At 41.8% G+C, this 72,089-nt stretch overlaps 2 protein-coding genes across 2 annotated transcripts; both read right to left on the bottom strand.

Annotated features, from left to right (window-relative positions):
* Positions 1 to 19,703: 19,703 nt before the first annotated feature.
* On the bottom strand, positions 19,704 to 21,071 carry POLD4 (polymerase delta 4). Its single transcript, XM_087688688.1, has 2 exons — positions 20,622 to 21,071; positions 19,704 to 19,990 (listed from the first exon to the last, which is right to left on the bottom strand). The coding sequence occupies exons 1-2, from the start codon at positions 20,839 to 20,841 to the stop codon at positions 19,797 to 19,799; spliced, it is 414 nt and encodes a 137-aa protein (XP_087544814.1). The 5' UTR covers positions 20,842 to 21,071; the 3' UTR covers positions 19,704 to 19,796.
* A 16,798-nt stretch (positions 21,072 to 37,869) lies between these two features.
* LOC148029269 (sm-like protein LSM5) lies at positions 37,870 to 67,703 on the bottom strand. The gene is made up of 4 exons (XM_087688687.1): positions 67,531 to 67,703; positions 67,291 to 67,414; positions 38,648 to 38,720; positions 37,870 to 38,399 (listed from the first exon to the last, which is right to left on the bottom strand). The coding sequence occupies exons 1-4, from the start codon at positions 67,562 to 67,564 to the stop codon at positions 38,373 to 38,375; spliced, it is 258 nt and encodes an 85-aa protein (XP_087544813.1). The 5' UTR covers positions 67,565 to 67,703; the 3' UTR covers positions 37,870 to 38,372.
* Between the last annotated feature and the right edge of the window lie 4,386 nt (positions 67,704 to 72,089).

Here is a 72,089-nt window from a genome sequence, read left to right as displayed (position 1 = left end):
AGGATGTTGAATGCCATCATTCTGACAAGAAGGGTCACTTTAAATGTGACTCCTACAAATGGAATAAAGAAAAAGGAAAGGGCAAGAAGACAGATGACAGCAAGGAAAAGAAGAAAGAGAGTCGGCCTAAGAAGAGCAGTATCAAAATTGAAGAGGGGAATGTAATCACTCATGACAGTGACAATGGGAATGACATACTCTTGGTCACTTCACACTTTAGTACACATGCTTTACTTGCACATACGGATGATGACATGCATACTTGGATTCTAGATTCACGTGCTTCTTTTCATGTCACCCCTCATTGTGAGTGGTTTTCTGACTATACAGGGGGTCGACATGGTGATGTTCATCTTGGGGACAACTACGCATGTGACATTGCAGGTATTGGCAATGCGCAGTTGCAGTTTCAGCATGGTTTTGTCTTCACACTTCAGCATGTATGGCATGTGCCTCAGCTCAAGAAGAGCTTGATTAGCACAGGGTAGCTAGATGACGATGGATTTCATACCACCTTTGGTGATAGTAAATGGAAGATCCGTAAGGGATCTAGAGTGATTGCCAGAGGTTGTAAAAGTGATACCTTGTATCCCCTCCATGTATCTAGTGTGAGTGATCATGTTGTTGCCATGACCAAGTAGCCAAGTGTTTCTTTGTGGCATGGCCAGTTGGGACACATGAGTCAAACTGAAATGAAGTGCTCTCTCGTTTGGGTTACTTGCCTTATCTTCGTTATACTGATTTTGAGCATTGTGATCATTGTGTTTATGGTAAACATGCACAAACGTCTCATAAGAAGTCTCTTTCGCTGAAATCTTCTCCTCTAGAGTTAGTACATTCCGATGTAGGTCAAATGCCAGTGTTATCTTTAGGGAGGGAAATATATTTTGCCACCTTTGTCGATGATGCTACACGGAAGGTATGGGTTTACCCTATTCATAGCAAGGACGAATTGCTTGACAAGTTTAAAAAATTATTGACATTGGTTGAAAATCAGACTGATAAGACACTTAAGTGTCTTCGCTCTGACAATGGTGGGGAATATGTGTCCAAGGCCTTTCAGGCATTTTGTGACAGCAAAGGGATAAAAAGGGAGCTCACTGCCCCTCATAATTATTGGCATTGGTTGAAAATCAGACTAATAAGACACTTAAGTGTCTTCGCTCTGACAATGGTAGGGAATATGTGTCCAAGGCCTTTCAGGCATTTTGTGATAGCAAAGGAATAAAGAGGGAGCTCACTACCCCTCATAATCCACCCCAAAATGGAGTTGCAAAGCGTATGAATCGGACCATACAGGATAAGGTCCGTACGATGCTGTCTCATACTGCATTACCCCATGGTTTTTTGGACAAAGGCTATTATGACAGCCGTACACTTGATTAATCAGTCACCAAACAGGTCTTTGGGGGAGAGGGGAGTTCCCCAAGAAGCATAGTCAGGCAAGCCACCTTCGTATACACACTTAAAAGTGTTTGGCTGCGAAGCATTTGTGCATATTCGTAAAGAAAAACGCAGCAAACTTGAACCAAAGTCCTGTAAATGCATTTTCCTAGGATATGGTGACAAGGGTGAAATGGGATATAGATTATGGGATCTAAGAAAAATAAAGTAGTACGCAGCAATGATGTTATCGCATGCATAAACAGCCCGAAAAGACTCGGAAGGTCCGTAGGGTTGTATTCCGGGAAGAAATACCTTTTGGACAGCAAAATGTGCCCATTGTACAGCAGCAAATACCTGTTGTGAATGAACCTGCAAATGCAAAAAATAATGCTAGAAATGATCAGCTAGCTATTGTCCATAATGATGAGCCACTAGATGTGCAGGAACAACCAAGACAGGAAGCTGTTAATGCTGATTTGCAGGCTGAAATGCCAGGACAGCAAGCTGAAAATGCTCAACAGCCAGCAAACAATGATCATTGGGTTAGGAGATCATCTAGGGCTACTAGACAACGTGATAGATTTGTTCCTGGTGCAAACAATGTGACTGATTATGTCATGTTGACTGACTGTGGTGAAACAAGCACCAAGAGAATGGTATCATAAGTTTGATACATTTATGTAGTCTCAAGGTTTTCATAGAAGTCAAGTGGATCACTGCTTCAACACCAAGAAGGTAGCAGATGGCAGCTTGATTATCTTGGTTTTGTATGTGGATGACATGCTAATTGTTGGCAGGGATACTCATGCCTTAGACTCACCGAAGCAAAGTCTTCATGACAATTTTGACATAAAGGATATTGGTGATGCAAATCACATTCTTGGCATGCAAATACTCAAAAATAGGTCAAAAGGATTACTCTATCTATCTCAGCAGGAGTATATCTCCAAAGTTTTGCAACGTTTCAATATGGAGGGAGGGAAAACAATTGGGGTGGGGTTCCATTGCCTCCATATGTGAAACTCAGTGCAAAGGACAGCCCTACTTCTGATGATGAGAAGGCTGAAATGGCCAAGTTACCATATGCTTCAGCTGTTGACAGTTTAATGTATGCTATGGTTGTTACACATCCTGGCATTGCCTTTGCAGTGGGAGTGGTTAGCAGATACATGGCAAACCCTGGTAAAAAACATTGGGAAGCAATGAAAGGTATTATGAGATACCTCAAAGGCACAAAGGATTTGTGCATCTTCTTTGGAAAGTAGAAGGCATTTGTCGTTGGCTTTACGGATGCAGACTATGCTGGGCATGCAGACTACAAAAAGTCCACTTATGGATATGTGTTTACCTTCACAAGAGGAGTAGTCTCTTGCATCTCCAAGCTACAAAAGTATGTTCCCTTGTCTACTACAGAGGCAGAGTATGTGGCTGGCACTGAGGCATGCAAGGAGGCTTTATGGCTTTCATGTCTGGTGGGAGAGCTTGGCATTACATAGTTACTTGTTCTCCATTGTGGCAGTCAAAGTGCTATCATGCTAGCACGGAATCCCATCTTTCATGCAAAGACGAAGCACATACAGGTAAAGTACCACTTCATTAGAGATGTACCTGACAGCAAGAGCATTGAGCTTGTCAAAGTACATACACATGATAATCCTGCAGACCTCACGAAGGGTCTTCCAACAAAGCGGTTTGCTCATTACCGACAGATGATGGGAGTTGGATAGTTATATGTATTTCAGCTTTGTGCATACCTAGACTTAGCTGATTCTTTTCTCCTCTTAAGGCACATTGCCTTTAGGTGGGAGGTTGTTGGGAATAAAGGGCCCTCTTGCCTTTTATATGTGCTCGAGTGTGAACACACCCTTAGCATACTTGTACTTTCATATATATATCTATCTAAAAACCTAAAGAGGTACATTCGTCATTGTACCCACAAGTCGTGCTCACTCTCCTCTCTACTCTGCACACTCTCTCTCTCTCTCTCTCTCTCTCTCTCTCTCTCTCTCTGCTGCTAGCAAGCACTGCGTGTCTCAATCCTCCCACAGAGCGCAACACCTTAAGGAAAAAGCAACTTTCTACCCACGATCTTCTTAACAAAATCTATTATCCATGATCTACTACACATCATGACCTATCGTGCCTTTCACCTTCGGCACATATACATCTCAGCTCTCATGCAATGCTTCTCATGTGGGATCCCTTGGCCATGTCATCCGCCTCTGCCTATCCCATTGTCTACTTGACATATGAGCACATGCAAGTGAACAATGCCCAAGTGCATTATTCTCCCCCACTAGAACTATAGTTGTTCCAAGTCCCATAGCCTACTAGTAAATGCAAAGCAAAGGCAAAGAGTCATCACCAAACTAAGGCTCATCCAACCATATTGCCTCATGCATGAGGGAAACCTAAAACTTGAGCAAACACTGGAGATCATTCCTCAGTGTACCCTTCTTGTATCTATGAAGCAACGCTCATTCTAGTAACAAGAACTATTGAAGCCCATCAACGTCCAGTAACCTCGACTTCTCTTGATCTAGGATTAAGGTAGGAATAGGTCCATGATACTCTGCAAGATTAGTCACATGAAACAAAGCCAAGCACGATCAAACACTTCGAATCCAAAAAATCACATAACTATCCCATTTGGGACAGCTCATGACTTTATCTTGATTCACATCAATCAAGCCACAAACAATTTCACTTGCCTCGATCTTGCATGAACGCCAACACGTAGGTAGACCCATTATGTGTTGCTCCTCGCAACTTGGCTCAAGCAAAAGAAGAAGATACATTCACTTATCACTATCAAGATGAAGAACACAATCCTCTCCCCAAGTCACTTTCAGTCCTTTTTTATAATTGGTTAGAAAAATCGTGCAGCCGACACCTTGGTTTCATCGATATTCGTGAATTAAAAAGCCTACTAATATTTTAATAATTGTCACATCACCAACAATTAATGTTCTGCCTTTTGAAGGAAACAAACAACCAACCTTCTCAAGTCAAAAATGACTTGCTAACCATGATCTTCCTAACATGATCTACTGTAGCCCATGATCTATTACACACCATGACATGTCTTGCCTTTCACCTTCCATGCATGTGATTCCTTGGCCACAAGTACACTACAATGTGTGTGTGTGTGTGTGTGTGGCATAGAAAAGTGATTTTTTGGTTTCCTTTTTTTTCACACGTAAAGTGGAAACCAAGCTGAGCTCAACGTCACTACTACTCCCTATATAGGTGTTTCTGGCTACAACACCACAGTATAGGTACAAAGCCCATACCCTTACACTCACCCCCACTTAATGAATTGCTATCCTCAACAATCTAAGGGCGGTTTCTTGACTCATTCCGGGACCTTAACATAGCTTATGCTATCAAGATGGTTAGTGTCTACCAATCTAGGACTTGACTCATTAGTGGGGCCTTAACGCAACCTTTTCTATCAAGCTGGTCAGTGTCTGCCACACTACGACTTGGGGGTCTTGACACAGCTTATTCTATCAAGCTAGCCAAGGTCTACCCATCTAGACTTAGTTATTTTATTCTTTTGCATTCCAATTCACCCTCCACTCAATTACATTTGAGGAGTGGAGGCTTCATAGTCCTAACTTGAGGCGGCTTGGCACTTATGGATTTGCATGCCAAGCTTTGTAAGCATGATCCCAAGTTGTCGTGTTGTTGGGGTCAAGGCGTTGTGGCACAGTCGTAGCCATGTTGTGCCATGCCTTAAGGGAGGTAGTCCATTGCCTTGCTCCTTGTGTCGTTCCTCCCTTTCTTCGTACCATTTCCTTGGGCCTTGGGAACTTGGGTCCCTTGGTTCGTTTGCCAAGACTCTTTGCCCTCATCGCCAAGTCAAGAACTTGGGCTGTTTTCCTTGGCCTCCTTGCCGAATCTTTCTTGCTTTGTTTGAACTTAGACAAACCGGTTGATTCGGCTTGCCTTCTCACACAGAAGATGCGGTCTTGGTGCATGTCACCTCTTTGGCACTTCTTAATCTCATTTGAAGTTGAAGTTCTTGGAGGGGAATGGACTAAGATGTCACACTTAAACCGAATTTTGGTTTGCAGAAATAGAGGTATTATTGAAGTTCTTAGGGTGATGCCCATATGTGTGGTGCATGGTGTGTCACGGATACATAGGATCAGGATGACAACTCCTTGCATTGCTTACGGCCTAAATGCCAAGATCTCAATCTTTACCAGCATTGAGTATGGTCCCAAAGGATTCCGTAGTCCAAAGACATTCACCTTAAGATTGAGTTGGAGAGTTCTCCAAGGCTCAACTAGCAAGGTTCCCTTCCATGGCACGAAATTACCTTGATTGAACCATATTGCAAGCACTCCCTCATACTCTCCCTTCTTTGAGGCTTGGTCCTCTGACTCGTTCTATCCAAGCTCATAAGGGTTTGCCTCTTCAGGCTCAAGGGCGCAGCCAATGACTCCATTGTTGAAGTGCACTTGGTTCCTACTTTGATCCGAGTTGGCTGGGATGGGATATGGCCTTGGATCAAAAGCTTGGTTTGCTTCGTTCTTAGCCACAAGTTGAGTTTGGGGGATTTTGGAGGCATCTTCATTCTCATCTCTCATCTTGGCTCGAGCGGCCTACCTCCGTTTCTTGGCATTTGGTTTCACCTTCTTCTTTGTTTGATTCTCATTCTCTTCCTTCTCTATCTTTTGCTCTTCTTCTTCCTCCTTGTCTTCTTTTCTTTTCTTCTTTGGCCTTCTTGCCTTGATCTATCTTTTCTTCCTCTCCCTGTTTTTGCCTATCTTCTTTCTTTGGCTTCCTAGCTCTCCATACTTGTTCTTTTAACTTGCTAACTCTCTCTTTTTCTACTTGCTCAATCTTTTTCCTAACTTTCTCCTTCTTGTTTTCTTCTACTTGTTTTCTCATATCATGCTCTAGCTTTTCTTTCTCTTCTAGCTTCTTTCTAGCTAGCTCTACTTGCTCTTCTACCTCTTTTCTTCTATTGTCTTATCTCATCTTTTCCTTGATCTTCTCTATGGCTCCATCTAATAAGTCTCTTTCTTCTTCTTTCCTATCATCTTCTTCTATCTCATCCCATATTTGCATGATTCTCTCCTTCAACTCTTTTCCTAGACTATCATCATTGAGCTGTGAGGGTTTGGTTGGTTGTTGGGGTTGGAGTTGTTGAGGTCGAGGTGTTCTAGACTAAGCTCCTCCTCACCCTTCGCTTCTTCTTTGGGTTGTTAAGTCTCTTTCTTCTTCTTTCCTATCATCTTCTTCTATCTCATCCCATATTTGCATGATTCTCTCCTTCAACTCTTTTCCTAGACTATCATCATTGAGCTGTGAGGGTTTGGTTGGTTGTTGGGGTTGGAGTTGTTGAGGTCGAGGTGTTCTAGACTAAGCTCCTCCTCGCCCTTCGCTTCTTCTTTGGGTTGTTGGGGTAGAGGTATCCCAAGATTTGGACTGAGCTCATCCTCCCCCTTTTCTTCTTTCTTCTCTTTTAATTCCTCGGTTCTTTCTTTTCCTTCATCTATATCATTATCTAAAGTAGAAGTGTTGGCTCCATGCAACGGATGCTCTGCCCAAGGTGCTTTCGCCCTTCCATTCTCATCTTCTAACTCTATCTCTTCATCTACTTCATCTTCTTCTTCATCAAAGGCATCCCGTGCCTCACAAGAGGGCGCCAACCTGGCCTCACCCTCAATCTCAATGGGTGGAGGTGTTCCAAGATCACGATCGAGCTCATCCTCCCCCTTTTCTTCTTTGGGTTGTTGGGGCAGAGGTGTTCCAAGATTTGGGTTGAGCTCATCCTTCCCCTTTTCTTCTTTCTTCTCTTTTCATTCATCACTTCTTTCTTTTCCTTCATCTATATCATCATCTAAAGTAGAAGTGTTGGCTCCATGTAGCAAATGCTCTTCCCCAGGTGCTTTCACCCTTCCATTCTCATCTTCTAACTCTATCTCTTCATCTACTTCTTCATCTTCTTCTTCATCAAAGGCATCTCGTGCCTCACAAGAGGGCGCCAACCTAGCCTCACCCTCAATCTCAATGGGTGGAGGTGTTTCAAGATCAAGACCGAGCTCATCCTCCCCCTTCTTTTCTTCTGACATTGGTTCTTCTTTCAACCGGGCCGCAACCTGTGGGTGCAATGGTTTATCCTTCTCACATATCCACCTTGCTTTCTCTTCTTTTCTGTATCCTAACTCCATCATGATATTTTCTACCTTTGAACTCACATCCATTTTCCATCCTTCTCCCTTCACATAATATTCCATCATTTCTTCTTCTCCTTGATCTCCTTCGGGTTGGCATTCTTCGGGATAGGGGTAGTCGGTATAGAGGCATTCTCCTTCTAGGTGGTAGTCGACGGGAACATCTTCAAGGTAGTAGTATCTGTCTCCTTCAGGAGGGAATTCGTTGTAGAGGTATCGGCCTTCATGGTAGCCTTCTTAGTAGTAGTCGGTGTAGTAGCCATCGGCTCCTTGTTGGGGACAAGGTGTTCCAAGATCTGGGTTAAGCTCATTCTCTCCCTAGTCTTCATCTTCATCTGACCATATTTCTTCTTTTTCTTTCACATGTTTCTCCTTTTCTTGGCTCCTTGGTCCTTCTTTGGTTCGCTTCACTCCAATCTTCAACTCTTAGACGCTTTTGACCCGCATCTGCTTCAAGTATGGTTCGGCCCTCTCTTTGGCTCCTTCAACTCCAGAGGCAATCTCCCAGTCCTTCCTCAGCATGATTTTCTCTTGCAATTCCGTGTCGAGGCCTCGGGCCATCTTCACTTGCCACAGCCTCGCTCTCTCTCACACCATGATCAATTGGTAGTCAACCTCCTCTAAGTCTTCATCCATCTCTTTAACCTTCTCTTCGAGATTGCATAGCACGTCTATTCCTGGTTGGATCTTCCTTAGCATCTTGATGGTCTTCTTTGTCTACTCAATCAGTTTGAGTTGTAGCTCTTTCTTCTTGTATGTGATTTTGAGCCAGTGACATAGCTCGTCTCCCTCTTTAAAGAAAGTGTCCTCCCACAACCTTAGCTCTCTCCAAGACATTTTTGAATGGTATGTCGCGCGTCCCTATCACGCCACGGCTCCCTCTCAACTTTGTCGCCACATCAGGTTCTCCTCCAATTTTCAACAAGTAACATGCCCAGCAGGGCTTCGCGACGTGGGGTGTTGCGCGGTGTCGTGTCATGTCGCGTCATGTCATGTCGTGTCGTGTCAAGGTCATCGCATCGTGTTGCACGACGTGTTATGGTAGGATCTCCTCCGCGTCCGTGAGCCTACTCCCCTCTCGAGCTAGTATGCTCCGTGCTAGAGTTTCTTTGATACCAAGTATTTCAGACCTTCACATGACTTCAAGTCATAACCTGACTTGAGGCACAAAAAGGCACAACGGAATGGCAAACAAGATATATCAATAAGGAATCTTTGTATTCATGATATTGAAAGATACAACATTGAGACGCATCTCAAGACTACACCCTCATGATGCCGCACCTGTAAGGATTCACCATTGAGTTTAGGGAATCACACGTAGAGTGGAAACCAAGCTAAGCTCAGAGTCACTTCTACTCCCTATATAGGTATTTCTTGCTCCAACGCCATGGTAAGCCCATATCCTTACGGGGGGTGCATGGTCTAGTAGATGCACACACATATGTACAACATCTATCATGCATTTACATAGCATAAACATGCAGATATTGATATGCATTCAGTCCTAAAATTATAATTAGATGTGCATGTACATGTCCATTGTCCATGCATATTTGTTAGATTGCTAGATACCTTGCTCTGAACTGTGGACCTCCATGAACCTGAAACGAGATCAGCCTACCAATTTCACCACTCGCATGGGACAGGGAATCCAATCCCTTTATCTTTACTTCGTACCCCAAGTCATCCATTCCTTGCTTTTCCTCCCTATCCACATACTAACCTTTCTTGTACAGTATTTCATGGAGATGCCCTTAAGTAACAAACCCACGATCTTGCTATCAAAGGTATGTTTAGCTTTATAGTCCCCTTCGTCATTGCGTATTACACCACTTTCTTACTGGTACGTGAGATGGAATACGTATACACTGTAAATGGGTTGGGATCTAAAAAGGATGAAATCCATCAGCCCACCATCAAAATGCTCCTACTAGGTCCTACCTCCTCGTTCACCATTCCCAACCATAAGGTGGTACAGGTTACTTTCCACAGTCAACTTCTTTTTACTCTTGGTTAACTACCAAAGGAATCCCACCCCTTAACTATGTCCCTATGTCATCCTCATAAGGGAGTCTTTAAAACCTCCTTAATAGTTGACTAAAAGGGCCCTCTCATGCATAATAATGTACATGGAGGAATAGTCCACCTTCCACATCTAAAATAATCCCTAGAGTATATAGTGTTGTATCTTTTGAGTCTAGCAAGGACAATCATTGGGTACCTTAATTACCAGTAGATCATTCTGGGTATGTCAAGGGGGGAAAGGGAGTGTGAAACCAAACTTCCTTCTTGGAAAGGGTGGTAATTTCCTAATTAAGCACTTAATTACAACAATTAACAAATTCACAAAACTGAAATGCACACTTTAACATACAATTTTGGACATTGGATAGCTTGTTGACCCTAAAATTGGTGCCCCTCGTAGTATTTCTTTAACTTTTATGGCAATTGGATGGAGTACAACAGAAAACCTTTGACCTCCTCCGCTAATCCAAGTACCTCGTGCAAGCAAAACTGACCAGTAAACCTCCAAACCAATTTGCCCCTTGATTTGCTTGGGGATTGACCTTCATCCTGCTCCTTAAAGGACAAATTCAACCCAAAATCTAACATTGGTTGGCTAGCCTCTTGAATCTCGAAATTCCTCAATTTCAGCTGCTAGAATTCAAGTTATAGGCTCTCAATTCTAAGCACGCATCCTAAGAAGACTATCAAAACCCTAATTTCTGCTATAAATTAGGTTTACAATAAAGATCAACTGAAATCTCTTCCTTTGATGGCTCAAACTATTGAAAAATCCTAAGATAACTTGAGAGATGACTGAAATCTCTTCCTTTGATGGCTCAAATTGCTGAAAAATGCTAACATAACTTGAGAGATGGTTAAGGAATGTGAGAGAATGCTGTAGAGAGAAATTTCAGAGTTTCATTGCGAGAAACATTGAAAAACTGTTATTGCCATGCTCAAACAGTCATAGAAGCTATTGCCTACACCTTAGGACCACCAGTAAGACTGCTACCTTCTCTTGTATGCTGTCACCTCTACCAAAAGGACATTGGGCTACTGCCATATATTCCTAGAGGGCTCCAGATTGCTATCACTTGAAGTAGGATTGATCCCTCGCGGCTGCAAATCATATCATCAACCTCTCTTCTTGCCCTCTAATAGCCTCCTCTCTCACAATGGTTGGAATGGACTTCTCCCAACCCCTAAAAACGTTTTTCCCACTTGCATGTACAAGTTTTACCAAGTAGCAGCCTTCTAATCTCATTTTTCAGCATTATCTAGCTTATTAAATTAATTTTCAGAATATTAATTCTGAAAACTAATTTAAAATTTATTCTAGCACTCAAAAAATGAATTTCACCAACCAATAGTTAAATTGGTTAGGCCAATTTGTCTTCCAAGTATCCTTGAGCAGTTATTGACCCTTAGACTGGCATTAATTAATTAATTAAAGCCTAGTCTCTAATATCACCACTAACATTAGTGGCCAATAAATTGGTCTAGGCCAAAACTTGACACCAGGTACCACATAGTACCGGTCAAACATAACTTATTACAACTTTTGCCTTTGACACCCACTGCATCCTCGGGGTCCTTGGCCTGTTACCATGAAATAATTGCCATGTGCATCACACGTGCTAAACAACCTTGCATATTTGATTAATATCTTAATTAAATGTTATCAACAAGATTAGAGCATCTCAAAATTTCACATCCCCGTGATAGAGTAGTCTTCCTTAAAGCCAACCGGGAAGGCAAGAATACGCATTTACAAGTTCGGCAATTCCCCATTTTTAAAACAACTACCAAACTAAGCAGGTCACCATACGAGTGACCAATTGAATTGAAACGGACTCGATCCTTCATTAATCTATTTTTCCTCATTAGTAGAAGATGAAAAAAAAAAGTCTTTTAGGTACACCTTTATGAAAAAATGGTTGCAACTTAATCTTATAGAGCTACAAGAAGCAAGAGTCCCCTTGAAATATACTTACCTAGAGTACCTCAAGGATTGTGAGGCTGCAAGCATGCCATCAGTGCCAATCCAAGCTTTCAGCTTATCTCTAATTAATATGCAACTAGTCCAATGGCCTAGGCCTAAAAGAAAGAGAACCTCCAACGGAACACTGTACATTAATTTGACTCTCCGCAAATGGGCCATAGAGTCCTCCACGCTCCAACCTTCCCTTAAAACCTAGTCCTCACTTTTCAAAGTTGACTACATGCGACTAGGAAGAGGCACCCCCCCTTTGATTGATTGAAAAGCAAGGAGGTGTTGTCTTGAGAGAAAACAGTATAACTAATATTTTAGAGGAGGGTACCCCCTATGGAGAATAAGAATAAGAAAGGAAATAAGAAAGAACCGTTCAACTCTTTGATCCGCTCGATGGTTGACTTACGAAGAAAGAAAGAGACAGTAGAGAGCGGAGGAGTTAGAAAGTCCTGCTTGTACCTCTCGATTAGCATCCCCGATAGGGTCTCTTTCTCTAGACATGAGAATGGCAAGTCCCCTCCCTACTGCTTTTCTTGGGGCAAAAGCAAATTGGAAGGACGACCCTTTCACCCTATTGCGACTTCGCCACGAACTTAAGCAATGAACCCTCTTACCTCCCTAAATAGGAACTCCCCTTCGAGGAGAACATCCAATGAGATTAGTGAGATAGGCTCACCCACTTGGCCTACAAAGAGCTTTCTCACTAGGAGCAAGATTATAAATGTAACCCGAGTCAACATAACAAGAAAAGATGCCCCTATGACCCCGGCAAAAAAAAGCATATGCGGTGGGAAAATATGAAGGCCCATGGGCAAGGCAAGCCAAAGTCGTACGGCTCCACCCAAGCCAGCCTCGTAGGCGCCACGAATCACACCGCTGCCCAACTATTCTCTGCCCAAGTGGCACGGTATACCTAACTTTCCCTAATGATGTGTATCATCATCTACCTGTGGGTAGAAAGCAGGAGAAGGGACCCGAAAGTTATCAAGGATACCCATACGGAGAATTTAAAGAAGAACCAAATAGTGACCTATATACTTAAGAAAAAATATTTCGAGAGTTTACTAAATACAGCGGTGAGGTGGTCGTTTCGACGCCCCCATTTCTCTCCCTACTTCCTCCTCCTTTGGCCAGGACCCCCAAAAAGGCAAGAAAATTTACCAATAACCACCCCAAATTGTTTGATAAATGCACGGAGAAACCATTATGCCTATAGATCATTTTCATAAACTAGCCCTCAAAACCTCACCGAGGAGAGAGCAAAACCGTAACAGGATACTACGGGCCCACCTCCTCTACCAAGGACACTAAGTATCCTCTCCACATGGAGTTTGAAGTGATGTGGTGGCCTAGTTATATCAACCTAAGGGACCTGAGTTACTCTTTCTCTAGCTATTGGTTGGAGGGAATTATCCTCCCCTTACTATCCCTGTATATCAAATGGCACAATCTCCTTATTCGATTGTTCAATTCAAGGCAGCAATTTCTAATCCCTCTAGTGGGTAAATATGGGCTCTTCGCCCACGAGCAATCCTCGAATAGGCAGTTTGGGGTCAACCTCACCCCAAGTCGTACCTCCGAAAATGTAAAAACCTTTAAGGTGAGGCATGTGGCTGGTGCATACGAGCAGTTTGACCGACCTGAGGTGGAAACCGCACTGTCCTTGATCAGATTGTCCTCTTAGAAAAAGCTTTGGTGTCTCCATTCTCTATTAGGCCCTCTACGTCAAAACTTCCTAACAATACGCTCGACAAGGCTGTCCTACAATACGTTAGGGTAATTAAACTAGAGAATAAGGCCAACTAGGACTTGGGGGGAACAAATGAAAAAAAAAAGCTATTATTGATGCACTCTAGCGCGGTATTTACCATGGGGGTTTTTTTTTAAGAAAGGAGGAGTATCACCCATGAATAAACAAGAAGTAGCCGAGATATATATGGGTGGGTCCCCGTACCAAAAATCTATAGTGTTGTCTGACCTTGAATATATAATGTTGACGGACCTTTTTAGTAACAATTGTCATCTTTTCTATCAAAGGGAAAAGAAACGAATAGCAAGGGACCCCAAGGTATAGCTTTCTCATATTAACAGAGGTAGAGAGTTGTTTTTGTCGTCCACAAGCAATTCCATGGGTCTAGATGCGGGCTCATTGCCCCTAGGATTGGGTATAATAGACGTGGATAACACATTTGTGAGTGAGAAAGTTTGGAAGACCCTGAAAGAAGATCCCACCGCTCCTCCTTTAGGGAAAGAAACAACCCCGTCTGGAGGCTTGCACGTTTGACAGAGAGGCTTACCCGAGGGACTACCAAGGCTAGACTATGTACAGTCGGTGTTTCCTTGGAGTTCTTTACAAACGATAGAATAACAATGCTTGGTAGGGGAAGGGAGGTGAAACAATGGGTACCCCTTGTCAAAAGATGACGTACCAGCGAGACAGTAGGGTTTGTGGGGAGGAACACGGAGTGAACTCAGCAAACATGGAGAAGAGAAGAGAAGAGAGAAGAAACTCTCATGAATGGAATGATGAAGTTCCGAATCATGGAGTGAATGTGATACAAGGGACCAAGGGTACCGTAGCACAAGGAAGATGATGCAGACAGCCACGAACCACAAAACACAATGTCCTTCTGAAGGGGTGTGAGGGTAGTGGAGAGGTTGGAGAGAAGAGGTGACGGACTGAATGAATCAACCGTAAGGAATGAATGAGAGAGTGGCCTATAAATAGGCATAGTCAGTCTAGGATGGCGCCCCTTTTTGGGTGGGCTGAAAATAAGGCATCAATCACTTCCTTTTTGGTGATGTGCATATCACCTGCTGTTGCCATAATATCTACATCATTGCATGAGGTTGCAACAAGTACCTCTTCAATGTCAAGGAGTTCTTCAATGACCACACTAGATGCAACATTTGCCCTTGTAAATTCTTTTGAGAAAGAGCTGCCATCGTCTTTCTTATCATCCTTCTTTTTCTTTCCTTGTTGTTTCTTTCTTGCTCCTTCTTGTAGTACCAACAAAATCGGGCTTTTTATGCCCTTTACACCCACACTGATAGCAAGTAACATCCTGTTGTTTGCCCGTGCTTTTACTCCTACTTTTGCCTTTATTTGCTGCATTATCCCTCTTCTCTGACCTGCCTCTAAGATGATATGCCGAACCACTGCTTTCTCCACTAGACTTTCTTCTAATCTCCTCATTGAGGATAGAGCCCCTACCACCATCAAAGGTTAAGGCAGTGTTGTTGCTTAAGGGAAACAACCAAAGCCTCCCAGCTATCAAGCAAAGTCATCAATAAGAAAATAGCCTTCAGTTGTTTATCACTGAAGAACTGCAAAAGTCCTACAACTAACTCAAAATCCCTATGAAAGCACTCAAATGCTCAAATGCTAGCTTAGATTCATCCAACTCCATGTTCACAAGCTTGCACATGAGATGCACTTGATTCACTGGAGTTGTATTTTCATAAGAATCCATTAACTTTTCCATATAGCACAAGCCATATCAAGACACTTAATGTCTATAAGTACATCATCAGATACAGCCATTTTAATATATGCAATGGCCTTCTTGTTGAGTCTAGCCCAATCCTTATCTGTCATAGTTGCTAGCTTAGTTTCCAAGAGAGTATCATCACAGTCCTTGAGAAACAAAATGCCTTGCATCCTATCCTTCCATAGATCAAAGCCAGTGCCATCAAACCTCTTGATTCCAAGGAGGGATTTAGTGTCACTGCTGCTAGAAGCATTAGTTATCATTTTTCAGCAATGCACCAAAAAAAAACAATTCTGTAATTTATGACAACAAACAACAAGCTGAATATTCAGTTAATTTTAGCCCAAAATTTTAGGAAACAAGAGTAAGATTTAGTGTCACTGTATTATTGACAGTATCCAAATACATGTACAGCAGTCGAAAAGATGACTTTTAGTAATATATCTGAAATTTCAGCATACATCCATGCATACATCACTGCAATGTGACTTCCACTTCAGCAATATCACCAAAAATACATCTACAACAATCCTAGATCTGCAAATGATCTCTAAGACTGCTGCACCATGAATATTCAGCAATACATCAACTCCATAGGAGTTGCTTAACATGTATACTGCATAGATATGTGCCCAAATCAACTTCTGATACACAAATAAACAAGAAATTTTCTTCAAAATCTCAAAAGTGGGAGATAAATAACTCAAATTACACTGCTTTCAGCACCAAGATTGCTTCAGTAATGTCCCCAAAGTGCATTTCACACATCAATTTTGCCAAAATCCACAAATTTCAGCAAAAGCCCCAAAATTTCACTAACCAATCTGCCCCAATTTCATTAATACATGTTCCCGGGAGTATAAAACTAGCAACTTTGGCAAAGTTCCACAAAATTTTTCAAAAGCCCTAAATTTCTCAGGCCCAAATGTGCACCAATGTCAGTAAATTCACCTCAGCTGAGTAAAATTTTACTGACACATAAAAAACCCCAAATTTTTCCAAAGCCAATGTGCACAATGTTTGCAATTTCCAGGTCAAATGTCACTGTTGTGCATGAACAGCATCAAATCTGGAAAAAGCCCCAAAATTCTGCCGTGAAATTGTTGAAAAAGCTTAATTCTGCTTCCACGCGTTAACTCGGGCCTGTTTTAGTGTGGCAAGTCAAAAAAAACTGTGAAACAAACTATCGTGACCTGTAGGAGCTGTCGTGAGCTGTTCCCACTGATCAAAATGGACTGCTGCCTGGTCACGTCAGCTGTCGCTTGTTTGTCGCCTGGTCAGGGAGCTATCGCCTGCACATGCGTGAGCTGTTGCCTGCTGGAAAGACTATCGCCTGCACAGATTTAGGGTTTCAGACCTGTCGCTTGTCTATTAGGTACACACGGATGCTTGAATAAAGTGACAACCTGAAGCTTCTTCGTGCAGACAAGCTGCAATTGATCCACACGGACTTCAAGAAGCGTGCACACCTTAGCCACAGCTCTAATACCAGTTTGAAGGGGAGAATGCGCAATAGAAGTGCGAAATAGAAGCGAAAGCAACAGTGTTTAGAGTGAGAAAGAGTGAATGCGGAGAGATAGGAGTACCAAATTGTGATGGTACACAAAGAATAAAGAATGTATTTATATGTTAGAGTACAATAAGGGTGTGTTCACCCGTATAACTTTATACACTAAGACGAAGGGACTTCACACCCAACAAAAAAGTCTACGTCGGTGCAACTCCTTGAGTCTGTCCTGGGAGAATCTTGTTGTGCCCTTCATATCCTTCGACTCATTGATAGGTTTGAAATGAGGACCAATCCACGATAAGATTCTGCTGACAATTCCCAATATTCCCTCCAAGGCCAATTATACACAGTGCTATGTGCTCAAAAAGATCATTTCGGGGGATAGAGTCACTTGTGAGGTAAAGAACAATCCAATTTATGGAATAGATCCCAAAGGACTCCTGATAATTACCGCCAACACCTTGTGGGACGCTCAAGACAGAACAAGTGGGTTTAGGTGTTGATTCGTGTACATACTAACTCCTAGGGTATCCGCAAAGAGAGACCCATACCTACTAGATAAGCTCAAAGAAAACGCAAAAGGACTCATTAGCTGGGTACTCTCCATGCCCAGTAAGTATTGCCGCATTGGGCAACACATGGAGACCCTCAATGAGCTAACTGGAGGAGGAGTAGACCACACAAGGCTGTTAGACTGGATCTTAGAAAAGGTGCATCACTGCTCTAGGAACGAGCTCCTCTTAGGTATGAGGAAAATCCCCACCCTCCGGTCTTTGGATGACTCTTATCTAGAGTATAGAAAAGCTAACAAAATTGAACCAATCACCTATTATATTATTCTTTCGAAGAGGTGTAGGGGGGTGGAACAGAAAAGGAAGCCGCGAGGGAGAGTAGTGATCCAATCAGGAGAGCCAATGAAAAGCAATATAAAGTCTCATTTAGTGCAGGTACTAAGCAAGGAAAAACCTTGGAGGGGGTTTTACAATGACAAGAGACTATTTGAACAAGAGGAGAAGAAGGAGAGGGAGGAATCCTTACCCACTAAGCTACCAATTGAAAATCTAGTTGATGATCTAGTTAGAGCGGGTGATTGCAATCATGTCGATCATACTGATCATGTCAATCATATCTAGGTTGGTTTCGAAGGAGGTTGAGGAGGGAAGGGAGGAATCGGAAAATCTAAAAGACAAGGAAATTTTCGGGATGACCGAAGAAGAAGACCGCGCTACTAGGGAGTCCTTAGCAGAACACCCTAAGTTGGACGGTTTAGACCCAATAGAGTGGACGGAGGAAGAAATCACTGCCTGGATTATTCGGTTAGTTTCCATTAGAGCACCCACCCAAAGGGAAATACTCACATTGTATGAGGAGTTTGAAAAAGCCTTGGCTGCCTCTTTAGGCTTTCCCGGAAGCTTTGTTCCCTTTATCACTATGAAAGAATAGGTGGGTTCCTTTGCAAATGATCTATCGGGGTGTGTGAAACGACTGAAACGTTTCCCTCGTCAATTTTAAGAGCTACTAAATCACCTTAACTGTGACTCTTCTAGCATAGCAAAAGCTAGCTATATACTATTTTGTCTATTTAGGGGGGAAACTACTCGATACTTCCAAAGAAGATGCCCTGTACAACAGTTGTTTGCAACTTCCTATAAGGATTTAGCTGGTTATCCTAGGTTGATAACCCAAATTGAGGGGTGATCAGCAACCATAGAAAACCTTAGAAGGGACCTCAAGGGGACCGTGACATAGATTTTAGGAAAGACTATCTTGCCACTAGAGCTGGTTCTCAAGAAATTAGATATGGTTATATGCCACATGAGTATCTATGCTAGACTTCTAGGCAAGGCATGGACACCTAATACATGGGAGGCTTACCACTCCTTCCTTCCAAAAGTACGTATTTTCCCAATGAGGAGAGGATATTCCTAAGCTTTTAAATAAGACATTGCTTTATTTGGGTTTAAATAGAACTAGTCTAACAGGAGCGAGAACCCTATAAGCTAAAGTCAAGGAAGCATGCGCACATTTGTCTAAGTGGAGTTTGAGATATACATGAGCCACATATTGCACAACCCCCTTGTGCAAGAGCTATCCCTTTTTCAAACTTTAGTAGAGCACAGAGAGAAGATTTATTGACCTGCCCAAAGGTTTCCCTATTATGGAAAGGAGAAGGTGGCCTCAATCCTGAGTAGGAAAAAACGTAGTTATCACGAGGGTTTGATGACCTCCCAAGCATTGGTGAATCAAGGCAAGGGTAATGAGCTAGAGAGTGTATTGTACTCCGAATCGCAGCAAGGCAACCTCTGAATGGCGAGCACCAACAAATGCAGCCAAGAAAGGCTGCATCCGATACAAACAGCAGTACAAGAGAGAGAGAGAGAGAGAGAGACTAAACACGCAGGTAAAAGAAAGAGAGACAGAGAGAGAGAGAGAGAGAGACTAAAAATACAAGTAAGGAGAGAGAGATACTAAAACGTTGGTTGCAGAAGAGAGAAAACAGCGAACGCATGCTGCAGGAGAGAGAAAGACTAAAAACGCAAGAAAAACCAACAACAGCAGTCAACATGCTAAAATCGGCTCCAAATAGTGTGTGTAAGCTAGAAACATGCGCCAAACACTGTTGTAACAACAATGGCCAGCTTGGACCGCGATGTTCTCCGCATCTGGGGTATGGGTAGCAAGTTGAAATACCTGAAATCTGCAAAAACGAGATTAAGACTGAATGGAGGGCAGCATACCTATTTATAGAAAGTTTGGGCCCTCCCAAGTGGGTTTGTGCTTATAGGATACAGACACTCTCTAGGAGCGCATTTCTTTTTAAATAAACAAGGTTTCTTCCTTAATTAAGCATGTTTTGGGGCTGTTTAAGTGAAGCTAATGCATTTTTAGCTCAACAAAGGGGATGTAGATGCACACGCACATGTACAACATCTACCATGGATTTACATAACATAAACATGCAGATATTGATATGCATTCAGCCCTAAAAATATAATTAGATATGCATGTACATGTCCATGAATGCCTATTAAACTGCTAAATGCCTTGCTAATCTCACCAAGACCCTTCATCTCTAGTATATAAAACTTTTGCAGATTAGTAACTTTCAAGCACATAAAAGTGATCTAGATAATCTGCATTTAAGTTCCAAAAATACTGTACAAGTCCTTCACCAATGGACATTTAAATGTCTTGCTGTCTTAAATAATATTGGATCAGACCCTGCCCTCCCAAAGGCAGGCAGGGCTTCCGCCTGCTTGCCCAAGGATCTTTTTTACTTCCTGAGGTGGGTTCATACCTAGCCGCTCCGCCCTTTCCCAGCGCTCCAACCTTGTCATTCCCAAGCATGGGCCAAATCGCATGTCCATATCAAACTGCCTTAACATATCCTCTTGTTCATTATACTCGGCTGTAAAACACAGAAATCAGGTTTATGGTTTTTCCAACTAATTTATGTTTCAACAGTAAATGTATTGCTATACACAACATGCAATGTTTCTGAAAGCTATGTCTGCCAAAAAAAGAAAACAAAATGCTACACCCAGATTTCACAATATCTTATTATAATGCAATGAGTGTACTAACTATGTCGACTACGTAAATTAGGTCTTCTTTGAAAGATCATAGAAGAACAATATGGACTTGCCATGTGAAATCAAAACAAGTATGCTAGGGTGTTCTATTTATTAGAATTTAAGAAGAAGCGACAGCTAATCACTAAAGTCATTTGGCGATTTTTCACAGCATGATGAGAAGAAAGCACTCCAGTTGGCCCTTATGACCTTGCAACCTTCGCTAATGAGACCTGGATTGTCTCTATTGGTCTGACAGTAATTTTCACAACTGCTCCCATTGTCTTCATATATATTTTACTGTCTTATAAATCACTTTTATTTTATTCAGATCTGAACCTAAGCGACAAAAGAGGAAAAATGTCGACCAACGTGTTACATTATCCAAAGAACCAAGAATCAAAGAGTATCTCTTGGTCTGTGAATTTCATCTCTGAAGAAAGAAAGGACACATGCACTGAGTAATACCGTCCATGTCTGATTGACCGCCAGCAGAGACGAGGGCTGCGGGCTGAGAATGCCCCGAGCCGAGGCTAGAAGCCGCAGAGCTTGCTTCTTCGAGGGTGGCGTGAACTTTATCTGCAAATTTGTTGCTCGACTGCCGCCCGATGGCCCTCTTCTCCTTGCCATTCGAGGGCTTCTTCCTTTGCTGATACAGTGAAGAAAGGTTCGACTTGCCGGAAGCCATCGCCTGCTGGCGCCTGTGATCTTGGTTCTCGAGATTAGAATACAAGTCGATACGAACACCAGAGAGAAGAGTCCTGAACACACGACTCAATAAGGACGCCGGAGGGATGAGTAACGCACACGTCCCTCGATACTGTCTTCCAGCCTCCACGTTATCTACTATTCTAACCGTTCTATATGCTAGCGCTGCGCTCACTCTCTTCGAGCCTCCAGGTTATCTAGTGTTCTAACCGTTCTATATGCTAGCGTTGCACACTAGGACCCGTGTTCGGAAGCACAAAGCGAGAGTGTCCCCTCTCTCTTTGTCTCCCCTTCCCTCGAAACACCTTCCCTTTTAACGATATACCCTAAACCTTGAACTTATTCTCTAAAATTGTTATGGCATTACAACTTAGGTAATAATATGGTTGCTTATTCCCTATGTCTTATCTCTTTGACTTAAGGATCCTCTCTCTCTCTCTCTCTCTCTCTCTCTCTCTTATATGTATGACAATTGTACTTTTTATTCTCACAATTAACAACACAATAATCATTGACCACACTAAGATGTGATGTGTTGTCACAAGAGAGGGAACATGCCTACTTTATGGGTAGGCACATCCTTATATTAAAGCTGCCCATCACATGAACTATACCCATTACACCTTCCCTCTTAAGGGGAAAATGATGGACAATTTTCTAATCTAATCTCATGGACTAGATATGACTAAGAACTTGATTGGACTCCTCCTCCAACATCTTATATGTGGGGGGGGGGGGGGGGGGGGGGGCGGGGGATGCTACTACATAAGAGTTGAAATGATTGAAATGGCTTGGACCATGTGGATTAATATGAGACGATTCAATCAATTCCGTCATGCCAAATATGGATATGTGTGGGGCATTGAGTAGCCATCTCTAAAATGCAAGCGTCACTTCAAGGCATGGAATACATCTCAACATGGATTTATGCACTAAGTCACTAAAATATGGATGTATGTGGGGCATTGAGAATGACCTCTAAAAGGCCATTATCACTTCAAGGCATGGAATACATCTTGGCATGGATTCATGCACTAATTCATTATCGTGCATTTGACGTTGCCCATGACAATATCTTGAGAAATCGAGTAGTTATACTACTTGTTGTCCTTACTTCCCAACACTTGTATAGGGATCCACAAGGGCCTATAACTTTCAAGTTGCATCATTTAAGCATTGCTAATATGGCAAAATGATGACAAAACGTATACCACTACATGCAATTGATTGCATTAGAACATATAAGAAAGTTGTTGTCATCGTTACCACAAAGTACTAATGCCTATTGTTAAGTTCTAGATATCAATATATGAACCCTTTAATTTAGGCATAAGTGCAATGTAACATTTTTCTGAAGTTTTGGAGTTTTTATTGTGATCTTTTAGAGTGTGCAAAGCATATGTTTGACTTGTTATGGGCACTTTTTCATTGAGTTAGCTAGGAGGGACAAACTGGCTAGTTTGTGGAAAGAGGATGAAAGTAGCTACAAGAGATTTGTGGCAAAGGAAGGAGAGGAAAAGATTATTAGGGGTAAATTGACTACAAGGCTACCCTTTATTGATCATGAACATTTTAAAGGAAGGGTAAATACCAAGAGAGGGAAGGAAAATAGCCCACATCTCCACTAATGTGATCTATTATCACAAGAGAGGGGTTATGAATAGACCAAGACTTAATTTGCATTCTCTATGCATGTGCACTTTCTTATATTAGATCATAGATGGTTACATGAGACCATCTACAGAGTTTTGTGACAGTTGCCCATTGCATGGACTATACCCACTACAACTCATTAGGAAATACTTTTCCTTGAATCATCAGTGATTTACATAGACAAAACTATATTTTATATTCGTATGCTTCTGAAATAGGAACCATCTCGAACCCACCATGGGTCTGTCTTGGGGCAGGGGTGACCCGCCCCATGGAATCTGCCTCACGGGGTATTACCCACCCCTCGGCATGCCCACAAGCTCGCGAAAGTGTAACACAACACAGCACAAGGATACAACAAGTGAGAGGGGCTTTAAAAATGAGGGCCCCTCTTGAGGGCCTAAAGTTATATTGCACGACGACACGAAGGCATGAAAGCATTTACAAGGGCACCAAAGGCACGAGGGACAAGTTTCACGGGCAAGGGTTGGCGCTATCAACACGCATCCAACACGAACTTGACACAGTGGGTGAGGGACTAGCTCAAGAGGCTCACATCCCTCATACGCACCCCCCCTTGAAGAACTCGACGTCCTCGTCGAGTCCCCAAAAACCAACAAGCTGCCCAAGGGGTGGTAGTATGAGTTCAAAATTTAGGAGTCTTAACGTGCCTCATTGCTGCGAGCAAGACAAGAGAAGAAAAGAAGAGAGGAGAAGATGGAGAGCTTCTCCACCACGGTTCCTCACCCTCACACACTCATTCCATCATATACTCTCACACTCCCTCTCTCAAGCACAAGCTCAAGAAAGCAAGAAGAAGAATAATAATAAGAAGAAGAAGAGGAGGAGGAGAGCTATTTTTGGCCACACACAAGAATGAGCTTCTCATTCACTTTTAAACTTTATATACAAAACCCTAAATCCCTTTTGGGCAGCCATCCCCTTATCTCCTATTTTACATGGTTGGCCATGGCCTAGGCCCTTTTTCCCATTGTTCTCCTATCTTCCTAGCTTCCTTCCTACCACCCATCTACCTTTACAATTTGCACGAGTGAGAGTCCGGTGCTCTTAAAATAAATCATGGTGCACCTTGCACTCTTTTACAAAAGTATTGACTTGCGCTTTTTCTTGTGCGCCTCTCTCCTTGATTTAGGACTTTTTTGCACTTCTTGTGTTTCCAGATATTTCTTGGCACACCTTCGTCTTTTATTTTACTTTTGCCTTGGCCTTATCTTCTGCTTTAGATTTTTCGAATTTTTCCACCTTGTTCATCTGAGGGTTAACAATGCTTTCCTCGGAACCAATGCATTTAAAAAACAATGTATGCCATATAGAAAGGGATTGTCTAGAATTGGTTGGAGCTCTATTAACTTCATAACTATTATATTGAGCATGCGAATTAAGAGCCACGGCTCAATTCCTTATCCATCTATTGCAGCATTGTTATTTGACTTATGAGCTGACCCCTTAAGGACTTACAAGTAAGAAAGCATGAGTTGCCATGATATGGCAATGGACCTAGCCACGATAGTTTGTGGAAGAAGGTTGCAATTAGACTAAGACATTAAGACCAAGGTCATGAGTAGTGAGGAAGAAAAAGAGAAACATTTGGTGATAAGGAGCTAACAAGGAGAGGATGTCAAGCTAGAGGAGAAACAAAGATGGAATGTTGAGAGAGCTGGTGGAGCTTGAGCAACTTAAGACTACTAGCTTTGATGGTGGAAAATCAAGAAGACTATGGGGGTGCAAGCTAAGTTGTATGAGAAAGAGAGAGAGAATATGCATGCTATAATTGCTCATGTCAAAAGCCTAGCAATCTAGGGAGTGATTGCTTGGGTGTAGAGGTGGCTCAAGGGTCGGTGGCAATTTTTGCCGAACTGTCAAGTCTCTAGATTTGAGGAATCCCTAATGAACTAACCAAGAACTTCTACTTGCCAGTACTTTAGGTGGCTATAGAGAATTTTGACATTTTTACTACTAAATTGTAACCCATGGGCCAAGAGTGCAATTCACTTGGATGAAGACTATGACTATGATGGAGCTATTATGTAGTTTGATTAGAGCTGCTTTATGTTTATGGTACTTGAGGCAACACGTATCTTGAAGAGCTTTCCTCTTGGAGCTACGAACATCTCTAACAGAATTGTATTGCATCTAACTTTGACCTACATTGAGATTGTACCTTCTATCCTATATAAGCTTCATATAATGGCTATATTAGGCCATGGTTTTTCTTTGTGAGGAGATACTAAGGATAGTGGGGCACTACTCAATTTGATGCATATATAATTAAGGAGGTGATGAGAAGGAATAGACACAATGCAGTGAGAGCATGCCACTGTTGGGGTAAAGGCGCCTCCACCGTGCCGCCCTGTGTATTACTACACTAACAGTACCCGCCACTGCACATTGCAGGTGGCGGGTGCCCGTCATGTCACTTTATTCTTTACATTCATTTTAGTGACTAGTAAATAAAGGAAGGCCCGGTCACACATTGTGACTGTTGGAGTTCCCATTTCTTGTCTCTCTCTTTCTTGCTCTTGCTCTCCCGCCATAGCTCGCGTGCAAGATTCGATCCTTCTCACCTTTCAATGGTATCAGAGCTTGGCTTCCTCTTGCTCGAGCTCAACTCGGTGCTTCTCTACCTTCGCATCGACTCCCTTCACGCATTGGGTCTCCATCCCAGCAGCCATAGCCGATCTCCCGAGCTTCCGACACTCCCCGACTTCTCGAGCTCCCTCCCGGCATTGTTGGGCTTCTTCAGGGCCTTGCCCTTGAGGTATTGCATCAGAGTTTGAAGGATTTTACTTCAGTTCTCAGTTTTAAATGGGTGGAAGAAGAGGGGCAGCCATCATTTGAAGCTTCCTCGGGCAGCCCGTCAGCAGTTCCCCCTTGTGCTCCATGTGGTTTGAGCCCACTCAAGGCTTCTTGGAGCACTACTAGTGCCTACCTACACTCCCCATTTGTCTTCCCCAGCACACATGGCAGTCCAGGCCTGCTCTGAGATCACACAGGCTACGCCCTACTGTGGCAACACTTTACACATGTGGCATTCCTCTTCATCCAGCTCCCACTTCCTCCTGGAGCTCATTGGGCACTCAATAACCACCTTGGCCTTGCTCTATGCCCTTTGGTACTGATCTATGGCACTTAACCTTTGAACTTTGAGCTTCACATTTTTAGATAGGCTAAAAATCACAGGTCTACATGCTGTAATACAGGGCAGCCCCCTGCTTCTCATGCCTGAGATCAGTGGTGATGGTCCGATGATGCCCCTTTTGTGCTCGGTAAATGCCTATATGGTTGGGGATGATGTGCCATTGTTTGGATAGGCTTTTGGAGCTGGATTGAGCCCTTGTTTGCTCAGATTTTTATTGTTATACAGTGCTGGAAACAAGGCAGCCACACTTGGCATTGGCATTTGATGCTTATACTCTACTCCGGTTACCTTGTTTGATGCCCGTATGCGGCCTACATGATGCCTAGTGCCTTGGGAATGTATGCACATGATTATGCCATGATTTTGGCCTGAAATATTGGCTGAAATTTCTCAGTTTTGACAGTCAAACTTGGTTGTAATAACAGTGGGCTGAAGGTACTTTGGATGCTTTGTCACTTACCTATTGGTACCGGATGTATGCTTTGGGATTTGCCATCATGTATCTGACATTTGGGACGACTTTGAGCTCATGTTTGAATCTATGGAATGTATTTGAGCTACGCATAAGCTCCATCTTGGTTGGTATTCACTGGCATTTGGACCGACTTGGCATGCTCTTGGACCGCTTATGCCTCATGTCTATGCTTGACAGTTAGGCTTCATACATTACATGCTTTGGTTCGTGATATATGCCGCTTGGTTCGTCTATGCTTTACCAACATTGGGAGCTTTGCCTTGGATGTATTTGAGCATTTCCGACTCAGTTTGAGCATTTACTTGGTTGCTATCGGATGTCATTGAGTTGACAGAGATCTTATTTTGGAATTATGTATTGCTCGTTGGTTGCTTCCATCAGTTGCTTCATGTATGTCATGCTCTTGGGATGCGTATGACGCATTGACTTGGTCACTTGTCACTGGTACTTTGTCTTGGGTTGCTTGAGCCCTTGAGCTCGTTTGTATGCCTTTTGTGCCAGTGGGAGCATCTTGCATGCTTACTTGACCTTAAGCAAAGATTACATGCTATTGGAGTAGTCTATGTCATTGAGCAGTTACAGATGTATTGAGACTTTGGGATTATACTCCGACAATTGGATGTTGCATTGAGTATATGTCTTGGTTCACAGGATGCTTATGAGCTGAGTCTCAGTTTTGGATCCGCTTTCTTTTGAGCAGACACCTATTTGTGTCAGGTTTTGGCAGTTGCATGTACATTTTGCCTAGATTGTCTGGGGGTGTGCCTCTTACTGGCAGATGCTATTTGACATTTCTCGGTGTTATGCTCATGTATTTTCACTGTCATTTGGCTTTGCTTTGTCCTCTTTATGCCGGCTTTGGACCTAGCATTGTTTAGTTGACATTAGATCCAGTTTTGGGACAGTTTGCTCTCATTATTGCAGTTCTGAAATTTATTACAACAAGCATTTATTAGTGGACTGAGCAGTATTTTTTATGCTGAAATATCCTGATTTGGTATACCACACCTAGGACTAAGTAGGCAGCATCTTTTGGCACATTTTTCTCGCCATTTGGAGCTCATTTCAGTGGATTTTGGGCATTTTCTGCAGTAAAACAATAAGCAGTTTTACATTGTCTGTGCATTTCTAGCCTACATTATGGCGTCCTCTTCGATTGATAATGCCATATTTAGCATCACAAAGTTGGATGGTACCAACTACTCTTATTGGAAGAGTCAAATTTGGCACGTCTTGGTGCAAAAATCTCAGATTAAGCCACTTCAGTTGAGCGGGGAGCAGCCTGAAACTATGGACAATGACGATTGGCTTGAACTTGATGAGCTATGCAAGTCCACGATTGTATTGTCTCTCACTGAACAGGTACATTATAATGTATTTGAGGAAGCACAGAGTGCATGGGATCTATGGAATAAGATCCAGAATCTTTATGATAAGAAAAGTTCGGCGAGTCAGGTGTACTGGTTGAAGCAGCTTATGGATCTGCGCATGAAGGATAATGCGACTATGTCTGCTCACTTGAGCCAGTTCCATGCTATACTAAAGAACCTAACTTCACAGGATATCACCTTTGGAGAGGAAGTAACTCCTCTTTTCTTGCTTGGGACTCTGAATGAGTCATGGGATGTATTCCGCACTGCCCTATGTGCCTCTAGTGCTACTCTGAAATTGAATGATGTTGAGAGTGCTCTTCTGCAGAGGAAGAGGTTAATCGCAAAAACTTGGATGCCTCTCGTGTTTCACATGCTTTGACAGTTAGAGGCAGGAATGACAGGAATGATCGTGGTCATGGCCGTGGCCCTGACTCGCGGAAGGGTCGGTCTAAATCTCGTGGAAAGTCGCGTGGGCGCAACGCTAATGTCACTTGTCATCATTGTGGGAAAAAGGGCCATATCAGACCACAGTATCATGAGTTGCGCAATGAGAAGAGCAAGGACAAGGGGAAAGAGAAAGTGCAGGATAAGTCCTCTGATCGCAGCATAGTACCCACAAAGTCCAGCGTCAAGATTGAGGAAATTAATGTCACGCAGACCGAGGATTCCGATGGTGGCGATGAGTTCATACTTGCAGCTAGTTCTTCTGATGCCTCACACTTGACTGAGACACCTAGTATGTATGCACAGTGCTGGTTATTGGATTCAGGTGCGTCCTTCCATGTGACACCTTACCGTGAGTGGTTTCACTCTTACCGTACTGTATCTGGATTAGTCAAACTTGGAGATGACAGGTCTCTTGATATTGTGGGCTGTGGAGATATTTAGTTGCAGTTTTCCACTGGTAGTTCCTTTTTGCTTAGGGATGTACGTCATGTACCTGCGCTTACGCGCAGTCTTATGTCTACAGGACAGTTGGATGATGCAGGGTTTCATGTTTGTTTTGGGGATTCTGCCTGGAAGATTACCAGAGGCAGACTTGTGCTTGCTAGAGGCGCCAAGGCTGGCAGCCTCTATCCTCTTGTTGTATCTGGGTCTTCTGTAGACTATGTTTTGGCAGCGGGTTCTATCCCACATGTAACACTTTGGCATGCCCGTTTGGGACATATGTCTTTGAAGGGAATGAAAATGTTATCTGGTTTGTAATATCTTCCGTCTTTGGACTATGCACGTTTTGACTCGTGTGATCATTGTCTTTATGGTAAGTAGAATAGGTCTACGCATAAGAAATCGGGTAGGCCATGCATGAGTGAGCCCTTGGCTTTGGTGCATTCAGATGTTTGTGGGCCCATGCCGTGTATGTCTATGGGTGGAGCGAAGTACTTTGTTACCTTCATTGATGATTTTTCTAGGAAAGAGTAGGCTTCTCCCATAAAGCAAAAGTCTGATGTCTTGGCAGTCTTTCAGCGTTGGCTTGGTCTTGTTGAGAACCAGACTGGGTATAGGCTGAAATGCCTTAGGACTGACAATGGGGGAGAATATGTCTCACGTGCTTTTGAGCAGTTTTGTGATGACAGGGGTATTAAGCGTCAGTTGACCGCCCCTTACACCCCACCCCAGAATGGTTTGGCTGAGCGCATGAACAAGACTTTTCAGGAGCGTATCCGCTCTATGCTTACCATAGAGCTTTTGGGCTGAGGCAGTTAGTACGGCAGTGCATGTCATAAACCGATCGCCTTCAAGTGGATTAAATTTCCAGGTTGCAGAGGAAGTTTGGGCTGGTAAGCCACCCTCTTATGCGCATCTCCGTGTCTTTGGATGTGAGGCATTCTGCCATGTGCCCAAGGACAAGAGGAGTAAGTTGGATCCAAAGAGCATTAAATGCATCTTTCTTGGTTATGGTGATTCAGGAGAGATGGGCTATCGCCTATGGGATCCGCAGGTGCGGAAAATAGTACATAGCCATGATGTAGTCTTCCATGAAGACAAGATGCATAGGCAGCCTGAGAAGGTGGTTGAGATCCGCAGAGTGATCTTTCAGGAGGAGCCTAGAGCTCCTGCACATCCAGTTGGACAGCCTACAGCTGCAGCAAATACTCATGGTTAGGGTGTTGGCCAGGCAACTGGGCAGGCAACAGAGCTTGCAGTGAGACGGTATGCTAGAGACAGACGTCCACCTGATAGATTTCAGTCCTCTATGCATTATGTTTTGGTTACAGATGCAGGAGAGCCTTTCACTTATGATGAGGCTATGCGCAGGGGTGACAGTCACTCCTAGGAGAGGGCTATGCAGTCTGAGATCCACTCCTTGCATAAGAATGAAACTTGGGATTTGGTTGCCTTGCCTAAGGGCAAGAAGGCTTTGCCATGCAAGTGGGTGTACAAGCTGAAAAGTACCCCTAGACACCCCAAGCCGGCATACAAGGCTAGATTGGTAGCAAAGGGTTTTAAGCAGGAGGATGGTGTAGACTTTGATGAGGTCTTTTCTCCTGTGGTTAAGATGACCACCCTGCACTTGGTCTTGGCTTTGGTTGCTCAGCTTGACTTAGATCTATATCAGATGGATGTCAAGACGGCTTTCTTACATGGGGACTTGCATGATGAGATCTATATGGAGCAGCCTAAGGGCTTTGTAGAAACTGGCAGGGAGCACCTAGTGTGCAAGTTGAAGAAAAGTCTTTATGGCTTGAAGCAGGCACCTAGGGAATGGTATCATAAGTTTGATGCCTTTATGCAGTCAACAGGGCTACAGCAGGAGTGCTATGGATCCGTGTCTTTACACGAAGAAAGCCCGTGATGGTTCATTGCTTATTTTGGTACTCTATGTGGATGATATGCTGATAGCAGGGAAAGCTCATGATGAGCTAGATGCTCTTAAATCTCAGCTGAAGAAGAGCTTTGAGATGAAGGATTTGGGACAGGCCTCTCACATCCTTGGTATGCGCATTAGACGCGACAGGCATCAGGGACTCCTCTACTTGTCACAGAGGGAGTATATTTATAAAGTCCTTGAGCGCTTCCGCATGCAGGACGTAAAGCCTATTGGCTGTCCATTGCCTTCTTATGTGAAGATATCACAAGCCGATTGTCCGCAGACAGATGAGCAGAGGGCCGAGATGGCCCAGATCCCTTATGCTTCAGCCGTGGGCAGTTTGATGTATGCCATGATAGCCACTCATCCAGATATTGCCTTTGCAGTTGGTGTTGTGGCATGCTATATGGCTACACCTGGCAGGAAACATTGGGATGCCGTGAAGGGTATCATGAGGTACCTGAAGGGCACAACAGATATGTGTATTTGCTATGGCAGCCAGGATACAGGGGTCGTGGGGTACACTGACTCCAATTATGCAGGACATACAGATAGTAGGAAGTCCACTTCTGGCTATGTATTCACCTATGCTGGAGGTGCTGTCTCTTGGATGTCCCGGGTTTAGAAGTGTACGGCTTTGTCTACCACTGAGGCCAAGTATGTTGCGGCCATTGAGGCTTGCAAGGAGGCCATATGGCTAGGCCGTCTAGTTGCTGACCTTAGGATTGATGCTATACCTACACTGCATTCAGATTCTATGAGTGCCATTCAATTGGCTAATTATCCGGTCTTCCATGCGAAGACGAAACACATTGAGGTGAGGTATCACTTCATACGTAGGAGATTGATGGGCGTTGGATGAGATGTTGCCTTTCCTCATCCCTTGTACCTATGTACAAGTGTACTGTCTTTTTCTTTTCTTTTCTCTCTCACTGGGGCAGATTCGCCTTTAAGTGGGAGGTTGTTGGGGTAAAGGCGCCTCCGCCGTGCCGCCCCGTGTATTACTACACTGACAGTACCCGCCACTGCACACTGCAGGTGGTGGGCGCCCGTCACGTCACTTTATTCTTTACATTCATTTTAGTGACTAGTAAATAAAAGAAGGCCCGGTCACACATTGTGACTGTTGGAGTTCCCATTTCTTGTCTCTCTCTTTCTTGCTCTTGCTCTCCCGCCATAGCTCGCGTGCAAGTTTCGATCCTTCTCACCTTTCAGCCACCACCCTATTGACATGAATTTTGAGGATGAGTTTGTGGTGCTTGTGAGGAGGTGTTGGTGTTGTTCATTGATCAGTTGTCACTTGAGGAGGTGAGTTTGGGTGTGTAAAAGGCCACTCTACTTGTGAAATAGGTGGTGTTGTGGATTTGTCTTGTGTGTGAGTTGAAGTCATGAGTTGACTTCCTACTACAAGAGCTTAGAGTTGGAAGTTTGTTTTGTGTTTGTGGACTAAGGCATACTCGTGGAGAAGAATATCAAGTTGAGTTGCGGGTTTGAGCTAGAGGTCTCCTTAAGGGTGCTCTTTGATGATCTACCTGCTTATGTGCCGCAATGTTGTGGAGAGTCAATTATATTGATGATTTTAATTTGTGAACCTTGGGTGGATAGTTTGCTATTCCTTCATGAGGGCTATGAACACAAAGGAGTAACTATGTTTGATGTGGAGAGTGTTTTGTATTTTTAGTTCTCGATGTGTTGTTGTTGTCTTCTTTAAAGTACCCTCATGTTATGTTGGTAGTCAAGTTTATCAAAGAGCAGTTGCAAGTAGGCGCACCCATATATATTATGCTTTGTAAAGAGTTGGCCATAAAAGTGTGATGATGCCATTCCTTGATTTGAGCTACAATGGGTGTTGTAGTTGTTTCTATGTGTATTGATATCTATACAATAGCGTTATTCTATGTCTCTTTTGTCTTGATGTGTTGGGACTTGTGGTTTGGATTGTGGTTTTTGTGGGATCGGACTCTCTCTCTCTCTCTCTCTCTCTCTCTCTCTCTCTCTGAGCCTCATAAGGTACGCAATTTAACCTTCTTAATCAAGAACCACAACATGCATCACTCATGGCAGTCTAATAGATGTTTTTGCAAGTAGTCATGATGGTAGATCTCACTCATGATGGTGCTGACTCGTGTCAAACAAAGAGATAGAGGTGACATATATAGATTACAAGTGGTGGAGGTTCCAATCATGGTGCTCAAATCTTAGTTGTGGTGGTTGGAGCAAGCAATCACACAAGTGGATACAATTGTGGTGAAGAGTAATCAATAGGGCGAAACTAGGTACAAGCAAATCACAATCTTATTAATAGGTTTCACACATAGACAACTAGTTCAATCAATTTCTCTTCCAAAATCATGTACTAAAATTGAAAAATCAAGTTTGTGAGCATACCTCAAAGAAAGAAGAGAATATATGACCTAAACTACAAATGTTGTAGAGGGAGGCTCTTATGGTTCTAGGTAGGTATATTTGATCCCCCTCCACAATTGCAATTGTAGTGATGATTTCAAGCTCCGAATCTAAATGTTGAAGCCTTCAAGATTTATGCAATAAAAAATGTTTTGATCTACAAGAGAAGTGGTCTATTATGAGATGAAGCATTTTCTTTTTGTCCAAAAAGCATTTGCTTTTGAGTTTTTCAATCATCGTGATTGGAGAATCCTAGCTACTATAGCCTTTTAGTTAGGGCACACCCCCTATCTCTTGTAACACTCAAGATGACGCTAAGCCCTAGGTCTAGATTGGGAAGTGGATGCATGTAGAACACTCAAATTAAAATTGTGGTGGTTTTATAGTGATGTCCTAAAGCAATGAGTTAGGGACACTTTGTTGCAACTTCTTTTTTATTTAGGTCACTTGCTTTTTTTTATATTTGAAACTATAGGTGGTGGTGTCAATACACTTAGATGGTCATGTCCTAATTTAATCATGGTGGAGCTATCAACTTAAGGGCTATGGTAGACATGCATTTTGTTGTAGAGGATAAGGTCTCATAAGCTATCAATGTGCTTATCACCAACATTTGCAGCCGCGGAATGTGGGTGGCTATCTCATTGCCTATTTGCTTGGTGTTGCCCTTGTCTACCCATAACATAACTTGGTAATGCAAAGAACCTCAATTTTGGGTATTGTTAGCAGATGAGGTGGTGTTGCAATTGGCCAAACATAAGCTTGATAGACCATTGTGCCTAAAAGCTATTATTTGATTCTCTAATAGGCTGGAGTTGTTAAGGTATCTTCTAAATTGTAAGTGTGCCTCCTTGAAGGCTTAGCTATATTATGAAGGATTGAGATGTTGCTTTGTACCTCTATCTCACTCATGAGTTAGAAAGACTAAGAGCTCATCCTATTGTTGAATCATTCCCACAAGAGCATATTAAGATAGAACACACATCTTAGGCATGCATGACTCCACTCTACCATTGTCTTGTACCTATTTAAGACTACATTATATTGCAAGTTACAATCAATTATACTTGCAATATTTGATGCCATTAATTGGTCCCTTGTGCTCATTAATTGTCCATTTCTCACCGGCAACTATCAAGGAAGGACCTCAATTAAAGCATGCCACAAGCAATATCATTTGTTGCGCCACTTATACCAACAAATATGTTGATAATTATGTATGCAACAAGTATGAATATAGTATTCTTTATATGCAGTAAGACCCCTAAATGACAATGTAGGCAACATAAATCCCTTCATTACCACATGATTGGCATGCACTCTATCTAATATGCACATTGGACTATTCTATAGCGTTGACCAATAATGTAGAAGTTAGAACTACACAAGACTAGTGCTCATTGTGCATGTGTCCTTGATGTTGCTTGTAAGAAAGGGCACATGTTGCACACTTTGGACAAATCTCAATATCATGGTTGAGTTCCTTGCACTAAATTGTCTAGTCCTAAAACAATCTCTCCATCTCCAACCGAGATCTACCATATAGATCCCGATGATGTTGTAAGGCATTTGCAACTCTTCTTGTAAATTGCCTCTTAAACAATATGTTTTACTTTAATAACCTCATATTGACCAACAAATGCACGGTTGCTTGATGTTCCAAATTACAACTACATTTATTTTCTATTTTAAGTTTAAGTATTAAGCATTATGAAGATTTATGTTTCTTGTGAATGATAAAGCCAAAAATTTGTGCTTATGAAGCATCAGTTTAAATGCATTAGTGAACGTACTTTGTATTGAATAAATGAATCCAAGGGTATGTTTCTAATGGAATGGTCTAACTTGTCATGCATTTGATGATGATAGGTGATAACAATATGATATTGTATGAACAAGCTCCCTTGACTCTAAAATAAGCACGAAACATGGTAGCATTTGAAATCGTACACTTGAGACAAAATGGTAAGGCATATATTTGATATGCTTATTTGTATCAATGCTATACAAAGAGTATGGTGGAGAGATGGCACAAATCTATTTGATTGAGGAAAAAAGGAGGGCAATGTCATCTGTCATTGCCTACTATGCATGTGATTCTACAATACATGCTTCAACAAATAGCACCACATGATAAACCTAGCATTTTTTATGTTAAGCTCATAAAAATCATCTTTAGCTCATGTAAGCTTATGGCTTAAAACTCCTAGTGTGTAGAGATGGTTCTACTTCTTGGTGAACTCTTTGCAATATCTTTGGCTATTCAAACACACAATCAACATTAATACTAAGCACATACTAAGTTTGTAGATTTTTGCAAGGAAGTAGAGTCAAGCTTCTTGATTAGTTGAAATCCACACTTCCTCATGGCAATGCTTTGCACACTAGTTGGCTTGTTTTTTTAAAGACTATATTTGCTTAATTTTTAGACTATGTACTACATCTTGAGTAAATGAATCCAATGGAATGGTCTAACATGTCATGCAACTGCTGAAGATAAGCGAAGACAACCTACTATTGCACAAACCTCAAGTATATTAGTTTTTTAAATTGTGTTCAAAATGAAAAATTACCATATACATGTGATGTGCTCATCTACATCAATGCCATATGTAGCATAGAGCTAGGACAATTCTCTCTTGTTGATGTAAAAAATGAGAGCCAAGCCATCCATTATTACCCATTATGCATGTGATTCTACAATACATGGGTTAGCAAATAGTAATGCATGAAGAACTTAGCATTTTGTATATTGAGCAAGTGCACACGAATATTCTCCTTTAGTTTGTGTATACTTCTATGCTTAGAACTCCATGTGAAGAAGCTATTCTAATACTTTGTTCAATATTCACAATATATTTTCTTAGTAAAACATACAAGAACACCACATTAGCATTAATACTAAGCACATATTTGGTAGTCCTTTATGAGCAATATGGGTGGTTGTAATGAAGGCTTCAACATTAGCTACAACTAACACTTACTCACATGTGGCAATGACTTGCACAATAGTTTGCTCCTAATTGACTTGTTTTCTAGACTTCCCATGATTGCCAAGTCTCATACTGATGAATTTCTACTAAGGTCTTCATGTTTACACATTTTCTTTCATGATTCAAAAAGCTCCTGAAGTTATGATGTACCTCCATCCCTCTCATGGAACCCAACCCAATAACATTGCACTCTTTTCAATGTCCATTTCTTAGAATTGAAAAGGTGACCCACATACAATCATTAGTGCTTATGAATTTGTTAAAATTGGATAAGCCATATGGAAGATGAAATTATTATATAATCCTTTTTGCATCCTTCTCTTTTTTCATTGATAACTTGGGAGTGTGGATACTCAAACTTTTCTAAGGAGCAATAGTGAATCAAGCATGTAATGATGTTAAGCAAAGCATACAAACTCCACGTGCTAGTCAAATTTGAAATAGAAGCCATCAGTTGAAATAAGATGGTTGATGATAATGGTTCGAGCGATGGGATTTAAATAGTGGCCATGACGATTTTGTGACTATATAGTCTCGTAATGGTGATGCAAGATGAACTTCACAAATTAACATATGGCTAGAAACTCAAATTTTAGTTCTACTTAAAATTAAGTAACACTACATCATTTGCCCTCACAAATGCACAATATTGAATGTCAAGATGACAATATTTTAGAGGGCACAAACTAACTTTCAAACCATCATTACACTATTTGACCAAAACACATTTGTTTGAGATTTGAGTTCAAGGTTAATAAATACAAAATAACTTTGTGTGTACTTCAAATTATTGTGCTAGAAAACCCTAAGGGGGTGAAAAAGCATCACAAAGGGGAAAACAAAATATTTTTGAAAATTTGGAAAAATATAGAGATGAAGGATGAAAAGCAAAAGGGGAAGATACCAAACTTACTCCATTCAAAGAGGTGAGTTGGGAACTTTGCACACATTTTTTTACAATACTCCATTTCCTACTACTTGAAAACCTTAGAAAAGGTGAACACCCACTCTTATTGCAATGTACAATATGAAGGGTCCCCATTGTGAGAGACCTTACAAAGAGTAGTAATGCATCCAAAACACATCTAGATGTCCAAATTTGGAGCAATCGTTGGATACATTAAAAAGAGAAGTACTTGTCAATCTTGAACTTTGCAATCACTTAATCATATGTCACAATGATCAAGAATGTATGGTTCAAGGAGAATCATCTAAAGCAAATGGAACCTTGAAATTTTTTTTTGAATCTATAGTCTCCAACCTCAAAAAGCACATGTCAAGCGCTATCCAATTTGCAATGAGGAACTCACATTTGACATACCCAAACAATATTTCCCAACATGTAAGCTACCACTCACCAAAGATTCCACTTCAAAGTAAGACTTGCACAATTTATTTATCCAAGATTGTTCGTGTGAAGAATGTGTGCAACATTGTAGCATTTCACACCAAGACATGATTATCTACATTTAGAATACACACATTTAATGTGTAGGTTTTTTCATAGTTAAAGCATAGAGCCCATTTTAGTATGTATTCCTACCACACACTTAAAACATAGTTTCAAATATCAAATGCATTTTGAACCATACCAAACATAGCAAAACGAACCGTACCACTAACCCTGGTTGAACTACCGGAATTGCATGCTACAGGCTCTCCCTTTCTACAAAGATTGGATCAATTAAAAAAAATAACAGCTAAGAAGCCACAAGGCTACTATCAAAGAGAAGGTGCTTCACAAAGAATACACAATTGGAGTGGACGAGATGGTCTCCGTCCATGGGGCAACTACATCACAAAGGAAAATACCAACAAAGACCATGAACCCACTTGCCACAACAACAATCGTTGAACATCACCAATATGAACATGGGTACCAATAGCTGAATGAAATATCAAAGCATTTCTGTCTTGTTAAATATGTCAAGGCCAATCCAATGCAGAAATGGGAATGGTCTGGCTGCAATGCACAGAGATGCTCGTGCTTGTGTATCCACACACATACACATTCTCTCTCTCTCTCTCTCTCTCTCTCTCTCTCCCATGTGAAAGAAACTGACCATCAACATGATGAATGCCTTCCAAAGCATAGCTTAAACCACAACATGGCAAATGCAAAGAATTCGTTGTCACAATTACAATTAAGAGTAATCCTTTGCTTTTCAATATTCATTTCTCAGCATCAAACCATGATCCTTTCTCTGGGCAGTAGTCATTTCTTGTGATAAATTGATGCAATATGAGACTATGCAACTTCAGTACATTTACAAATATGAACTTTGTTCAAATGGACTTGCACATACATCAAGTCCCACTTGCCAGTAAAAGTTCAAACCCCAAGGGGTTCTAGAAAGAGCAGACCAACGCATCCTGGTATTCAAATAAGTGGCTAGTTCTCTCCAAGATCTCTAGGGTATAAAACCCTTCAAGTTATAACATGACCGGAGACTTTCCCCACGTACACTACAATCAGACAATCGGCAAGCTATGCTTACATCCAGAATTATGCGCTAACTTGTGGAAGCCTTATGATCAATCAGTAAATACAACTATTCTACTCTATTCTCAAGACATAAAAATAACAGATTTAGTGAAACTTTCGCAGGGTTACATGCAGCTGATTGCACCTCAAAACTTCACTCTGGGCCCCCTCCAGGAACCAACTGCATAGTACAGTTAAAACTTCAATTTCGCTCTCACTAAAGTTTTGCTCTCAAACTGTGAGTTTGTCTTACTTTACCATCTAGAGAGTGTTGAATACAACATTCAATTTTTCTCACTAAAAGTTTGCTCTCATAATGGTTGTTGAGATCAATCCGTCAGTTTAACAATTCGAGCAGATCTCTGTCACTGCTTATATGAAAACGCTACTGGATAAGAGAAATAGAAGAGCTTGCAATGAGGCACTTACAATGGCAATGTTGTTTCCATTCAACAAAATCTGATCGAGCTTTGTTATTCGACGCCCTTCTTGAGTGATCTCACTATCAACAGATAAAATCAAATTAATGATACTATTTGAAATATGTTTGAAGAGCCTACCTAGCATGTAGATATCTAGCAAGTAAAAGCATCTACTTTTCAAACATCAATCACCAAAATAGTTAAAATCCAAACTTCCTCTAACAGCTGTGCATGAGGACAGCATCAGATAAGAAATGCGCATCAAATAAGTCAGGCTACACAGAAAAATTCCAACAATGTTAACTGTAACAACAATCCATCCCTCCAACAAATGTGCCCTATGAGGCCAATCAGTAATTCTATGAGTTTACCCCAGCACAAACGGTCTAGAGTCCCATACATAATACAACATCTAATCATCTCTACTATTACAAATTTGGTAAGACTATATAACAAGTGTCTGCAAGTAGAAAATCAGTTGAGTCTGTGGAAGCACCTTTGGACAATCTTGGAAAGCATAGCTGGGTTCAGCAAGCATTGGCTAGTCAAATTACCCCAAAACAACTTACTTGTTTGGATGGAATCCCACGTGCTAGCCACATTTGCAATTAATTTTTCAACATTTACATGGTCACTCGGCATTAGGGAAGTGGGCTACTCAATGCACCTTTTCTGTCATCACAACCTTTAGAGTTTAGTTTCCGATAATGTAAGTTAAGAAATTTCAGCAAACTTTTGGCCGAGGAGCAAGAGAGCAGAACGCTCACAAGTCATAACACCCCTAGTGTGCTTTTAGCAAGATAACTTATATCCTTCCTTAAGACCAGCGTTTGGTTCTGAAGCTGTGACCCCTATCTTGTAGCTGCCATCACCCCTATACAGCCACCATACTCTCGCTTCCCTCATGGGTCCACCTGCCTGCCCAGCTCACACTATGCTACCTACTAAATTGAACCCTGTTTTCCACCACACCAGTTGCCTTGCGCCCATGTCCACTGCCTCCTACTGCCTTGACCACTTGTTCCTCACCTACGGCCTACTGCCCATCATCATAGTGCGGGGGAGTTTCAAAAATGGGGGAAACAGAAATAGGAAAAATCAAAGTTTCCGAGTTTTGGCCAACTTTTGGAAACATGGAAATGACATTTTGGATAGTACACTAAAATAAATACGTTATTACGTGGGTATGTAAATATATCAATGCCTACAACATCTACCCAAATTTCATACAAAACTTTTGAGTCTGCATGTCATATAAACAAAATCATGAGCTATTACACGTGTCAAAAGTGAAGACTCAATTGTTAAGACAATTCAACATAGTTAAGACTCAATTTTCAAAACTTTAAACAACATAATGAATTATAATTTATAACTCACAAATCATCTGAAGACTAACATCAAGAACAATGGAACCAAGATGCATAAGTAAAATCAAGATACAATGATACATGCAATTGTGTCATGTGAATAATTTATCCAAAGTCTAGTGACCACAAAGTACTAGTAACTACTGAGTAATAAGTATCAATATCAATGAACAACTTGTAACAACTGCAATGCTAAACTGACTCCCGAGATATCATGACTTTAATCTCTAGAGTCGACGAGTCATGTGTGAGAAAATGAATCAGGTATGGAGAAGAGAAAAACAAGATAGTGACAATGAGTGAGTTGAAGCAAGGATAGAGTGTACTTGTGCTGAACTGAACTGAAAAAGTGAGGATATAACCTAAGTTAGGTTTAGGATTGACCTAACTAGCCCTCCACCAACTAACTAGAGTTAAGCTAACTAACTCTAGTCCCTGGTGTCACTACTTTTAAATGTCAAGATACTAGGTACACGCACACTAAAGTGACTTATTAAAGTATCCATACCACACAAATTACAAGGGCACTGCCCAAAATTGACAAATTCTAACATCCCCTGCAATGTCAATGTGATGAAGTACAAGGATGATCATCACCAAAGGATAATAAGTTTAAGGACTTTCAAAAAGCCTTAAAAATCTTGCATTGTAGTGCCTTAGTGACAATATTAGCAACATTTTCCTATGTAGATACATACATCAAGCTAATCTTTCCTATATAACATCTCTCTCTGACATAATAATAATAATTTATCTCAATGTGTTTTATGTATGCACGAAACACACGATTTCGTACCACTGCAATATTACTCTGACTGTCAGAAAGAATGGATATAGGACCCTCCAATAGCAAATGTAGATCAGCCCACAATTTGCACAATCATGCATATTTTACACTTGCCATGAAGGTTGCCATGTACTCAACCTCAGAAAACGATGAGCCACTATAGGGTGTTTCTTGCTTAGCCCCAAAATGCATGAGCGGCAAAGAAAGAAACAATGTCTACTAATAGAATGCCTAGTGTCTATATCACCAACCCAATCTAAATCACTGTAAGCCTGTAAGTGCAAGTCTTTCCCCTTGAGAAATAATAATGCTAAGTACCTTGCAAATATCCGAAGATCTGGTTAATAGCTTGCCAATGTATAGCCAATGGGCTACGCATCTGCTTGCTCACCTAAAATATTGCATATTGAATGTCAAAGCATATGTTGCAAAGGTAAATAAGATGGCCAATATCCTGGCTATAAATTGCAACATCAAATATCTCTTCACCATCATGCATAGACAACTTTAAGCCTGGCTCCATAGAGTCCATATAGGTTTGCAATCTTGCATATTAAACCTATATAATAACTTATCCACATACTGTGACTGTGACATGATGATACCATGCTGATTTTGGGTGAACTAAATCCCCAAATAATAGTGTAGACAGCCCATATTTGACATAGTAAATGCATGTTTCAATTCAGCCTTATAATCTGCAATTTTTGCTTCTAAAGGTCCAGTGAGCAACATGTTATCTATATAAAGAATAATAATCAGTAAGATCCCCCCTTCATTCTTAATGTATAGAGTGGGAGCTATTGGACTATTTTTGAACCTTTTGCCAGCCAAACTAGCATCAATTTTAGAGTACCATGTACGAGGAGCTTGTTTGAGACCATAGAGAGCTTTATGCAACTTGTATACCATGTGCTCTTTCTCTTTAACCATAAACCTTGGAGATTGCGACACATAAACCTCCTCATGCAAGTCCTCATTCAAAAATGTTGTCTTAATATCCAATTGATGTATTTCCTAGCCAAAATTTGCAACCATAGGGATCACACATCTCACCGTACTCATACAATATATAGGAGCAAAAGTTTCCACATAATCTATACCCTTCTTCTACGTATAGCCCTTTGCTACCAACCGTGCTTTGTACATACCAATAGTGCTATCAGCTTTGCATTGAAGTTTAAAAACCCATTTGGTGCCAATGGTCTTCTTACCAGATGCATGTGAAAAATCCACAAGATCCCATAATATAGAGTTAGTGGTAATAGAGTCTAACTCATCCTGCATGGCCTGCATCCAATGTACATCTTGTTGAGCTTCATTCAAGGAAGCGGACTCATCATCATTCCAAGAGTGATCTCATAAACACATGCTCATCACAATCATCTACTTCTATAAAATCAACCAAATGTGCCCCCCTTGCATCATGTGCTACATATCTAGCAACCCTTCGAGTGCACTAAGGTAAGGAAGCATCCATTTTACTCTCCTGGTAAGTACATATCAGCCATCTCGGGACTGTTTTGGCTGCATTCACAGCAGCCCTTTCATGCTATACTACATCTTTCACTGCATCTGGCAAACCATCATCAATACCCTTCTGTTGGGGAGCATATGGTGCAACAACAGCTTGCTGCATTATGTCTATCCTGCCATTTACAATAGACATGAACTCCAAAGAAAGTGGCAAAAGACCCTCAAAGACATCACCAATGTCATGAGTAGCTAGCATTAGAAACTGATCATGTGAAAATGCAACATTTTCAGCAAATATGACATCCCTACTAACAAAAACTTTCTTCATGCATGGGTCATACAAGCAATAGCCCTTGCCCTCCAAACTGTAGCCAATAAATATGCATTTTATAGCCTTGTCATCAAGCTTTCCACGAAGCTCTTTTGAAATATGTGCATACGCTATGCATCCAAACACCCGAAAGTAGTCAACTTTGGGTTTCTTGCCATGCCAAACTTCAAACGGTATAATCATCTTCAGTGCCTTAGTGGGTGCATGATTCAACACATAATTTGCACATTGAAGGCCTTCTAGCCAAACTTTATGAGGAAGCACCTTGCTTTGGACATACAATGAGTCCTCTCCATTTTGATTCTTCCTTTCAACAACACCATTTTGCTAAGATGTTCTTCTAATAGTGGCTTGATGCATGATGCCATGATCAAGCGAATATGTCTCAAAGGCACCAAACATGTACTCCCCCTTGTGAAGATATGCTAGGGTTTGCATTGAGGAAACATAACATGTACGATCAAGACTAAAACACAAAGACTTAGATAGAGGCAAGCAAAACTCAAATGCTAAGTGCAAAACGCAAAATCTTAAAACTTAAAACAGAGACAAACATAGAGAGAAGAAACTTTGAAGTGAATGAATGTTGTAAATGCATGTTAGAGTATAACATGCCCAAGGATAGAGCAATGCAATGTTAGAGAGTGACATCAACCAGAGACGTATTCCAAGTGTTGTGACCACTAATCAAAGATGAGAGAGTGCTGAATAATGAAGGGCAACAGGCTGGTGACCAAAACACAACAATGGCAAGCTGAAATCTAGTAAACGAAGCAGTGTAGGATCACCCAAGTCAAAGAACTGTCTGTCACTTGACAAGAGGAGAGATGTTTGTTGATGTAGACAGCATGTTGAACAACAAAAACGCAGATACTGCAGCAGTTGCCTAGTACAAGAGATAGCAATAGCCTGTCGCCTGGCACCATATGCTGAAAACGTAGGCTTATCAGGTGCTACGATGACACAATAGATGGAGACCTCTAAACAGCACGGCGATGGCTGAAAACAGGCCACCTAGGACTGGATAGTGATGGGGTACAATCGGTGATGGCTGGATAGTAGATGGTAAGTGGCTGATTGCTTAAATCTACACAGTAGAGTGAGAAACCTGCACAAAAGAACAAGGTTAAATGGTAGGCAGCACGTCTATTTATAGATGTTGAAGGATGCCCCAAAAAAATTAGGGGTTTGGGGAATCACTAAAACTCTCTTAAACTGGGGACCAAATCTGCATTTTTCATTAATCAAGCATGTTTTGGGGCTGTTTAAAAATGCTAATCAGCTGTAAAGTGTATTTTAGCTCAGCACCCCCTCTTAGGCCTAAAATTAAGCCTAAAAGAAAAGGCCAACAATGTTTACCCTAAGGCGTCCCACCACAAAGCAACTAGGGCATCGAACAAAGGGTGCACATCGGCTGCCCAATGGCCTACCAAGACTATAGAGGTGATGGTTATCTTACTAAGAGAGTCCAAGTAGTCACCCTAAAGTGGATAGGGCATCGGACAAAGGTTTCTCATCGATTGCCCAGTGGCCTACCAAGCCCTACAAAGGCAAATGGAACCACATTGAACTTTTCTTTTGGGGGTGGAAAGTTGCTTACCCAACAACTCAAGGATGTCAATGATGAGAAAAAGGTAATAAAGTATCATGTGAAGAAGGATGGTGGTGTAATCCGCTAATAAAAACAACCTAGGATCTATCCACTAGCACTCTGCATAATGGGATGCATAATATGCTACATGTTGAAGAATGCTCATACAACAGGTGCCACTTGGACAGTGTCCCTTGTGGAAAAATTGTTTACTTGCCCAAGTGCCCTAGTACAAAGATGATAAAATCATGGTCAATCTTTGTATGGTGCCAAGAACCATGTGGATAAAAACGATGAATCATCCCTACTAGAAGAGCAAGGATAGAAGACACCCCCATGATAGCATCAGAAGAGATGCTACATGATCTATCGTGGGAGGGAAAGCCACCATGCTAATAGAAGAACAAAACTCCAAGTAGATGGAACCATGAAAGAAACATTGTGCATCTCCTAGCTCCAACTGAGGAAAAACTATTGCAAGTCTGTATGTTAGCTCTACACTAAAATACAAAACTCCGCAAAAGAGATCAAAATTTGCAAGCACAGAGGTGAGTAGTGAGATGCTTCAAAAAACAAAACTAAAAATAAAAGAAAGCAAAGCTAAGTGCAATGCAATGAGTATATAAGTATGTAGCATAAGTCTAAACAGACAAAGGCTAAGTGTGTGGCTACCATCGCATATAGCGAGGTGGGGAAGGGGTTCTTGAAGTGTAATGAAAACCTTAGGAATGGATGCCTAAAGTACAATAGGTGAGCCCCTAATAGACCAATCAGCCAATCCTTCAATAGTAGTAAAGGAAATAGGTTGTAGAGACTGTCTGCATGCCACATATCTAGTAGCGACTGGTGCAAATGGAGTAGATGGTGCAACAATGGGAGGCATAGGCCCATTGGACTGGCCAACCGGAGTGGAGGAAATCGCAACAATTTGTTGTGGTTTTCTAGAAGGAAGATTGTTATAACACTCCTCGTCCATATGATCCGACCTTTGGCAATGTGTGTAAAACCTATTTTTCTTAGGAATTTGCTACCAAAGGGTCGTGTTTCTTTGGTTCCGTTGGAGGAAGTGGTATCACCCTTGTTCAGAATGCCTTTGCATCTTGCAAGTTTTTACCATTGGTGGTTTTCCCTCCTAAAGAAAAGGCAACCAATCCCCATGCCTTCGAATGGATGTGTGTAGAGGATTTCTTGTGGACTTAATCATACAGCCTCGCATAACGCAAGAACTGGAACTCAAACTTGTAGACGATTGGCAATCTAGGTAGTGAGATAATGTGCTGGATAAAACGGAAGTATTTGTCAGACAACTTGTTCAGGAAAAACATAACCCAATCGTCATCTAACTTTGAGGAGCTAATGTTAGCAGTCATGTTTGTCATGTCTTGTCATCTCCTGCCTGTGAGCCTCAGTCTGAGTCCGACAAGGACTTTAGGAGCTCTGACTTGTCTATCACTTGTTTTGACGGAGGAGGTAGCTCATTTTAGAGCACTCAGTTAATTGCATTTCAGTGCATTTTCTCCTCCAGTCGAGATTTTATGTGCATTTCCCGGGGCAGTTTTTGCATTCTTCAGCTTGCCTCACCTGCCGGACATTGTCCACCCTTTCCAAGATTTTTCTGAGCATTCCTGGCATTTTTACCAGCATTAAATGCTGGTCGGACATATTTATGGCCTCAAATTTCAGGTCGGTCAGTTTTTGGGTTTTTTGGCTATTTATAGCCATTTCCCACTTGGCAGTCAGTTGTATTATCATCTTCCCTCCTTCTTTGGCAAGTGCACACTCCGACTCCGTCATCTTCCTCCGTCTTCGGTGCTGCCGTCATCATCAGCCTGATCTGGTGCCCTCACTGACACTTCGGGCTGCGTGCAGGGACTGATCAGTCCACAGTTTTGTATTCAGCATTCATTACAGCCAGTGCAGATTTTCTTCCTTCATTTTCTGCTTTCTCTCTCTCTCCCTCTGTGTTCGTGTTTCTTCTTCCGTTGCGCACCCTCACATGGTATCATCGCCTAACTGAGAGCACAGAGGAGAGCTTCCATTGCAGAGGAGGACACCATCAAGTGCAGCTTTTCTTCCCTCCTTTCCAACCCTTGGCGGTGCTGTCCAGGCTGAAACGCAGCCTTCCATACCTGCGTTTTGTTGTTTTGCAGCATCAGGAGGAGTAGATGACAGTTTTCTAGGTGTTTGCAGCTTGTGTTTGCATCAAACGCAGCCAACAGGAGGTGGTCAACATCAGCAGAGGAGGAGGCGTCATCATCTGGAGGATAGGCGGCAGTTTTTCTCTCCAAGCGGCAGCATTCTCTCTCCTCTTGCAGGCGACAGCATCTTCTGGGTCTTTTTTGACATAGGCGGCTCCATCTTGGCTGTCTGTTGGTTGCAGATTGTTTGGTGATTGAAGATATATACGAAGATGTCTTATCACCAGTTCTTTGCTGATTCAGAGGATGAGGTCTCTATTCCTTCCTTTGAGAGACGGAGAGACTTTCGTGCTAGTTCACGCGACGACCGGAGGTCACCTAGCCCATTTGACCGAGATCCCTCTATTCCCCGTTCTCTCCATGTTTCACAGAAGACTCGTTCTGCTGGCCTTCATATGCCTTCCATGGCACCCTCTATACAGGTGCCCATACTCCCTTCTTTGCCCAAAGAAGACCGGCTTGATGGTTCCAACTACTCGCTTTGGTCGTGTAAGGTGGAGTGTATCCTTGATACCTTCGATCTTTGGGAGTTTGTTACCCACCCTCTTTCCCGTCCAATGGAGGATCCCACCGTTGGATCATCGATGGATCGTGCGGCCTTATGGGATCGGCTCAACTCACGAGCTCGATCTTTCCTCTTTATGAGCTTACAGGACTCTGTCCTAGTGCATGTGCGCAGGTTGCGGAAAGCAATGGAAGTGTGGACAAAGCTTGCTTCTTTGTACCATCACAAGACTTTTGCCCATCAAATTACTCTCGAGAAGAAATTACGGATGCTCGTTGTTGATGATTCTTCTTCCATGAAGGATCATATCAAAAGTTGGAAGACATAAGGGATGAGCTTGCGTCCCTTGGCAAGATGATCTCTTCCGAGGATATGGCCATGATTCTTTTGACTCAGCTGCCATCTCCCCGTTTTGATGTCTTCTACACCAGCCTTCTTACATCGAGGACCCGTGAGAAGCTTCTATGGGAGGAGCTTGCCCCGCTTGTTTTGGAGCATAATGAGCGCGCCAAAGAGGTAGCCAGTGGATCCACCTCCATCAAAGCTTTTGTTGCAGGTTCGAGAGGGGGGACACAAAAGAAAGAGAAGTCATAGGCTAAAAGACAGGAGAGTTCTTCAGGTTCTGACTCCGACTCGGAGAAGCCTAAATGCCCATATTGTGGAAAGGGGACACATCCAGAGGAGAAATGTTGGAAGAAGTACCCTCACCTTCGTTCAGGAGCGAAGGATGGAGCTAAAACATCTGAGCCTTCTACCTCTACTCCAACGGTTACCCATGAGTCAGTGTTCCTTCATATTGTTGACTTGGAGGAGCCTTCTTCAGTGGTTGCCTCATCTTCTGAGAGGCCTTGGCTGGTTGATAGTGGAGCTTCTAGTCATATGACTCCCCGAGGTGATTTGTTGCAGGATCTATGCCCTTCTGAGGGTTTAGTCACTGTTGGTGACATTGTTTCGGTGTCTATTTGTGGTATTGGCACTTTGCCTTTATTTCCCGACCGCGCGTCGAGCTCCCTTTCCCAAGCTCTTTATGTTACTAACTTGGGCTTTGCACTCCTCTCGGTCTATGGCCTTACTAGGCTTGGTACCCGGGTTGTCTTCACCGAGGAGGCCGTTTGTATTGAGGATTCTTCTACAGGGGCTGTTATTGCGATAGGTTGGCAAGAGAGCGGGCTTTATCGGCTCCATTCCCCTTCTCTTATGCAGGGACCTCCGAGGCAGTTGTCTATTGCTACACCTGTTTCCACTTGTGCACCCTCTTTTCCACAAGTTCCTTCCCATCCCCCACCCTCTCCTCCGGTGGTTCCCTTGTACCCCCCATCCCTTTCAGAGGGGGACGATCTCGGTGATGCGGCTGTGGATTTCTTGGCCCCCACTGTTTTAGAGGGGGCTTCCCAGGATCGCGAGGAGTTTCTTCATCGGCAATCTTCATCGACGGACTTCATCGACCTTGGCATTCCTCTTGCCACCCCAGGATCCGTTTCTCCCTTGGCCTTCCGCCACATCCAAGGGTGTTAGCAGTCATGTTTGTCATGTCTTGTCATCTCCTGCCTGTGAGCCTCAGTCTGAGTCAGACGAGGACTTTAGGAGCTCTGACTTGTCTATCACTTGTTTTGACGGAGGAGTTAGCTCATTTTAGAGCACTCAGTTTATTGCATTTCAGTGCATTTTCTCCTCCAGTCGGGATTTTATGTACATTTCCCGGGGTAGTTTCTGCATTCTTCACCCTGCCTCACCTGTCGGACATTGTCCACCCTTTCCAGGATTTTTCTGAGCATTCCTGGCATTTTTACCAGCATTAAATGCTGGTCAAATCAGCATTAAATCCTGGTCGGACATATTTATGGCCTCAAATTTCAGGTCGGCCAGTTTTTGGGTTTTTGGGCTATTTATAACCATTTCCCACTTGGCAGTCAGTTGTATTATCATCTTCCCTCCTTTGGCAAGTGCACACTCCAACTCCGTCATCTTCCTCCGTCTTCAGTGCTGCCGTCATCATCAACCTAATCTGGTGCCCTCACTGACGCTTCGGGCTGCGTGCAGGGACTGATCAGTCCACAGTTTTGTATTCAGCATTCATTATAGTCAGTGCAGATTTTCTTCCTTCATTTTCTGCTTTCTCTCTCTCTCCCTCTGTGTTCGTGTTTCTTCTTCCATTGCGCACCCTCACAGCTAGTAGTGGAAAACTTGGTGAGTAACCGCTAATATTAGGCCAACTTAACTTTCAAATTGTCACCTTTCTTAATGGAAAACTCCTAAAGCTCAATTTGAGATTGATACATTGAGTGCGATCTCGAGCCACATAGTGGTCAATGAGATGACTTCAACGCTCAAATGGGACAAAAAATTGCTATAATTAAGAGTGAAACTTAGGAAGCAACCCGTGTTAACATTGTGAGCTCTCCATTGACGAATGTGATTAGGATGAGCCAATTGGTGTAGACTCGATACCAACGATGAGGTTCCAAAGTCCCTAAGATTCAAGCACTTGTTGCATGAAGTTCGATCGAGCGGTGAAATTTGACACGTTAAAACGTATATTATTCATAAAGGCATTTTTTGCCATTGCAACAGGAGTGGTAGTGCTAGGAAATGAAGGTGTGTAATGGAAGAAAGTGAAGAAGGGGGGATAGGATGGGAGAGTGAAGTACACTTCGGAAGGAATCCCAAAGGGTCCACCATGCATATAAGAAGTGTACACAATGGCCCCAAAGGTGAACATGGACGGACTGGGTATGGGCATGGTAACCACAAGAGGAGCCCAAGGTGGAGCAATAGAGACACGAGGAGCAGAGGATGAAAATCCCTAAGTAGGAGTGACCCAATACATAAGCAGAGGATGGATATCCTTGCATCTGAAAGGTTGTATGGGGGGGTTTGTGAGTGCCCAGGGATAGTGAGGATGATACCCATCACAGTCGTCCTAGAGTGAAAGAATGTGGTAAAGTGGGGATATGTGCAAGGTACAATATCAAAGAGTGACATTTCCTCTAATGATGCATAAGGACGTGGAGTGAATAAAGGGTAGGTAGATGATGGGATGGAGAAAGAGAGTGTTAAGAGCGGAGATGGAAGATCCAACCCCTAGTGTGCTTTGAGCAGAAGTAAAATGTAATCCAAGATTTTGAAATGAAAATGTGAGTAGATCTTTTTTTTTTTTGCAAGTAAAATGTGGCTGATTATATTACTCAAAAAAACTGATTACAACGGAGTGCTCATGCTCAACAGACTAGCTGGAGCTTATGAAAGTCACAAGTACATCATGTATACAAGCCTCTCAAGGCGGTCTGGGGGAGATGAGGGGCAAGAAGCCATGGAGGGGAGTGTATCGCCATATGGGGCTGCCTGCCTCCATCACGAAAAATTATCACGTGACATGTCCATTTCTCATGAGCTCAACTCATCTGGCAAAACCAAATCATAGCATAGCATAACCAAGCATAAACCATGGCTAAAACATCAATGGCATTATAGCATATGCTGTTGTCCATGGAACTAGATGTAAACCATTGAAAACTGAGCATAATCTGATCATTTGCTAATCTGAGAACTGATCACAAACTGCTCCAAATGTGACCCCAAACTGATCACAAACTCAATGCAAAAACTGATACAAAACTAATCCAAAAAGTGACCATAAACGGTTCTCAAGCTGATCAAAAACTGAGCTGAAATTGATCATAGTTTTTGTCTCAAAATTGAGGCAAAATTCATGCCAAATTGATCATAAGCTAATGTAAAAGTATAGTTCTAGTACCTGGGTGAAACTCATACTCATCTGCATATATCTCACAGTGACTAGTACACTAAGTAGTGACCTCATAGCAAACATATTGTCAGCGCAGTACCTTGGATGCATGCTGAATACATCCGAGATCCACTACATACGAGAGTTGTCCATAACTGGAGGAGTAGAAGTACTACCTCTCCCTAAGCGTCAAGCAATATTCCAGACCCTTGCTCTAATAAACCTGACAGGGCCCGAACTAAAGTTGGCTCTAACTAAAAGGCATCTAGGTAAAGCTACAACAGCTGAGGATAGTCTGCCAAGTCATCCTCTTCCATCCATTTGGCATCCATTGGTGAATAATTCTAAAATTTCACCAAGTATCTCCTAGAAACTTTACCTTTGACCTTTCTTTCCTTATGTGCCAAAATTTGCTCAGGTACCAAAAACTCATCTAGCTCCTCAACCTCAGGCTAAATTTGAGCAGGCATATCCTCTAGCACATTACCATGAAAAGATCTAAGCAAGCTCACATGAAAGGCATTGTGTATCTGCTAGTATGGAGGCAATTTCAGCCTATAGCATGCATCACCGATCCTCTCCAACACTTGAAATGGCCCATAGTATCTATGAATGCTTTGAAGCTCCACTGTCAAAATACCATGTTTGCTACGTTTCGGCAGCATTAAATGCTTAATCAACCATTGAAACGTCATAACTGCAAGTCAAAAATGCATAGTCCTCCTCCTCAAAGTTAGCTAAACCATCACCATCAGTAGATTTGCTGGCCAATGTCTCTTGAACAACCAAACTGGATCCTTTTTCTTTTTTTGGCTAATCTCTTATGGCATTCATCAATACAGTAAGCTGTTTTTTGTAATAATGACATCTCCCCTTCTTTTTAGACTTTTCTATGTCTTGGACAGCCTTATTTGATGGCTGTCCAGCATCACCCTTTTGCTGATTTTTCATATTTTGCTCGACTTTTCCTTTGCCTTTGAACTTGGAAAGCATAGCCATATCTCCTAAACATAATGCAACATTCTTTCAAGTCTGTTCATCTTGCAACAAGAGCCCTTCCAACTCCACAAATGCAAGGGGATGCTGCCCCCCCCCCCCCCCCCCCAAAGACAACATCAAAGAGGTGTGGAAACCAAGATACAACTCTAGAAGAGAGTTCAGTGTGATGTTTACCAATTCAACATCTTGAATGATTTCATCCACATTGAGCAGCTACTCGCGCAAATCCTGTATGTGAGTAAGGTGATATGTCATGCTATCACCCTCATCCATATTCACATTGGCCAACTCTCTACGGAGATAAGATATTCTGACCTCGTTACGTGTTGCAAACATACGGTCAAGTACATCCCATGCTGATTTTGAGGTCTTACAAGACCAGATGTGTGAAATGATCGATCTTTTCACTGACAAGGCAATCAAAGAAAGTGCATGTGCATCTTTTGAGTCCCATCTCCTCTGATCCTCGATAGGAGGGGGAGGAGGGGCAGCAACACAAGCAGCTTGTCCTCTAGCATTACGCTAAGATGTTTGAGATGCAAGACCTCCTGGTCGCTGCAAATCACCTATACCATAGTCCCACAAGTCCTTCGCTACAAGAAGGTTGCGGACCATAAAAATCCACAATTGAGTAGTTTGATCCATTAAGTATGAGTGAGGACACCAAGGATGTTGCTCTATGCTGGGAATAAAAGCCTCGTGCCTTTTAAATGTGCTCGGGTGTAAACACACCCTTAGCACTTGTACTTACACATATATATCTATCTAAAAACCTAAAGGTACACTCTCGTCATTGTACTTGAAAACATGCTCACTCTCTACTCTGCTCTCTCTCACTCTCTCTGTCTCTCACTATGCGTACGACATTCTGTCTTGATCTTCGTGCCTAACCGGTCCCTACAAACTGGTATCAGAGCTGCAGTTGAAATGTTCGTGCCTCTCAGAGTTCGAACAAGAAAGGCGAGCAAGAGAGTCACCGACGTGATGTGCAGGCAGTGGGCAGCGGCAGACGGCAATCAATCGCAGCAAGACCAGGCGACAAGCTGGAGACTAGGCGACACGTGCAGAGGCAGTTGACAGGAGCAGGCATGGACCAGGCGTGCAACGGGCAACGCTGACGAACACCAGGCAACGCTGCAGATAAGCTGACAACTGCAGCGCTATTGAACGAGGAGGTTGCTGCTGCGTGACACGACAGCAGGCTCGCGCGAATCAGGGACAAGGTGCCGAGCTGCACGGGCGACGAGCGCGACCAGCACGGACGGAACCGGTAGAGGGGCTCACGGAGCTCGACTGACGGGTCAAGGACCCGTCATCTATTCCTTTTTTCCTCTTTTTTTTTTGTGGAAAAGTCCTCTCCCTTTCTAACCAAGGTTCGCGCGCATAAGCACAAGATTCAGATTTGTGCATATTTTGGCCAGAAAATTTGGGGCTTTTCCCAAATTTGAGGAATGTGATCCAGGACAAACAAATTTGTCTCAGAAATTGCAAGAATTTGTGAAATTTTGTCCCCAAGATTTGGGGCTTTTAATGTACATGCGCAAATTGGACTGAAATTTACCTAATTTCTCGACATTGATGCATATTGGACCCCGTGCAATTTGGGGCTTTTGCAATTTGGGCAAAATTTGTATAGCATTTGGTTATTTTATGTACATGTAGGTTGAATTCCATGCAATTTGGACATCAACACTTGGTAAAATTTGGGGGGTTTTGCTAAAATTGCTCTATTTTGGCAAAATTGGACTGTTCTATGCATGACAAAGAAAATGCATATGTGTGTTTGAAGTTTTGAGCACAAAATTTTGGGGCTTTTGACCGTTCATGTCAAATTTTATGCCCGTGGGTACATGTACAACAAAAATTGCAGCTGAAATTTTGGGATTCCTCATGTAATGTGATGCACATGCCCTTGGAACAGCTGTAATCAGTTGGATAATGCTGCAGCACATGGTTTGGTGCTCCTAAAAATTTAATTACAGATCTGAAATCTGTGCTTCTGCATGGTCATTTATAGTTGATTGGTACTCGTTTGTATCTTGGTCACTTGGATGACAGTTTGGGCCTGCATTTGCTGGTGTTTTTGTCACATTTGGGCTGAAAATCATGGCTGGCAGCAATGACAGCAATAATCTGATGCACATAAAGAAGCTTGAGACGCACATAACTTTGCAGTTTGGCAAAAGCAGTGCTACAATATTCTGTTACAAAAGAAGCACGCAAAGCTTATCAAAACCAAAGGGGCAAAGCCCGCGGACATGGATCAGGACGATTGGGATGAGTTAAATGAGCTTGCATGCTCAACCATAGAGCTATCGATTTCTGATGCCTTGCTCTTCAACATTGAAGGTTTGGATTCTGCATAAGCTATATGGACTAGACTGGAAGAACTGTATGCACCAAAGAGTGCTGCAAGCAAAGTGTATTGGCTGAAAAAGCTTATGGATTTGCGTATGCAAGAGGGTACGGCAATGTCTACTAACTTGAGTGAGTTTAACTTCATTTTCAGCCAGCTAGTTGCCTTGAAGTTCATGATTGATGAAGAATTTAAGGCTACTTTCTTGCTTTGCACTTTACCAGAGAGTTGGGATACATTCAGGACTGCTATGAGCAATTCTAATGTGATCCTTTTGTATGCTAATGTAGAGAGTGCTCTACTTATGGAAGAGATGAATCGGCAGAACAATACATCCAGTAAGTCTTCTAGTGCTTTGCATAGTAGGGGCAGATCACAACAAAAGGGCAAATATGATGGCAAGGGACACAGTAAATCACGTGGCAAAGATGTTGAATGCCATCATTGTGGCAAGAAGGGTCACTTTAAACGTGACTGCTACAAATGGAAGAAAGAGAAAGGAAAAGGCAAAAAGACAGATGATAGCAAGGAAGAGAAGAACGACAGTCAACCTAAGAAGAACAGTGTAAAAATTGAAGAGGTGAATGTAGTCACTCATGACAGTGGGGAATGGACACTAGAAGCTGTCAGCATGATAACGGCACAAGCGAAATCCATTGACAAGCTTTGGTGATAGCTTTCCTTGTAAGTCAGTCAAGTAGAAAGGGTTAGTACCAAACTCATGGAACACCCAAAAGGGGCCGCTCCATCGGAATTTCAGGTTGCCCAACAGCTTGCTTATTCGAGTCTTGAAGACTAGGATAAGTTGGCCCTTCGAAAGAGTTGTTTCTTGGAAAGCTTGTCGACTTGATACTTTTGCCGGCCTTGAACTTCAAATAAGATGTAAGCAATGTGGATCCGGTCTTCTTTCAACTGTGTTAAGGCTTCCATCCGGAAGGGAAGAGATTCTTCCAAGATGAACTATCTTTGTATCACGATCCATAGACTAGATACTACATATTCTAGAGGTGTGATTGCTTCTAGGCTGAACGCCAATTTGTAAGGTGTCATCCGGTAGCAGCCTTGAAGGAAGTGCAGTAGGCCCATAGTGCTGTTGTCGAAAGTTTGGTATCCCAATCTTTTCAGTTTTGATCTACCAATTTGATTAACATTTTACACAGCACGTTGTTGGTGAATTCTACTAAGGCATTAGCTTGCGGATAATAGGGTGAGGATTTATTGTGCACAACGAGGAAAAACGAAGTAAGTTCCTTGATTACCTTATTAACAAAATGCGTACCTCAATCACTAAAAGCATTTGGTAGCAAATTTGGCAGCATTGTCCGAGAGAGCCCTACTTCCACCCATTTGATACTGTAGTCAGTTGCCGTCAAGATGTACTTGTTTTTTGTGGATGCTACCACCAGTGAAATCCGACCAACAAAGTGGAGACCCCATTTTTGAAAGGGCTCCAAGGATAGGATTGGCTAAAGCGGCAAGTAATCTCTGGCACTGGGTTGACCCAACCTTTGATAGGCATTGCATTGCTAGATCCACTTATGCACATCGCCATGCATGGTCGGCCACCACAATCTAGCGTGTTGAATATTCCTAATGGTCACATTAGCACCAAAATAACTGCCGAAAATCCCTTGGTGAGCTTCCTCCAGAATGGCAAACTGCCCCATTGATAAAACCACTCGCCATACTACCCCGAATAGAGTGCGGTGATATAATTGGTCCATGATGGCCTAAAACACCGGCTCTAGAGAGCCAATCATTTTCACCGATCCTTTTAGAGATGGGCTAGAGGTACTACGGTCTCCAAGAAGGTCAGCATTTCCTCATACCAAGTCCATGGTAGATTAGGTGGTTTAGGCTTTGATTCATCCATTTTAGCTGCAAATATTTAGGCATTCGAGAAATCATCATTGACACTTGTTGATGCTTCTCCAAAATCTAGTCGGAAAGAAAGCCAACAATCACATCCTGAGCTCTCAGTCGATGTACCACTTTGTGCTCAAATTCTTGCAACAACAGAATCCATCTTGCTAATCTTCCAATAACATTTTGTTGCTTAACCAGATAAACCAAGACCAAGCGATCCACGTGAAAAATAAAAACATGCCCGAGCAAATAATGCCGAAATTTCTTTATGGAATAAATCATGTCAAGGCACTCTCTTTCGATGACGTAGTACTTCTTCTCTGCATCGGATAATCTCCGGTTTGCATAGAAAACTGGGCAGAATCGCCCCTTGGAATCTTCCTACATAACAGCACTGCCAATAGCCCAATCAGAGGCATCAACAAAGACATGAAACCATGTTTCCCAATTTGGGGAAATCACTATTGGGACTCAGGAGGACAATAACAACCTAAGGCATCGGAATGCTAGCTTTGCCTCCTCATTCCACTGAAAAATAGATTTTGCCACATGTGCCAAGAGTTGTAGGTGATGCCTATGCCATCAGATTTATCCTAGGAATCGGAGAACTATGGATGGTAAATTTGACACTGCGGCTTGCATGATGGCTATCCTTCATGGGGTCGATGGCAATGCCATCTTTGGAAATAATATGGCCAAGCAACACCTCCTCGAACAGTAAATACATACTTTAAGGGGTTCAAACGCAAACTTACCTCACATCTTGTCAAACATAACTGTATGTACATCAAATGTAGCATTATTATCCCAAATACATTGAAGTCATCTAAAAAGACTCTCATGAAATCAATCAGATAGGGGCCAAATATCTCTTGCATGTCCCTTGAAAAGAAACCAAAGCATTCTTTAGACCAAACCATATTACGATACACATATATACACCCCGTGCGGTAATGCAAGCCATTTTAGACACATTCTCCAAAGCAAGTCACACCTGGTTGTAGCCACTGAATCCATTCAGAAAAAAATACATCTCATAACCAGTGACTTCATCTAGAATACTGTTTAAGTAGGGAAGGGGATGGATCCGGAATGGTAGCGACATTAAGCTTCCTATAGTCAACACAAATCCTCAACTTCTTGTTCTTCTTGGGAACAATGACAATTGGTGAGATCCAATCAGCTCAATCTACTCAGGCTATGAAGCCAGTTCACAATAGTCAAGTCCAATTCCTCCTCGAATTGTTTGGCTATGTGTGGATTCATCTATTATCACTGTATCCAAACTGGAACAGCATCCAGCTTCAAGGGAATCCGATGCTCGCAGATTCAATCCTTTCATGTCTAAGTAATCCCAAGAGAACACATCCTTGAACTCGTTCAATAAACTAACTAGTTGTTCCCAAAATCCTAACTCAAGGTAGACACTAATTTACACCGGTTTGGTCACCTCCAAACCAAGAAACACTATAGCTAACTCATCCTCTTTGACTCTCGTGGCTTTTTGTATCTAAGCTTCAAACTCTCCCTCCTATCTAAATACTTTTGTTATCTTAGCATTTGTAATGTCTTCAATGTCAGATTCCGGATTCTGGATTCCAGAAATCTTCGATGTACAGCCCTTCTCCTCTTTCTATTGGGGTTTTCCATATAGACACTGCAGCTGCACATACTATTCACTAATCTACAGAACATTAATTAGGCACCATGATTTGTCACAACTCTATAGAAACAAAATTTGTATCCTTTTTCATTAATTTGTCTATATAATGATTTATTAAATTTATTTCCTTTGCACTAATTAGATATAAAGAAAAATGCATTGGAGCTGGCCACTGATGAGTGGTCACAGGTTATGGTGGACCCACGCGGTGGGTTAGAGAAAAGATAGTTCACACTTCCACCTATATGGCCCGATTGGGCGCCTGTGACTAGAACTCACGCATATCAGGGTTAGACTCGCACACAGAAAGAATTGATTCCTTGAAGTGTGGGCTAGATCCACCAGAACAGACAGTTACAATCAACAAGATGGCATGATCATGAAATGCTTGTATAATGTGCATGTGTGAGCTGAAAGCTTGAAATGCACATTTCTTTGCATAGGAAAGTCACATGAAGATTCAGATACCATTTTTGCGATGTACACAGAAAAAGCTTTCATATGACACCCATATTGGGGGGGTCCCTAAATTTTAGGAGGTCCCTAAATTTTAGGAGCCTCGAATTAGCCTAAAAATGCTAGTCCTAAAAAATAGGGATGTCATTCTAAAAATAGTAAGTTCTGTACTCTGACTGTGCTTACTAAATTTGGTTGTTTCTATTCTTGACAGTATTCAACCCAAAAAGGAAGGCCATAGAGAAGAGACAAGTGTCAAGACACTTGTCACACAAGTTTCCAAGTGTCCCACCACTTGTCACATCTCATGACATGTGGCTGGACACTTGTCTTGTGCTACTCCACTTTCCCCTTTTGTACTAGCTCTTCCCTCTCCTATAAATAAGAGCTCGTTTTTCTTCATTCAGCATCATTTTTCTTTGCTGTAAACTCATGTACAACACCCACAGATAGCCAGAAACTGGCCCCATCCATCCCCATCATCATCCCCCACTTCTCCATTATCAAATTCCTCCATATTCCCTCTTCTATCACTGCTGTTTTACAGGAGAGCAAGCCTGTAAATTCATTACAACACCTCCTTTTCAAGCTCTTTCTTCCATTTTAGCAACAAGAAGCAAGCCCTATCCATGTACTACTGTTCAACGATGGAGAAGGCTGATTTCCCCTTTTTCTTCTCTCATACTGTAAAGAAATCAGTCCTTATCATTGCATAATAGATAATGCATGTGTGTTTGTACATCTTTGCATGATCTTGTGAGAGTGAGAATTACTTCTTCTCACTCTCAGGTTGATTGTAACTGAGCTCTTCCCTAAGGGACTTGGGTTGAGCAGAAATACATTCCTTCGGGGGGGGTTACCCATCTTCAACCCTCAATCTTGTCTCCATTACTTTTACATTTTCATGGCTGTAATTTTGTGAGTAATTTTCATTTTCAGCTTTAAGTGTTCATTCTCTTTTATATTAAATCTCGAAAACAAGCAAATATCATAATTGTTAAGCATACTATGTTGTTCGGGGCGTTTACATGATTGTAGATCTGCATTAGCCTTTAAAAACTCCTCTTCCTCATCATCACTCAATCCTTCCACCGTGTTGACTATTTCTGCCATAGCCGATCAATATTCCAGTGAGAAACGGGCAACATTTTGCAAGAATACAATAACTTTGTGTTGGTTCCAACAAATAGTGAGTTTATCTTGATCCCAATTGTAAGCAACTCTTCCTTGGCGGAGCTAAGGCCTTCCCAACAAGAGGCGGTAATCCTCACTTGCATACTCCATATTCAAAACCACTAAAGAAACCAAGAAGGGAATGGTAGCAATTTCCAAAAGCATAGAGCAGATAATGCCAAGCAATCTCACCCTTTGCTAATTTACCATTCTTACCAAAAATGGGACTGGTTCCCAATCCATCAATCCAAATTCCTTACAGGTTGCCAAGGTAATAATGTTGACACCAAATACGTTGTCAACTATTCTCAATTTAATGATTATATTTTTTTCATTTAGTGTCAGTATAATTCTTCTACACTTGGGCCAACAACTAATGCTGCACCGAGCATAAAGTGATGCAAATGTATAATTCCAAAGCTGTAAATAATAAGCCATACTATATGCACACCAAACATAGTGACTAGTACACTAAATAGTGATCCCCTGGCAAATATACTATCAAGTACAATACCCTAAATGTATGCTGAATACATCCGAGATCCACTACATCTAGAGCTGTCCATAACTAAGAAGTGGAGGTGCTAGCTCCCTCAAGAGCATCAAGTAATACTCTGGACCCTACTGTCACCAGGTGGTGATACTTTTTGCAATTGCTTTCCTTATTTACTTATATAAATATTTTATTTTTCTTTTCTTTAGTTGTTGTTGCTCTTTACCCCCAGAGTCTTGGATTCAGTCGGGATCTTTGTATGGCCAAAAGAGGCAGCCATTGGGACAAATTGGACTAATGGTTTGTTTGAGCCTTGGGACCGGTTCCATATTGAATGGACACTAAAGAAAAGAATGCAAGTGGTTTGGGACTGTGTGCTTAGCCACTGGAGATGGTGCAGGACAATGAGCCTGGCCAAGATAGAAGATGCACATGTGAGAATGCCCACGGAATAAAAGTCACCATAATTGAGCCGCATTACACTTTTTGATGTGGTTGCAATGATAAAAGTTGCTCAGAACAACTTGAGGAATGTAGAGGTCACCATCCCTAACATTTAGGGAGTTACTATTTTTGAACCCCAGAATCTATTCACGTCATTATCTTCGTTTTTGCACGAGGATTAATTCTCTGGTCTGTGCTGAGGTCAAATTTTGCACCGATCATGGAGAATTTTAAACCAGAAGGTCACAATTTGGGCACAAATTCCCAAAAGAGAGAGAGAGAGAGAGAGAGAGAGAGAAAGAGCATTTTTTTAAAAAAAATAATAGGCAGGAGGGGCAAATCTCAGCGTGAAGTTTTCAAGGGCTGAGGGCAGATTGCTGCAAGTACATCAGCTATGGAGAGTACTTCTTCGTCTTTGACTCATGTACGGAGGTAGAGCTTGCTCCCTCTGTTCAACTCTCTCTATTCTCAGAGGAAATGCTCTGCATGATGGGCTGATTCAATCGAATGTTCAGTTCTGTGTTTTCTTTGCTCTTCTGCTAAGGCAAGAGCCTCACTGTCCAAATTCAAGAGCAGCTAATTGCTTCTCCAATGCAAGAACTAAAGAAAGTGATGATCACGCCACACAAGAACAGTGTTTTCAACTCTGATTTAGTGTTGTTTGTGGGACTGTTTTACTACTAGAATGATGCCAAGATCAAAGGGTTTGTAATAGTAACCATAGTTGGATATAGCATGCGATCCTCCACCTATGTGAGACTTGAACTTGCAATGGCACAAATGGTAGTGGGGAAACTCCCACCATTGCCTCGTGTCATCTGTTAGCAAGTGATACATGGGATGGCACTAATAACACGGAGAACCTTGTTATCATCATGTGTCATCTGTTAGCACGTGTTGCATGCAATCGAGGTCGCTTGCTTCTTTCAAGAGGGGGGTATGTCACCAGGTGGTGATACTTTTTGCAATTGCTTTCCTTATTTACTTATATAAATATTTTATTTTTCTTTTCTTTAGTTGTTGTTGCTCTTTACCCCAGAGTTCTCTTAGATTAAGCTAGGATCTTTGCATGGCCAAAAGAGGCAGCCATTGGGACAAATTGAACTAATGGTTTGTCTGAGCCTTGGGACGGTTTCATATTGAATGGGCACTAAAGAATGCCAGTGATTTGGGACTATGTGCTTAGCCACTGGAGATGGTGCAAGACAATGAGCCTAGCCAAGACAGAAGATGCACATATGAGAATGCCCACAGAATAAAATCCGTAACTGAGTCACATTATACTTTTTGATGTGGTTGCAATGATAAAAGTTGCTCAGAACAACTTGAGGAATGCAGGGGTCACCATCCCTAAAATTTAAGAAGTTACTATTTTTGGAACCCAAAAGCTGTTCGCGTCATTATCTTCGTTTTTTCACGAGGATTAATTCTCTGATTTGTACCGAGGTCAAATTTTGCACTGATCATGGAGAATTTTAGACCGGAAGGTTTACACAGGAAAATTATTACATATATGCCATGTATCACAATTTGGGCACAAATTCCCAAAAGAGAGAGAGGGCATTTAAAAAAAGACGTAGTACGCAGGAGGGGCAGATCTCAGCGTAAAGTTTTTAGGGGCTGAGGGCAAATTGCTGCAAGTACATCAGCTATAGAGAGTACTTCGTCTCTAACTCATGTACGGAGGTAAAGCTTGCTCCCTCTGGTCAACTCTCTCTCTATTCTCAGAGGAAATGCTCAGCATGATGGGCCGATTCAATCGAATGTTCAGTTCTGTGTTTTCTTTGCTCTTCTGCTGAGGCAAGAGCCTCACTATCCAAGTTCAGGAGCAGTTGATTGCTTCTCCAACGCAGGAACTAAAGAAAGTGATGACCACGCCACACAGGAACAGTGTTTTCAGCTCTGATTTAGTGTTGTTTGTGGGACTGTTTTACTACTGGAATGATGCCAAGGTCAAAGGGTTTGTAGTCCAACTGGTATTGAACAGATCTGGAATGGAATGAGGCTGAGAACACGTCAAGAAACAAGTGAAAAACAGTAAATACAGAGTTTTGTAGATTCCAATTCTACACTTGAATTATTGAGTTATGGTCACAGAAAGTGTTTTCCTACTTGGGATGTTGTTCTGGATATGTTGGACAGTAAAAACAATAAATACAGAGTTCTGCAAATTGAAATTCTGCACTTGAATTATTGAGTTATGGTTACAAAAAGTGTTTTCCTACTTGGGATGTTGTTCTGGATATGCTGTACTATCCTTATGCAACTGAAATTTGCTCAGAAAAGATGAAAGCCAACTGTTCACAGGCTTTGTACTTAGGAACATTTCATTTTTTTGTAACTTTTCATCTTTTAATTGATAAAGAGATACCGAAAGGGTCACCGGACTTTGGGGCCGGTATGTCACCAAGAGGTGATACTTTTTGCAGTTGCTTTCCTTATTTACTTACATAAATATTTTATTTTTCTTTTCTTTAGTTGTTGTTGCTCTTTACCCCCAGAGTTCTCTTGGATTAAGCCGGGATATTTGCATGGCTAGAAGAGGCAACCATTGGGACAAATTGGACTGATGGTTAGTCTGAGCCTTGGCACCGGTTCCATATTGAATGGGCACTGAAAAATAGAATGCCAGTGGTTTGGAACTATGTGCTTAGCCACTGGAGATGTGCTTAGCCAAGACACAAGATGCACATGTGAGATTACACTTTTTGATGTGGTTGCAATGATAAAAGTTGCTCAGAACAACTTGAGGAATGCAAGGATTACCATCCCTAAAATTTAGGGAGTTACTATTTTTGGACCCCAGAATCTATTTACATCATCATCTTCGTTTTTGCACGAGGATTAATTCCCTGGTCTGTGCTGAGGTCAAATTTTGCACCAATCAAAATTTTAGACCGAAAGGTTTAAACAGGAAAATTGTTACATGTATGCCATGTGTCACAATATGGGCACAAATTCCCAAAAGAGAGAGAGAGCATTTAAAAAAAGACGTAGTAAGCAGAAGGGGCAGATCTCAGCGTGAAGTTTTTTGGGGCTGAGGGCAAATTGTTGCAAGTACATCAGCTATAGAGAGTACTTCGTCTCTAACTCATGTACCGAGGTAGAGCTTGCTCCCTCTGGTCAACTCTCTCTCTATTCTCAAAGGAAATGCTCTACATGATGGGCCGATTCAATTGAATGTTCAATTCTGTGTTTTCTTTGCTCTTCTACTAAGGCAAGAGCCTCACTATCCACGTTCAAGAGCAACTGATTGCTTCTCCAATGCAAGAACTAAAGAAAGTGATGACCACGCCACATAGGAACAGTGTTTTCAGCTCTGATTTAGTGTTGTTTGTGGGACTGTTTTACTACTGGAATGATGCCAAGATCAAAGGGTTTATAGTCCAACTGGTATGGAACAGATCTGGAATGGAATGAGGCTGAGAACATGTCAAGAAACAAGTGAAAAATAGTAAATACAGAGTTCTGCAGATTGCAATTCTGCACTTGAATTATTAAGTTATGGTCACAGAAAGTGTTTTCCTACTTGAGGGTTGTTTTTGGATATGCTGGACAATAAAAACAATAAATACAGAGTTCTGCAGATTGAAATTCTGCACTTGAATTATTGAGTTATGGTTACAGAAAGTGTTTTCGTACTTGGGATGTTGTTCTGGATATGTTGTACTGTTCTTATGCAGCTGAAATTTGCTCAAAAAAAATGAAAGCCAACTGTTCACAGGCTTTGTACTTTGGAACATTTCATTGTTTTTGTAACTTTTCATCCTTTAATTGATAAAGAAATACCGAAAGGAGCGTCGGACTTTGGGGCCAATATGGTGTTGAGGAAGGGAGTGAGGTCTTTGTTTGTGTGTGTATGTGAAAAGACCAGGTATTAATTGAAGGGACTACTGCTTTATGTGAGTCATAGACCGGTTACACCTACTCTACTGCAATTGACTAAGCCCAATCCAAAGCCAACTCTAACTAGAAAGCATCAAAATAAAGTTGCAACAACTAAGGATGGTTTGCCAAGTCATAACCAAAGGGGTCAATCAACCGGTGCTTCAGTACTTGTTACCTAGGATCAGCTTGGGTACACCCTTCCCTACTTCAAATTGATAGAAAGAGGGTGCTTCCCTCCAGCTTTCCCTTCTAGTTTGAGAGGGAAGGGGCTTTCTTCTCTTGGTGGTGACAAGATGTTGTTTATAGATCCTTTTTCAAACATTATATATATTGTACTTTATATCTTCATCCACATCATCACGATGACATGATTGTAAAAGGATGCTTGGACAAGTGAACAATTCCCTTGTAAGTACACTATCCAAGTGATATCATTGTATAGCAATTTGCATGAGCATAAACACACCTACATTGTCTCTTGCATAACTCCAGTGCATTGGCATTTTGTTCTTGTAAACGTACATCTGTGCGCATTTATCCCTTTTTGGTTTTTTTTAATGGTCAACTCTAGATCCACCATATTTATGGCATTGCACATGGGAGTCTCCAACATGTTCTCCCTTGCTTGCTTAGCTTTGTTACCTTACTTTCCGCACATCTTTTTTGCCTCTCCGCATATACACCATATTTGCTTCACATATCCTTAGTCTATTCCTTCGGCATCAACACCCAGTAGTGGTAGGGATAACTTGCTTATTTTGTGAAGGTCTTGGGTCTCACCATTAGTCTCCTATCTATCAACCACAACCCATATTTTTGAAACAAACGTTCAAACACCCACCCGAAAAAAAAAAAGTTCATTGTGGTTCCATCCGCCTCAAGAGTTGATTGGCCACTAGGCAACCAAAGTGCACCCTTTGTCCAATGCTCTAGCCTCTCTAAGAAGACCACTTGGATCCCCTTGGAATAATAACCATCGCCTTTGTAGTCTTGATAGACCATTGGGCAGCCACCATGCACCCTTTGTCCAACGCCCTAGCTACATTGAGGTGGGATGCCTTGGGGACCAAAACAAAGAAAACATTGCGTCGGCCTTCCTTTCTAGCTCAATTTTTGGGCCTGAGAGGGGATGTTGAGCTAAAATAAGCATTACGTACTGAATTAGCCTCTTAATCGGTCCCAAAAATGCTTAATTAATTAAAAATCCTAAAATGGGCGCAATTCAAGAGAGTTTAAAACAAGGAGAGGTTCGAGTCCCAAAACTTTCTATAAATAGGCAAGCTGCCCTCCATCCAACACAATCTCGTTTTTGCACATTATAGGCCCTCTAGCTTCACTATGCACACCCCGTTCACAAAGGACATCTCATCCAAGGCTGCCCGACCTTGGCTGCATCCATCCGAGGACTATTTCCAACTTTCATCATGTAGTCCACACCTCTCACAGCTGTTGTCCAGCCCCAGAAGACTACTAAAACCCTGCATTTGCTGCAAGTCTGCCACACAAGCTACCGCGTCACCATCCTAATCTATGTTCTTCTACAACCTATTGTGCAAGATGCCACATCATCAATTGAATCTATGTGCTAGTTTTTTCTCTTGTCTGTGTGTCTAACACTAATTCAGCACATCATCTGCTATGTTTGCTACCGTTCAACATCTTGGAGGCTGCCTTGCTGTGTTTCGAGATCCATCAGTAGTACAACACACTCTCCAACTCATTATCTTTGACTCAGTCCTCCAAACATGAGAGTTCGAGGTACAGTTTTCATTCCCTGTATGGTTTGTTTGCTACATGAGCATTGTATATTCAATACTCATCCATTCCTTCAAATTTTCACTGTGTTCGTTGTCTCTAAGTTACCCTAACCCTAACTATGTTCTATTGAGTTTATGCTTTGTCTTACGCTTTCATTTATGTTTTTGCATTAGGATATTTCTTCACAAGGTTGTGGGTCACTCTCCTCTAGAGCATAGCTTTGAAACTAGATTCTTTCCACCTTACACATCAGCACCTCACAGACAACAACGGTGGTATTCGCTCTATATAGCCCCTTGATTGTATCGTCCATATTCTCATTTATTCACTCTCATTCAGCATTCCACAGATTCTGTTCAACATGCTGTCATACATTTTGAGTTTTCCATGTGTTTGTCATACCCTTTCTTTATAGATGGAAGATCTTCCAACCTGCTCCATCTTGTTGATGTGGTCCTCCATGGCAGGAAAATCAGCAAGTGACATCATAGTAAAAATGAGAGAGAGCAACAAAAGGACAAGAATCAATGTAAGAAACATTGGAAAACACATTAGATGAGAGATGAAAGTGCAATTAAAGGGAAATTGGGAAACTTTAGGGTATAAGATGCTCACCAAAACAAGGTCATGGTTACTCTATAGCCAAAATTCCGATTTTTTTATGAGAGAGAAATCTCCAAATAAGCTCTACATCAACACTAAAGCCTCAAAACAAAACCTTGAGTCTTCCACCAAGGCACCTACGAAATGCCAACATTTCAGAACAAAACGTTCCCTTCAAATTGAAATCGTCAAAACTCTGACCTACTAAATAAGCAGCAATCTACCAACAATAATCAGCTCTTCTGTTCAAAAATGAAGCTTTCTGGCTGATGTCCTAACACTTTTACGGTTTTCCAAAGCTTTAACAGCATCACCTATATGAAGGCACACTCTCTCATACACTTCATTGCTCCAGCTAATCCAAGATCTCATTTTCTCATCTATGACAAGCCTTTCATTTCTGCTAGTGTTCCATGCATACACCAGTATCTGAGTTCTATCACTGTCATGACTCCTAATGACTAGACAAAAGGTCACACGTGAATTATTTGAAACAGTTTTGTGCTCGTAAATTCTATGGCTGCATAATAACTAACCTTGGGTTGAATAGCCAGCAACGTTGCTAGCTGGTTTTACGATGACTGTATGCTACATCTAGCACCAACACATTATTATTGCCATTTCTTGGCCGAAAAATGTTCACTTACTTCCTTGGTAGACTACAGAAGATGCCTTGATTGATCAGGAAGACACAGAGAGTGCGTATAATAAGCAGTAACCAGGTATAAGGAAAGGCAAGGATTCTCTGGTTACAATAAAAGCTCTAAAAGCAAAGGCAGCTGCCAATAGTTTCATTTTCGCTACTGTAAGATACATCAAACAAACTTGCAGAGTACCAGCTCATGAAATTGTAGAAGCAAAGGTAACAGCTAATGGGTTTTTTGTCTCCTTCTGCAATCAAAAGAGATTCCTATTCTGTTTCAAGGCATCCAAATGCGAGTAACTTACTATTCAGTGACATCCTCCAGCACCATGTTGACATAGACGTCAAAGCCTCTGAGAGTCCCGACGAGCTCCTTGTCGCCTTTCATGATGACCCAGATTTTGGACCCTATACAGCGGTCGATCAACTCTGCAGGATTCCAAGGTTTTCCAAATTAAAATCAGAAAGCTGTTGTCAAAATGCCGAATGTTGTCCCGTCTACTTCTTGTACTCAGAGGCAGTAACACAGACAGACAAGCCATTACCTGAGGGGAGAAGATGCGAGGGATTGTGAGACATGGCTTACTCTACGTACGACCCGCTAAAATTTTCAAACGCGAGAACGCGTGACCGCGCATGAACATTCGGTTCTTAGCTTAGTTTCTGGAGCCCAGATGCACAAAAAGCTTTACTTTCTGGAGGGGCTACATGCACAAAAAGCTTTAGAAATTTTCCCATGTGGGGGAGGAGAAGCTCTCTTGCCTTATGCCTTAGTGCTCAAGCTAGTGAGGCACCACATGCACCACATACCTAGCTAGGTGTGGTTGGGGGCAAGGGACCAAGAGCGCAGGGTGTTTTTCCTTGCAATCTTCACATCATGAGTTTCCTTCCCGTCACGAGCCACTACATTCTTGGCTAGGTATGGTTCCTAGCAAGGGACTAGCGGCACAGGGTGCCCCCAAAGAAGATACGATTGAAGCTCTACCAAAGGCCTTATTATTTCTAAAGTTCCAAATGAACTTTATAGGCAATTGCCAAACAAGGTACCTTAACATTCATTTTGCCATGAAAGCCAGCATGCTCCAATCACTTCTTTAAGAAAGACCAAAGGCCTCTCTCCTTGCAACTTTAATATAGAGCACCTTAGAGAGTTTGCACTTCATTAAAATGAGCACAAAATTAAATTGAAATGCTTCATCAAAGAGCCAACCACCTATTGCAAAGAAGTGTCATCTCTTTCATCGGTCCTCCCACACTACGAAGAGTCTTCGACTCTACCCTCCACACAACTACTAATTTCTCCACCACTTCAAAGCTGAGTATCTTTAAAGCAACTACATTGTTAAGTAGAGGATCTACCCAATTGTCTTGGAGGTTAAAGGTTGCCTATGCCTAGCTGCCTACATTTACTTATACTTATCACCCACACACATGTACACTACAGGTGGTAGCTGCCCATGAATATCACTTTATTACTTATTCTTACTATGACAATAGAATAAAGGAAGGCAAGTCACACTTTGTGACTGTTCGAAGTTTTCGCACACCTATCTCTCTCTTCTTTTCTTAAACATCTATAGCTCTTGCTTCTACTCATACTTCCACTTCCACTCCGCCTTTCAACTAGTATTAGAGCAGGCATTCAAGGAACTTCACCAACATTACATTCAACCCGAGAATAAGAGCTTGCTTGCAACTTTCATGGCAACCATTAACTCATACTCCCAAGGTATGCATTGACCTTCTCCATCCATCAACTTGCTTCAGCATGTTCCTCACTTGTCTTCCCTAGGATAGTTCAACCTCTCTAGGTGGACATTGATGTTAGCCACATCAACTGATGAGTAGCAATAGGCTGTGCAATTTGCGCCTAATTTGCTACCCCCTTTCCAAGCCTAGATAATGACTTCCAAATCCTGCTTAGGCTCTTGGGCACTTCGAAAACACCTTGGCATTGTTTCTCAACATTAAAGACTTGGTTTAGAGCATCATTTGAGTTGTATTAGCTAGCCATTGACCTACTATTTGAAACAATTTGTTGTACACTGTGGTGAACAACACCTATTGGACTCCATAGTATTTATGCAATGGTTATGGGCTATTTTGTGTTGCTCAGAAAGAGTCTATATATTACATGCCTACAAGCTCTTCAAGTATTCTACATGTACGTATTGATGCTTGGCATTAATGTATAACCTTAGATATACTTACGATCAACTTAAAGCTTCATTTTTTAGCTCAATTAGGTGCATTTTGCTAGTGGCTTATTGATACAGTGATTCTTCGCTTGTGAGTTGAAGGCCTATTGTCAATTCATGCTCCTAGATATATTGATTCATGTCTTTAGGCATCCAAATGCTCCATACTTTACGTATTAAGCCTTGTTTTTCTCTTGGCATTTTGGATTCGCCTCCAATGGGAGCCATTTGTATTTACATTACAATGCTTGGTTCTTTGAGTCTTGGGGAGACTCTTTATGCTCTCTTGGCTTATGCACACATTGTACATTGCAGAGATTCATGATTGTGGGTTGATTTGCTTTTGAGCTTAGATACCTTGTACCTATCATTGTTAGTGGGTGCAAAAGAAACAAGTTAGACCATTGAAAGCCAAGGGCATAAAGCTAGAAAATTAGGATAGGGATGATTGGGATGGGCTTGATGAGTTGTGCAAGTCTACTATCATATTGTCTTTATCTAAGGAGGTGTACTTCAATGTTATTTTGATTGATGGTGGTGCATGTGATTTATCGAAAGAGAAATGTAATCTTTATGACAAGTAGAGTTCTGCATCTCAATCGTATTGGTTGAAAAAGCTTGAGGATTGTTGCATGAAGGAGAGCACCCCTATGTCTACTCATTTGAATAAGTTCCACTCTATTTTTTGCGAACTTATCTCGCAATGTATTTTGTTTGAGGACAACATAAAGTCTTTGTTCTTACTTTGTCACACTACCAAAGTCATTGGATACATGCCATATTGCAATGAGTGCTAATACCTTTGAAGATGGTTTTAAATGCATTGATGTAGAGAATGCTTTACTTACAACAAAAATGAATATGAAGAATATTGATGTAGCTCGCACTTCTCATGCACTTACAATTTAGAGGCAATAATAGTGAAAATGGGGATAATAACCATGGCAAAGACTCACAAAAGTCTTAGCACAAGTCTCGTGGTACAATAAGTCCCACATTCATAAGTCCTCTTTAACATGTCATTATTGTGGGTAGCAGGGTCACATTAGGCTATAGGGCCATAAAATGCACAATGATATAAGCACAATAAGGAAGGCAAGGGAAAAGCGCAAGATAATGCTAAATCTTTTTATGATCACAACATTGCTCATAAGTTTAGTGTTAAGATAGAAGAGATAAATGCCTTGGAGTATAGTTCGGATGATTACATTATTGCTACTTTATCACTTAATGCTGCTCAATTGGTCGATGCTCCATCTTTTTACTCTCAATGTTGGCTTCTTGATTTTGGGACTTTATGCCATATTACATCGCATTGTTATTGGTTTCATAGTTATCGTACTGTTAGAGGTTCTGTGATGGCATTGCATTGGGTATTATTAGCATATCTGATGTTAGTGTAGAATTTTGTATTTACACTTCTCTCATGCTTCATAATGTACATCATGTCCCATTAACTTAAAGATCATGTCTCATCTTTAACTAAAAGACAGCTCATACTTTCAAGTCTTTGGATGTGAAGCTTTTTACCATATTCCCAAAGACAAGCGCAATAAGTTGGTTCCAAAGTCCATCAAATGCATTTTTCATGGATATGGTGATGTAGGTGAGATGGGCTATCACCTTTGGAATCTACAAGGTCAGAAGGTTATCCGCATCCATGATGTTATATTCCACAAGGAAAAGATTCATGTGAGATCAAAGCAGGTGATCTTTCAAGAGGAGCCTCCTGTTACAATATAGACATCCCTGGATAGATAGCTACTAACAATGTAATGGCCCAAGATCTATCTATTGTGCAAGATCATGATGTTGGACAGAGAGGACAGGTTGTACAAGTCCCATAGCTAGTCTTGAGATACTCCACTCAAGCCTCACATCCTCCTAATAGTTTTGAGCCCTTTATGCATTACATCATGGTGAGATAGATACTGGTGAGCCTCTCACTTATGATGAGGCTATGCGCAAAGGTGATAATCATTGTTGGGAAAGGGCCATGCAGTTTGAGTACGATTCACTATAGAAAAATCATAATTGGGATTTGCTTCCTTTGCCCAATGGGAAACATGCATTGCCATGCAAGTGGGTGTACAAGTCGAAGAGTACCCATGCTTATCCAAGCCAACATATGAGGTCAGATTAGTTACTAAGGGTTTTAAGTAGGAGAAGGGAGTTGATTTTGATGGGTTATTCTCCCTTCTGGTGAAGATGACTACCCTATGCTTAGTATTGACCTTGGTTGCCTAGATGGATCTAGACTTGTACAAGATGGATGTGAAAACGACTTTTCTTCATGGGGACTTGCATGAGAATATTCATATGTAAGAGTCTAAGGGCTTTAAAGAAAAGAGAAGGGAACATCTAGTGTGTAAGTTGAGGAAGAGTCTTTATGGACTTAAGTAGACACCTAGGGAATTATATCATAAGTTTGATGCCTTAATGCATTCACAGGGTTACTCTCATAGTGATAAGGATTCGTGTCTTTACAGACTAAGGCCCGTGATGGTTGCCTTATTATTTTGGTGCTATATGTTGATAATATGCTAATTGTTGGGAGTACTCATGATGAGTTGGATGCTTTGAAGAGTTAGCTTAATAAAAGCTTTGAGATGAAGGACATGGGGCATGTCTCTCATATACTTGGTATAAATATTACACGTAATTGCTCTAAGGGACTCCTCTACTCGTCACAAAAGGAGTACATCTATAAAGTCCTTGAGCGGTTCCATATATACAAGGTAGTAAGCCTATTGGTTGCCCATTACCTTCTCATGTGAATGTTAGTCATGCAAATTGTCCTCAGTTAGATGATGACAAGGCCAATATGGCCAAGATCCCGTATGCATCTATGGTGGGCAGCTTGATGTGTGCCTCCTAGTCATGCATAGCATTTGTAGTAGGTATTG

This window comes from Lygodium microphyllum, chromosome 11 (assembly GCF_053477565.2).
Source record: "Lygodium microphyllum isolate KBCC chromosome 11, Lygodium_microphyllum_v1.1.10, whole genome shotgun sequence".
Taxonomy (NCBI): domain Eukaryota; kingdom Viridiplantae; phylum Streptophyta; class Polypodiopsida; order Schizaeales; family Lygodiaceae; genus Lygodium; species Lygodium microphyllum.
Note: the sequence above shows the minus strand (reverse complement) of the source record. Positions and strands in the feature narration are given on the sequence as shown.

Bases quoted from the DNA above. Each gene is read 5' to 3' on its own strand.
- POLD4 (XM_087688688.1), bottom strand. From the start codon at position 20,841: ATGGCTTCCGGCAAGTCGAACCTTTCTTCACTGTATCAGCAAAGGAAG. The intron at 19,991-20,621 runs GTATTACTCAGT...TGTGTTTTACAG, and splicing joins CGGTCAATCAGACATGGACG to CCGAGTATAATGAACAAGAG.
- LOC148029269 (XM_087688687.1), bottom strand. From the start codon at position 67,564: ATGTCTCACAATCCCTCGCATCTTCTCCCCTCAG. The intron at 67,415-67,530 runs GTAATGGCTTGT...GGAATCCTGCAG, and splicing joins CTCGCATCTTCTCCCCTCAG to AGTTGATCGACCGCTGTATA. The intron at 38,721-67,290 runs GTAAGTTACTCG...ATCTGTTGATAG, and splicing joins CTGGAGGATGTCACTGAATA to TGAGATCACTCAAGAAGGGC.